The sequence below is a fragment of the Meles meles genome, chromosome 13 (assembly GCF_922984935.1).
Source record: "Meles meles chromosome 13, mMelMel3.1 paternal haplotype, whole genome shotgun sequence".
In the NCBI taxonomy this organism is placed as follows: Eukaryota; Metazoa; Chordata; class Mammalia; order Carnivora; family Mustelidae; genus Meles; species Meles meles.
This window is the reverse complement of record NC_060078.1, coordinates 874,395-944,492: the sequence shown is the minus strand read 5'-3', so window position 1 is coordinate 944,492 and position 70,098 is coordinate 874,395. Positions and strand designations below refer to the sequence as shown.

The window sequence follows — 70,098 nt, the reverse complement described above, 5'->3', positions numbered from 1 at the left end:
GATTCTGAAATTCCTTAAAGAGATATCTTTATATTAACTATGTATCTATTATGATCAGACATTGTGTCAGGGGGCAGAAATGGAAGAGTAAGCAAAACTGGTTTGACTTTATAGTTTAAAGAGGGAAGCAGATATCAATCAAGTAATAAATGTATAATTTCAAATAGTAGGGAGTGCTACACTGGGTGCAGTGAAAGAATATGCCCGGGGATCTAATTTAGATGAAGCAGTCAAGGAAGGCCTCCCTGAAGAATTAGTAATGAAGCTGGGACCTGGAAGGCAAGCAGGACTTAGCCAGGCAGAGTTCGGGGAAGAATGGTCCAGACCCCACCTGGGAAAGAACCTGGTATACTCAAGTCCACAGGGGCTGAAGCAATGTGAGTAAGGAACAACAGCATGACACAAGTTTGGATAATTGGCAGGGCTTTGGGCCCCTTCAGAAGTTTGGCTTTTATCCCAGGTGGGATGGAAGCTACTGATGGGTGTACGACAGGGAAGTGATCCAGTCCAAGTTCCACCTTAATAATATCCCTGGCTGCAAGAAGACAGACACATTTGCAGTGGACTTGCACTTCAACAGGATAACAAGGCAACATTTGCGGAACCCATCTGTGCCAAGCACTGCAGGACACAGCCAACCGATGGAAGCCAGCTACCATGTTGTGGGCTGCCCTACGTGGAGTGGCCCCTCATGCAGTGAACCAGAAGCAGCCTCTAACCAACAACCTGTGTGGACCCACCAACCACCACACGAGGGAGCTTGGATGCAGATTCTGACCCGGTTGAGCCTTCAGATAAGACTGCAGCCTGCTGATCAACCTTGAGACAGAGCTAAGTCTACCTACATTCTTAACTGACAGAACCCGTGAGATGTCAAATGTCGTTTTAGATCACTGAGGTTTGGGATAATTTCTTGTGTAGAGTAGATAACTAGCCTATCAGTCCTATGCCATAATACATTCTTTTAACTGCTATGGTATAGAAAGTGAAATAATTACTGATTAAAACTGGCTGCTGTAAGGAATAGGGATTGGGGGTATGAGAGTGAGCAGGGGGGCCAATTAAGATCTTTGCAGTTGTCCAGGAGCGAGATGAGGATGGTGTGGACTAGAGTGGCCACAGTGGAAATGGAGAAAAGTTGACATCCGATGAACATGTTAGAGGTGGGTTGGCGAGACTTCAGTGGGTCGTATGGGGAGAAAAGACAGGAATCATGGATAAACCACATGTTTCTGGCATGAGCAGCTTGGTGGATAAGGTTACCACTTACTGTGATGAAAATCACAGATCAAGATCAAAGATCAAGAGTTCAGGTTGGGATCTGTGGAGTTGGAGGTGCATATCAGAGAGCCAAGTGGCAATGCTAGATCGGCATTTAGATAAACACACCTGGAGTCCAGAGCGGAGGTCTACCTTGACATGCGAGTTTCAGACGTAGATTCATTAGAGTGCTTTCTGCCACTAGGGACAAAAATCTGACTCCAAGTGGTTTAAAAATAAGGTATTTTATTGGTTCACATATCAGTGTAGAGGTCAGGTGGGTTTCACGGGCAACTCACTAAGGGCCCCACTTGTGTTCTGAAACTCCGCTGTGCTCTCTTCTGTGGTTGGCTTCCTCACAGCCTGACTTTTCCCAGTGAGAGAGGGCTACCAACAGCAGTGAAGGCCAGACTCTCCCCTCATTCATATCTAGTGGGAATGTGAGCTTACTGCCCATTCCTCACTCTTAGGAGCAAGGAAAAAATGTCCAGAAGTTCCAGCAAACATCTCCAACTTGCATTAGACCAGCTAACATTGAATCTGCCCCTGACAAAGGCAAGGGTCACTAGCATGTAGTTGGAATTTGAAGCCTTCCAAATGGACGTGATTACCAAGGACAAGAGCATAGCATAAAAAGAGAGGAGGGCTCAGAACTAAGTCTTAATGTTCTCTAGCTGGTACAGGTCAGAAAGGAAAAGCAGCCAACAAAGGAAGCAAAACAGGAGAGGACACTGTCCCAGGAGTCAAGAGAAGAAAGTACTTCAAAATAGGAGTGGTAGGGGAATGACTGGCTGGCTGACCTGGTGAACATGCAACTCTCGATCTCAGGACTGTAAGATGGGGTCCCATGCTGGGTGTAGAGATTGCTTAAAAATGAAATCTTGAAAAAAAGAGAGAGGTCAACTGTCCTGATGCTACTAAGAATTCAAATAAAGATTGGAGAGTATCCATGACATTATAGTAGGCAGGTGGCCTACAATCTGAGCCCAGCAGTTATGGTTGAGTAATGGAAATGGAAAGGACATCGGAACGGATTGAAGTGGAAAGTCAATAGAAACACAAATACGGACACTTCATTTATGACAGGTGATGCATACAGAGAAGGGAGAAGAACAGGCTGTCACCACAGGGCTAAGACAATTGGCAATCCATAGGGGGAAAATTAAATTGGACCCTTACCTCTCTATACACAAAAGCAGTTCCAGATGCACGAAAGAACATCCTCATGACCTTGGGATAGGAAGAAATTCCTAAAGGAACAAAAAGCCCTATCCAAAAAGGACAAGATTGGTTAAACTCAAAATATTCATTCATCAAAAGAACCACGGAAGAACTAATGGACAGGCCCTGAATGTGGGGAGATAGCTGTAATACAAGCACAATACAGAGACAAGTGTCCAGGGCAACATCGTGTGGTGGGATTGGCTATACAATAGAACGTTCTCTAGTTCTGTCCTGGCCTAGAGAACTTTGTGTGTGGACAGAAATGTTCTGTAGTCTCTCTCCTGTAGAAATTGCTGTAGAAATTGTAGAAATTTCCTGTAGAAATTGCTGTAAGGGGGGGACATTCTGTAGTTCTCTGCCATTCCATAAAGTAGCTACCAACCCCATGTAGCCATTGAGCATTTGAAATATGGAAAATATGGATAGTGTAACTAAGGAACTGAATTTTCTATTAATTTATATTTAAATTACCACATGAGACTAGTAGCTAACATCTCAGACTGCAGAATTCTAAACTATATGAAAAACAACAAATCAGTGAGGAAAAAAGCATAGGCAAAAGTCTTAAAGGGAAGCACTTCTTCAGAGAAGAAATTCAAATGGCTAATAAATTAGAAATTACTCAACCAGGGCACCTGGATGGCTCAGTGGGTTAAGCCTCTGCCTTTTGGCTCAGGTCGTGATCTCAGAGTCCTCGGATCAAGGCCCGCATCGGGCTCCCTGCCTCTCTGCCCACTTGTGATCTCTGTCTGTCAAATACATAAATAGATTCTTAAAAAAAAAAAAAAAGGCATCCCCGTTAAAAAAAAGAGAGAGAGAGAGAGAAATTACTCAACCTTGTATTACTCAGGGAAATGCAAATTTAAAACAACGAGGTACTGTTAAACACCCTTCAGACTAACAACATTGTAAAAGCCTGACAATGTCAAGTTTTGGTGCATCTGGACCAACCCACACTGGTGAGAATGTCAGTTTGTAACCTCTCTGTGGAGGGTGCGGTATTGCATACTAAACTGAAAAAAGTCAAGCTCTGTTATTCCCAGCAACTCACATCTACCAGGATACACAGAAGACACTGTCCATGACCACACTGTCTAACATTTCCCAAAGCTGGAAAAAAAATGCCCATGAATAGAAAGGACAATGACATAATAAAATAAATAAACATAAAAAAATAAACATGATAGCTGTAAGCACCAACTACAGTGTTGACTGAAGAGAGAGAAAGACAAGTGATTCCTACAGAATGGTTCCATTTACATAGAGTCCAAACCATCAAAACTGACCATATAGATTTTAGCATGTGTACGACGATGACAGAATTGTAGACAGGGAAGGGTCCTGAACAGAACGGGATGCCAGAGTACCAGGGATCTTCTGTTTCCTGCCTCAGGCAGTGGTCACCCCAACGTGCACTTGAGAACTTCATTAGGTGGCACAAAGAAGTTTTATTCTACTATATTTGAAACATTTCTGAAAGAATAGAGTTGGTGAGAAGCGGAGAGTGGGATGAGGGGAGCAGATATCTCTTGAAATCCTTAAAGGGGGGCAGAGACTGAGACATGTGGAAGCAAGGAAGAATCACTTCATTTGCCTGTTGTTTGGTTAACTGAAGTTCCTAAAACCGGGGCTTTCAAATGTTTACACCTCAACCCATAAGAAAATGTATTTTACATTGTGACCTAGTATGCACATACACTGGGCTTTATTAAACTAAGATTCCATTGGCTAGAAGAGGTACATTCTTCTATGTGGCATTTAGTTTTGCTGTCATCAAACGTGGAGCCATGCTTTCTTGTTGCTGAGAAGTTTCGTGTTTATTTAGAACTTTAAATTTATGTTTATTTTAAAAATTTTAGACTTACATAGGTTTTTCTCCAATGAGTGAAATACATTGGTATTGTGGCCCAAAAACCTCTTTACCTTGAATTCAGCTTTTTGAGCCAATCATCAATATCTAAATTCTCCCCTCTGTGCCCTTGAATAAATGTTGGATGAAGCATCTTAAAAGAGGGCACCACTGGGGCACCTGGGTAGCTCAGTTCGTTGAACATCCAACTCCTGATTTCAGCCCAAGTCCTGATCTTGGGGTCCTGGGATCAAGCCCTGCATCAGGCTCCACACTCAGTACAGAGTCTGCTTGGGATTCTCTCTCCCTCTCCTGCTGCCTTTCTCGCTCCTGCACACTCTATCACTCTCTCCCTCTCCTTCCTCTTCCCTCTGCCTCTCCCTCTCTCTTTCAAATAAATAAATAAATAGTGCTTAAGGGGCGCGGGGGGAAAGAGGGTACCACCATTGTCTCCAGGATTTTCTTCTAGGATATTCTTCAGGGTTTGACGTTGGCACCTTCTTTGTCTTAGGGGTTGACAGAAGGCTTTCCAAAAGCAACCAAACTTCTTATTCCTTCCTTAACTGTCCTCAAATAGTTTGCTGATGGGAATAAGGAGTGATCACAGTGTTGCAGTCCCGGCACCTGGACAAACTAACAACCCACTGCACGTGTCACAAGGACCACCTGGCTGAGAGCAGTGATAAAGTGTCATCCAGTTGTAAGTCCCATCCTGTCTTGATGCCAGAAATGTTCCAAAAAAATGTTTTAGGGGCACCTGGGTGGCTCAGTGGGTTGAGACTCTGCCATCGGCTCGGGTCATGATCTCAGGGTCCGGGGATTGAGCCCCACATCGGGCTCTCTGCTCAGTGGGGAGCCTACTTTCCCCACTCTCTCTGCCTGCCTCTCTGCCTACTTGTGATCTCTCTTTCTGTCAAATAAATAAATGAAATAAAATAAATCTTTTTTTAAAAATGTTTTAAATTAAATCTCAGACTCAATCACCAGAGCATGGTGCTGACAAAATTTCTATATGTGATATACTGTGATATATAACGTTTAGTATTAATAATTTTTTAAATTAATCATTTTAACCTACTCATTAATTTCACAGCCCCCTAATGAGTCCATTACATGGGAACTGGATAGCACTGCTCTGAGGCCCTCTGAATGCTGGGGAGGGGGGTCCAGATTGGGGAGAAGGAAGAACAAGTCATCTTGCTCATGGAGACAAGTAGGTAGAAGGGCTAGGGTCAGTAGTCCTGGGTACTGGCCCTTCCCCAGTGTTTATAGGTGGGGAGAAAGGAAGGAAAAGGAGAGGAAGGGAGGTTGTAAATAAAAAGAATGAGCTTATGAGCCAAAATGATTTATTTTGATTCACTCGGATTTATATTTTTGCGTAAGGTTTTGTTCAAAACACTCAGCTTTGACAGAGATATGATAACCAAAGTAAGCTGCTTAACCTCTCTAAACCTGAAATTGTTTTTTGAAAACACAAAGAAGGGGAAAAAAAATCAGAGAGTTCCATTAATGCTGGCTATTTCATCTGGGTACAATCCCAGTAATTGTGACTACTTCAGCCTGGTCTTGATGGTCCCATAGCCTGGCAGTGTTGCTCTCAATCTGGCCTTCTGGGGACATAGTAAGATGTGTGGTTTACACCCGCCAGCAGAGGGACACTGAATTCAAATGCTATGAAATGCGTGGACCTGTCAGAAAGCAGTATGGGTTTTTTTGGGGGGTGGGGGGTGGAGGGAAAGAAGGGTATTTTAGTTGCCTTGTTTACCTTGAGCTGGTGCAAGGGAGACAGCCCAGGGTTTATTTGTAGAATGTGGAACACTGTGGCCTAAGGAGACGAGGTGTGCTGTTGATGGCCAGCTGCGGTGAGGTGTGCCGTGGCCGTGGCTAAGCGTCTTGGCCTCTCTGAGCCTGTTTCCATCGCGAATGTGGAAAAAAAAAAAAAAAGAATTGAAGTAGCATTTAAGACAGTTAAATTTTCATAGTCAAATGGTGCCATAATATATAGTTAGCAATATGAACCGGAAAATCTAATTTGGTAAAATACCAAAAGTACGCAAAAGCGAATACATTTGCCTAGAGAAATCAAAGGTAAAATCGAAAGGTCACCTAGGCTTGATGAAAATCGATTCTGTCGATAGCTGCACGACTCTGAATATGAGAAAAACCCCTGGGTTGTGCACTTTAAATGGGTGAGTTTTAGGGTAGATGAGTTCAATCTTTATAAAGCTGTTGCCAAAAAAAGAAAAAATTCCAAAGATATGATACTGCCTCCAAATCATGTAACTCACCTATAACTGGGCCTCAGATGCTCACTGAATGAGCCAGTAATAAATGAGTGCGGAGCTCAAGGTAGCTGCGTAGTCATGGGAGGGAACAACAGGCCTCCTTCCGCCCTTGAGAAAACGTCACCTTGACTCCCTGCAGAACCGTGAAGCTAAACTCCACTGGAGCAGCGTCAGACATCAAGTCGACGATCAAGTTTTTATTTCAAACATATTTCTTGACTAAGCCAATATTACTGAGTTGATTAATGTTTCCAAGTTTGCCTCTATCTATAAAACAAAGGTGTTACTGAACTCTACCTCCGAAACTAATAACACCTTATATATTAATTGAATTTAAATAAAATTACTTTTAAAAAACAAAGCTCAGACCTAAATTAAACCACAAGCTCTCTGATGGCTCATTGAATTTATGTTGGTAAAATCCTTTGGCATTGGGGCGCCTGGGTGGCTCAGTGGGTTAAAGCCTCTGCCTTCAGCTCAGGTCATGATCCCAGGGTCCTGGGATCAAGCCCCACATCGGGCTCTCTGCTCAGCAGGGAGCCTGCTTCCTCCTCTCTCTCCCTGCCTGCCTCTCTGACTAGTTGCAATCTCTGTCTATCAAATAAATAAATAAAATCTTAAAAAAAAAAAATCCTTTGGCATCTCAGAATAAAACCGTAAGTAAGTGTAAGAAGGGACAAGGTACTGCAATTATTACTTGAGCTCAGAAAAATAAAATAAAGTGATTTGCAGTGCTATCAAGCTATATAATTCCGTGCTTAATCTACCTCTTAATCATCATCTTTGTTAAGGGCTAGTTATATAAAACAGAGAAGTCAACAAACCCCCCCCCCTTACAGGACAAAAAACTAACATTTCCATAATTAGAATCATTTCTCTTTTATTATAAGCTTCTAATCCCCCTAAAGAATAAGATCCCTAGTTCCAATGCTACTGAGAATCTGTCATCCCCAAAGTTTTGCACAGTCTTCGGAGAGTCCCTTTCTGTCTTATCTTCCTCTCTCTTAGCCAGTTCCCATGTCGTTTTCAAGCCTCACGCCTTTTCTCGACTTGCTAAGAGTTCCCAAAATATGACCATCACTCCGAATCCGACTTTAGACTGTGTGACAGGTCAGATCCTGCCACCTGAGCATGGCGCAGGGCCCGGCTCCAGCACGTGGCTCCTAGCCTGGCTCTGAAGACTGTTCTCAGCACAATGATCTGTGAGTCCTGGACAGTGAGGACAGAGCTGCTTGGGCTTCCTTCCAGCGGCAGTCGGAGCACACAGAGGGTCTGCTGACTGCAGCTGGGGAATCCTGAAATGGCTTTCTGTTTGTGTGTTGTGCCCATCCACACTGCGGTCCAAAAGCGCACCAGGGTGGCTCAGTTGTTAAGCATCTGCCTTTGGCTCGGGTCATGATCCCGGGGGTCCTGGGGGCCCTGCTGCACGGGAAGCCTGATTCTCCCACTTCCCCCGCTTGCGATCCCTCTCTCGCTGTGTCTCTCTCTGCCAAATAAGTAAATAATATCTTTTTTAAAAAAAAATGCACACCAGGATGAGGACACCTGAGTCTCCCATCAGCTGCAGCCAGCTTCCTGCCCATATCTCTCCTCTGAGCTCTGAGCTCTGAGCAATAGTTACACGAATTGGGGGCAGGCCAAAAGTTAATTTCTCTGCTCCTTTTCTCTATTTTTAGATTTTTCTCTCAAGGCTTTATGTTCCCATGACATTGTTCTTATAGCCAATGGTTCACACGTTCCTTTTGAAGGTCCCACCGATCTCCCCCATCCTCTTACCGTCTTTGGGAATGATGAAGGGAGCCAGGGTCAGGACGGGATTAGCACTTAGGTGATCATCAGCATTAAGCCAAATCAAAGCTCTGATAAAATATTAAGAGACTCTTTCGGGGCGCCTGGGTGGCTCAGTGGATTAAGCTGCTGCCTTCGGCTCAGGTCATGATCTCAGGGTCCTGGGATCGGGTCCCACATCAGGCTCCCTAGGGAGCCTGCTTCCCCCTCTCTCTCTCTGCCTGCCTCTCTGCCTACTTGTGTTCTCTCTCTCTGTGTCAAATAAATAAATAAATAAAATCTTTAAAAAAAAAAATATTAAGAGACTCTTTTGGGAGATGTTCTTCTTTTGGTCTCTGGGACGTTTGGAGATGGGGAGAGGAAGGGGAGTGTAGACAGAAGACTAGGATCATTTTAAAGGATGATAATTAAAGCTATCACTTACAGAATACATGCTGCATGCCGGGTACCGTGCTACACGCGCGACTCCGTGGGAAAGCACGGAGAAATGGTGTTCCACTACTCCTTCGGTTTCCGGTGACTCGGGAGGCCTCGTTCACAATGGGTGCTTGCCCAGCTCTAATTTGGGATGTGTGCCTGTCGGTTGAATACCAGCTCTGCTGCTTTAGACCTGCCTGCTTCTTGTCAGCGTGCACAACCATTCAGGAAGTTCCCGTGAGCAGGAATGCCATAGATCTAGCCCGTTAGCAAAAAACAAGGCGTAAAATACTCCTACCAGGTCAGTCTCGGTGATGCACCGTGACGTCCTGGCCACGGATGTGCTGCTCTGCAAATTCCAAGACAATACTGGCAAGTGCGGCCCAAGAATTTTAAGATCATGTGAACCATTTCATGACACTTAGCACTACTTCAGGGATGCCCTCGGACCCTGTGTAGGTAAGACCCACTTCTAGCAGTTGTCAATGCCGTTGGATGTAGGGTGAATAGCTCACACTTCCAGATCTGTTCAACTGGCACCTCCACTTTTCAGGGAACAGAGAGGCCAGGCTTGTTAATAGTAGGTGCTCGGACATAGGAAATGTTTGCCCGTAAGTTGAATACTAGCAATGTGCGCTAAGCCCTCCTGGTAAGTCTTTTTGTTCTGTTTTGTGCTTGGTAAATGTGCCCGATTGTTCAGGAAATTCCCATGAGCATTAATGCCTTAGATCTCGCCTATCAAGGAAAAACAAATTCCTTCTCTTTCAAGTTCAGTTTATTAAAACATTGCTCAAAATCCAGTTTTGTGGCAAATTTCAACACTTCATCTAGAACTTAACTCTATTTCTGTCGTGTTGTACACATCATCTGATCTGATGATTTGGTCTCAGACAAAGCCAGAAAATTGACATGGCAACTTATCTTCCTTAATCATTCTTTTACCTTTTAAGACCACATATATTTATGTTAGAGATGTGTGTCATGTTTTTCCACAACTTGATGTTCCTGACCCAGCACCTGGGAGGGTGGTCGACCTTTCTAGGTATATACAACATACAACGTTGACGTCATGCTGATCCACTGGGTAAGCAAGAAATGGCTAGCATGCTGGAGACTGGATAAAAACACAGTGCTTCAGGGGCACCTGGGTGGCTCAGTCGGGTAAGTGTCTGCCTTCTGTTCAGGTCATGATTCCAAGGTCTTGGGATCAGGTCACCTGTGAAGCTCTCTCCTTCTCCCTCTGCTCATGCTCGCTTGCTCTCTCTCTCTCTTTCTCTCTCTCTCTCATAAATAAATAAATAAAATCAGAAGCTAAGAGATAAACCATACAAAGATGCTGAGCTCCAGCCCCTATCCCATGTGATACAAAAGGCGTCCCCCTTTGAATGGGGCCTGGAAAAGGAAGGAGATGTTCAACAGACCCAGGCTGCAGGCAAAGCAGCCCTGCTCTAGGCATATGCCCAACAGGCCTGACCCTGGCAGAGGAACCCGTGGTGGAGAAGATGCAGGGAGGTGCTGACGGCAGGCGCCAGAGGGCGAGTCACAACGCAGGCTCAGGGTCTCGAACAAGGCTGTCCTATCTGCTATTTTAAAATAGCACCCAGGGGCACCTGGCTGGCTCAGTGGGTTAAAGCCTCTGCCTTCAGTTCAGGTCATGATCCCAGGGTCTTGGGATCGGGCCCTGCATCGGGCTTTCTGCTCAGCAGGGAACCTGCTCCCTCCTCTCTCTCTGCCTGCCTCTCTGCCTGCTTGTGATCTCTGTCAAATAAATAAATAAATAAAATCTTAAAAAAAAAATAGCTTCTAAGGTGCCGCAGAGCTCTGGAAGAGATAAAAGCTTGCCCATGGACACTAAGTGGTCATGCATGTAGAGCTGCTTATCAAGACCTGGGTTCTGTCAAACTCTTCAGCTCATAGGATCAGGTGAGCCCAGAGACAACCCATCATAAGAGGGAAATGGCACATCCAAATCAAGCCCAAGCAGGACAAGAGGGTATCAGTAAACCACGAGCCAGAGTATCCACAGCCCTGACCACTCACCATGGTTGCACCAGGAACCCTTCCTCAACTTACATGAATAGCCAGGGGTGGGTGAGGCAGAAGAAAATGCCCGAACTGGATTTATGATGAATGCCTCAGGGAGTAAGTTCAAGCCAAAAACGGCAGCTACATTGTAGCCACACTATTCTCCAATAGAAAGAATACAAGGGTCCAAGAACTAAAGGGCAGAGGTGAGAGGGGGCTGCTTATCATCATCTCCTTGATCCACTGGGGAACTTTGAGCTCCCCATCCCTCCTCTGTGCTCTTTGGAGGCGAGGGACGCAATTCAACCCACACACCCCAGTAATGCACTTGGACTCAGCATCTGCTTTCCAGAGCCTCCCCCCCAAAAAAGGTGGGGGGGCATGTCAATTCAGTTTACACAGAAGATTATTTAGTCATCTAGAGAAATGCATTATGTGTGACTTTGTTGTTTATTATTCATTAAAGCCCAGAATCTGGTTGGGGGGGTGTCACCTGGGTGGCTCAGTCAGTTAAACCTCTGACTCTTGGTTTTGGCTCAAGTCATGATCTCAGGGTCATGAGATTGAGCCTGGCGCCAAGCTCTGCATTGGGTGTGCAGCCTGCTTAGGATTCTCTCTCTCCCCCTGTCCCTCCTGCCCATGCACTCTTTCTCTCTCTTCAAAAAAAAAAAAAAAGAGAGAGAGAGAAAGAGGGAAAAAAAAAAAGTGTTATAAAGCCCAGAATCTGTGAAGCACTTTAGCACATAGATTTCTGTCAGATAGAAAAGATAACCCCAGGGGTGACAAGGAAGATTTGGTACCAAATTAGAACTATTACCTAGGTAAAGTAGAAAATCTTTGCACCCACCCGACTTTTCTTCCAGGAGCAAGGGAAGATTACCTCTGTTCAATAAACTTTGTAAGTGTTGTGGGAGACTAAAGTAGAGTTGAAACAGACCCTTAAACACAGAGAACAGACTGATGGTTGCCAGAGGGGATGAAATGGGAAAACATGAGTAAAGGGGCGTGGGAGATACAAGTTTCCAGTTATGAAATATGTAAGTCATGGGGATAAGAGATGGAGCATAGAGAAGATAGTCCATTGTACCGTCCCAGCATTGTATGGTGATGGATGCTACTTACACCTGTGGTGAGCACAGCGTAACACACACAGACTCGTCGAATCACCACACTGACACCGAAAACAATGTGACCTGTGTCAGACGTACTTCAATTAAATAAATACGTAAGGAAATAAATACATCAGTAAATACATAAGTAAATAATAAAATAAATAAAATTGAATTTTCATCATGTTACAAACACTCCTTGTTTGAAATACCATGATGTGCCCATTAACATATTCATAGATGACATCCAGGGAAAGAAACCTGTTTAGCTTTGGTTTAACCTGCTTATTAAGAAAAATGATCCACTGGGGTGCCTGGGTGGCTGAGTCGTTAAGCATCTGCCTTCGGCTCAGGTCATGATCCCAGCATCCTGGGATTGAGCCGTGAATCAGGTTTATTTATAAATAAATAAAATCTTAAAAAGAAAAGAAAAATGATCCGAATTTGTAAACAGGCAAAAGGGATTCCTGGGGATTGTTTCAGGGTCCAGGTCAAAGTTTCTAGCAAGCTTGCTAGGAAAACCTTTGTTTGACTTCCTACTTACTACTGGTTAGGATATTTTGCAACTCCAAAGGAGTTTAACCTGAACACAGCTGATAGTACAACAAATGGTATTTGTCTTGTCAGAGTAAAGATAACCCCCCAAAGTATCATTTTTTGCCCGGTGGGAAATTAACCATTTTGTATCTAACACAGTAGTCTTATTCCACATTCAAAAAAAAAAATCTTCTCCTGATTAACATATGGACTCTTGTTCTTCAAACGCTTCTTGAGCTAGTTTTACCATCCTGCTATTTCCGCATTAATGATGTAGTTAATAGACCTTTGACACATTTTGATTTTATATTTGTAAGAGGTAGTCGTGTTTTGTAACTTATTGAAAATCACACTTTAAAAACTATTTTCAAACTTATTTAGCTGCAGAAACACCATTGTCTTTTTTAATCTCATTTAAGCCCATGGGCATTCCTTAGAACTATATAATAAGGAGACTGCTTGGGAAACCTGCTGCCAACGCAGTCTTTTAGACAAGAGAAATAAGGAGAAGGGCATGATGTGTAAATAGGCATGATGATCCTCACTAATTAAGCCAAAGGAAAATTTCAAGCAGCCCCAAAAAAGTCTAAACAGTAAGATAACTCATCAATTCACATACTCCTCGTGTCCCCTAATCATCCCTGACATTGAAATGAACTACTGCTGTTTAGGAAAATGAAACAGATATACGCATCCTGACTTCAAATATTTAATTCAGTATTTGAACTTTGATATAGATACACAGATGGATACATGTGGGTATATGAGTGTATCTTTTTTCAAAAATTATTTATTAATTTGAGAGAGAGAGAGTAAATGCAGGGGGAGAGAGAGAGGGAGAGCGAGAGAATCTCCAACAGACTCCATGCTGAGCAGGTAGCCCAATGTGGGACTCCATCTCATGACCCTGAGATCATGACCCCAGTCAAAATCAAGAGTCTGTCGCCTAACCGACTGAGCCACCCAAGCACCTTGAGGGTTTTCTTTTGTTTAATCAAAAGAGGGTTTTGTTGTTGTTGTTGTTGTTTATTTTTATTTTTTTAAGATTTTTATTTATTCATTTGACAGACAGAGATCATAAGTAGGCAGAGAGACAGGCAGAGAGAAAGGGGGAAGCAGACTCCCTGCTGAGCAGAAAGCCAGATGCAGAGCTCGATCCCAGAACCCTGGGATCATGACCTGAGCCAAAGGCAGAGGCTTTAACCCACTGAGCCACCCAGGGGCCCCCATAAGAGGGTTTTTATTAAAGTCTTCTAGGAAAAAGACCAATAATCACAAAGATAAATATTAGAATTACAGGCAGCCACACCACACAGAGAGAATCATATAATGTTTGCTATTTACCAGTTCTTCTCATTTGCAAAATCAGGATCGTACTGACCATGCTACTAATGTCATTTTCTTTTTTTCACTTAACAATATGTCATGAATATTTTCTTTTGTCATTAACTATTCTTCTGCATGATTTTTCATGGCCTTATCGTGGGGAGTGCCATAATTCCTTTTATGAGTCTTTGACCATGGGCCATTTAGTTTGCTGCCCATTCCTAATATTTTCTTTAGGATAGGTTCCTAGAAGTGAAACATTAAGAAGAAGTGTATTTTTCTTTTTCTTTTTTTAACATGTTGCCAGATAGTCCTCCAAAGTGTGTACAATTAAAAATACCACTAACAGGTATATGAATGTGCTATTCCTTACCTTCTCCACAGTAATTTCATTTGTGTTTTTATTGTAGTTTCTTATTGCTATTTTTAAACATATCGGTCCATTTAATATATTGTTTAACATGGTTAGTTAATTTAATAGAGAGATTGATGTCTCATGGTTTTAATTTGCACTTAATTACTAGTAAGGTCAATATTTTTTCTTCTTTGTTGCCTTAATTTTCTACTGTGAGGTTATTTTTCCATATGAACTTTAGTTTCACTCTCCCGAAAAGATTTTTGGTATTTTTACTGAAATTTCATTAAATTTAGAAATTAACCTACAGAGAATCAGTGTGTTTATGATACTGAGCTATTCTACCCAAGAATACTGGATATATTTCCACTTGTCTAAAATCCATTTTTGTACCTTTCAGAAGTGTTTTAAAGTATCCTTTTATAAACTTTGAACATATATCTTATGTTTATTCCTAAATGTATTTCTGTTATATAATTATACTGTATCTGAAGGCATTTAAATTTTATATGTTGATATTATATTTTGCTGCCATAATAGAACTGTGTTGCTTCAGTCAGCTTTATGATTGAGTCTCTGAGCTTTCTAGGGATACTAACATATCATCTGCAATCAGACCTTTTTATTTCTTTTACCAATTCTCCTGTTTCTAGTTGATTTCATTTTATTGTTTGCATTGGCTAAAACCTCCAGTACTATGTGAAATAGTAACATAGGTACTGGGCATCTTACGGGTTCCTGATCCTAACAGAAATGCAGCTAACACTTCCTCTTTAAGTAAAATGTTACTTTAGAGCTAAGATACAGTAGAGGAATTAAGATGGTGGAGGAGTAGGGAAACCCTATGTTTGTCTGGTCCCTTGAAGTCAGCTAGATATTTATCAAATCATCCTGAACACCTGAGAAATCAATCAGAGATCTGAGAAAAGAAATGCTTCAATTCTACAAGTAGAAAACTGACCACTTTTGGGAGTTTCTTTTAACAAACAGACAAAAACACACCCAGGATCTAGTTCTTTGTTGTTTTTTGTTCGTTTGTTTTATTTTTTCCTGTTGTCATTGTTGTTTTTCATCTTTCTTTCTTTTCTGGACAAAATGATGTGACAGAGAAATCCATCCCAAAAGAAAGAACAGGAGGGTAGTACTCACTGCCAGGAATTTAATCAATATGGATATAAGTAAGATGTCTGAGCTAGCATTGAAAACAATGATTGTAAAGATACTAGCTGGGCTTGAACAGAAGAATAGAAGACACTAGAGAATCCCATACTATAGAAAGAAAAGAACTACAATTTAGTCAAGCCAAAATTGAAAATGCTGTTATCAAGATGCAGACCTGAGTGGAGGATGAGTGAAGCAGAAGAGAGGATCAGTGATATAGAACATAAAATGATAGAAAACAAAGAAAATGAAAAGAAGAGAGAAAGGGAGACTCAGAAATTCCATAAGCAAAATAATATCTGTATAATAGGGGTCCCAGAAGATGAGGGATGGGAGAAAGGGGAAGACAGTTTGTTTGAACAAATTGTAGCTGAAAACTTCCCTAATCTAGGGAAGGAAATGGGCATTCAAGTCCAGGAGCCACAGATAACCTCCCTCAAAATCAATAAAAACAGGTCAACATCTTGACATATAATAGTGAAGCTTGCAAATTTCAAAGATAAAGAGAAAATCCTGAAAGCAGCTTGGGACAAGAGGTCATTAACTTACAAGGGTAGAAACATAAGGCTGGCAGCAGACCTGTCCACAAAGACCTGGCAGGCTGGAGAGGACTGGCATGATATATTCAAGGTGCTAAATAAGAAAAATGTGCAGCCAAGAATACTTTATCCAGTAAAGCTGTCATTCAGAATAGAAGAGATAAAGAGTTTCCAGGACAAACAAAAGCTAAAGGAATTTGTGAACACTAAACCAGGCCTGCAAGAAGTATTAAAGGGAATCCTTCGAGCAAAGAGAGAGCCCAAATGTAACAAAGACCAGAAAGGAACAGAGACAATATACAGGAAGAGACACTTTATAAGTAATACAATGGCACTACATTTATACCTTTCCATAATTACTCTAAATGTAAATGAACTGGACGCTTCAGTCAAAAGACATAGGGTATGTCTTTTGGATGGGAAAAAAAAAAAAAAAAAAAACAAGAGCCACTGAGGGGCACCTGGGTGACTCAGTCAGTTAAGTGTCTGTCTTTAGATCAGATCATGGTCCCAGGGTCCTGGGATTGAGCCCTGAGTGGGGCTCCCTGCTCAGCAGGGAATCTGCTTCTCCCTATCCCTCTGTCCTTCTTCCCAGTTCATGCTCTATTTCTCATTTACTCTCTCTCTCTCAAGTAAATAAATAAAATCTTAAAACAACAAGACACATCGATATGCTGCTTACAGGAGACTCATTGTAGATCCAAAGACACTTTCAGATTGACAGTGGGGTGAAGAGCAATTTAGCGTGCTAATGGACATCAAAAGAAAGCTGGAGTAGTCATCTTTATATCAGACAAACTAGATTTTAAACTGAAGACTGTAATAAGAGATGAAGAGGGATACTATATCATAATAAAAATGTCTGCCCATCAAGAAGACCTAACAATTGTAAATATTTATTCCCCTAGGTTGGGAACAGCCAAATATATAAACCAATTAATGACAAAATTTTAAAAACTCATTGATAATAATACAATAATAGTAGGGGACTTTAACACCCCACTCACTGCAATGGACAGATCATTGGAAACAAGGACTTTGAATGGCATACTGGACCAAATGGACTTAACAGATATGTTCAGAGAATTTCATCCTAAAGCAACAGAATACACATTCTTCCTTAATGCACATATAACATTCTCCAGAATAGATCATATACTGGGTTACAAATCAGGTCTCAACTGGTACAAAAAGACTAAGATCATACCATGCATATTTTCAGACTACAACACTATAAAACTTGAAGTCAATCACAAGAAAATATTTGGAAGGACCACAAATACATGGAGGTTAAAAAAAATCCTACCGAAGAATGAATGGGTCAACCAGGAAATTAAAGAATTTTCTAAAATACATGGTAGCAAGTGAAAATGAGAACACAACAGTTCAAAACCTTTGGGTTGCAGCAAAGGTGGCCCAAGGGGGAAGTACATAGCAATATAGGCCTTATACTAGAAATAAGAAAAGTCTGAAATACACAACCTAACCTTACACCTAAAGGATCTGGAAAAAGAACAACAAATAAAGCCTAAATCTGGCAGGAGAAGAATAAAGATTAGAGTAGAAATCGATGATTTAGAAATTAAAAAAAACAACAGTAGAATACATCAATGAAACTAGGAGCTCTTTCTTTGAAAGCATTAATAAGATTAATAAACCCGTAGCCAGACTTATCAAAAAGAAAACAGGAAGGACCCAAATGAATAAAGTCATGAATGAGAGAAGAGTGATCACAACTAATACTGAAGAAATACAATCATAAGAGAATATTATGAGCAATTATATGCTAACAAATTAGGTCATCGGGAAGAAATGGATGCATTCCTAGAAACATATAAACTACCAAACTGATACAGGAAGAAAGAGAAAACCTGAACAGACCCATAACCAGCAAAGAAATTGAAACAGTAATCAAAAATCTCCCAATGAGGGGTGACTGGGCCTCTGACTTCAGCTCATGTCATGATCTCAGGGTCCTGGGATTGAGCCCCATGTCAAGCTCCCTGCTAAGCAGGATGTCTGCTTCTCTCTCTTCCTCTGCTTCTCCCCCCATTTGTGCTTTCTCTGTCTCTCTCTCAAATAAATAATCTCCCAATGAATAAGAGTCCAAGCCAGATGACTTCCCAGGGGAAAGTTCTACCTTAAAGTTCTACCTTAAGTGTTCTACCAAACATTTAAAGAAGAACCAATAACTATTCTTCTGTAACTGTTCCCAAAAGTAGAAATGGAAGGATAACTTCCAAACTCATTCTATGAGGCCAGCATCACCTTGATCCCAAAACCAGACAAAGACCCCACCAAAAAGGAGAATTACAGACCAATATCCCTGATGAACATGGATGCAAAAATTCTCACCAAGGATCTAATAGGATCCAACTAGTTAGCTAATAGGATCCAACAGTACATTAAAAGAATTATTCACCACAACCAAGTGGGATTTATTCCTGGGTTGCAAGGGTGGTTCAACATTAGCAAATCAATCAATGTGATACAATACATTAGTAAAAGAACAAGAACCATATGATATTCTAAATAGACATAGAAAAAGCGTTTTATAAAATACAGCTTTCTTTCTTTCTTTTTTTTAAGATTTTATTTGTTTTTCAGAGAGAGAAAGTGCATAAGCAGGGGGAGCGGCCAACTGTCTAACCTCCAGAACTGTGAGAAAATCAATTTCTGGTGTTTAAGCCCCATTGTCTGTGGTATTTCTTTTGGCAGTTTTAGCAAACTAATGTAATATCTTAGCCTTGATAATCCTGAATTGCTTTGGCCAGTAATTGTTTTGTATTATTTATAACAGCATTAAGTATCAACCTTATACTGGTGTTACAAAACAGAACTTAAAAGTTTTTCTCCATTTTCTATGCTATGAGAAAATTTGTGAAATTATGACTACTTGGTCTTTAAAGTTTTGGCAGAAATTCTCTGTGGAATCATATGAACCTGCTGCTTTTTTTTTTTTTTAAGATTTTATTTATTTATTTTTAGAGAGAGAGAGAGAGAGAGAGCATGATTTGGGGGAGGGGCCCCAGGAGAGGGAGAAGCAGACTCTCCGCTGAACAGAGAGCCCGATGCGGGACTCAATCCTAGGACCCTGGGATCATGACCTCAACCAAAGTCAGACGCTTAACAGACTGAGCCACCCAGGTGCCCAAACCTGCTGCTTTTTTGTGGACAATTTCCTTGATAATTTTCCCTATTTCTCCTATGGAATTGTACTGTTGTTATCTCCAGAAAATTCTAGTGAAGTGCAGTTTCCTATAAAACTATCAATTTCATCAGTGTTTTCAAGTTTATGTGCATAAAAAATTTATGTGCATAGTGGTCCACAAAACAGTCCCATGGTTTTATAAATTTTTTTCTTAATGGTTATTTCCCCTTTGTCCTTTCTTATATTGTATATTTCGTAGCTTTCTTCTTTTTTTCTCAATTAGATTAGTTGTTTGAATACTTTATTGCTTTAAAAAAACAGTATTTTTAAGTTAATTATATCTACTTATTTATCTACCCTCCATCTCATTGATATATGCTTTTATTTTTTACTATTTCCTTTCTTGTGTGTGTTTTTTGTTTGTTTGTTTGTTTGTTTGTCTGTCTTTTGGTTCTTTTCCTAGCTTCTGAGTTGAATATTTAATTCACTTTTTATTGTTTTATTTATATTAATACATGTTTAAGGCCATTGATTTTCTTCTGATAGCTGCTTTAAAATAAATTCTATAGATTCTGATACATAGTGTTTTTTATTTTTATTTTTTTAAGATTTATTTATTTATTTGACAGAGAGAAAGCACGTGAGAGAGTACTAGCAAGGGCAGCAGCAGAGGGAGAGGAAGAAGCTCAACAGGGAGCCCGATGCGGGGCTCAAGCCCAGGACCCTGAGATCATGACCTGAGCCAAAGGCAGATGCTTAATCAACTGAGCCACCCAGGTGTCCCAGATACACAGTGTTTCAATTAATTAACTAATTAGATTCTGTAATTTTTCTTTATAATTTCCCTTTTATTCAAGTGTTTTTTAATGAAAAGAGGTTTTTAAAAAATTACTGATGAAAGCTTCCTTTTATCATCTGATTTTATTAATTCTGAATTTTATCACACGGCAATCATAGAGTGTGGTTTGTAATGATTCTGTTTTATGGAACATATGTTTTTTGTGACATCATATGCAACCATATTTCGTGAGCACTACACAGGCACTTGAGAAAGACTGCTGTTAGGGTGTGAAGTTCAATATATATCTGTAACATTTACCTCATTGTTCCTGTTGGTTAGATTTTCCATGTCCTTATTTAATTTTTGTCCATCTTGACCTTTCTTCCACGAAGATTGGTATATGCAAGTGTGCTATTGTTAGTGTTTTGTTTTCTCTTGCATTTCCAGTTCTTTTTGCCTTCTAAGAGTGGCTATTGTTATAACATCATTGCTAACTCTGACTTTTATTTTAAAATATGTGCTTCTTGGGGTGCCTGGGTGGCTCAGGTATTAAGCATCTGCCTTCAGTTCAGGTCCTGATCCCAGGGTCCTGGGCTTGAGTCCCACATCCGGCTCCCTGCTCAGTGGGAAGCCTGCTTCTCCCTCTCCCACTCACCCTGCTTGTGTTCCCTTTCTTGCCAAGTCTCTCTGTCAAATAAATAAATAAAATCTTCATTTTAAAAAAAGATTTAAAATATGTGCTTCTTGGGGCACCAGGGTGGGTCAGTCAGTTAGGCATCTAACTCCTGGTTTCAGCTCAGGTCCTGACCTCATGATCATGGGACGGAACCCTGCATTGGGCTCTGTGCTCCGCATGGAGTCAGCTTCAGATTCTCTCACACTTTCTCACACTTTCTCCCTGCTTTCTCTCTGTCTCCAAAATAAATAAATAAAATCTTAAAAAGTAAATATGTGCTTCCTGGGGTGCCTGGGTGGCTCATTCAGTTGAGTCTGACTCTTGATTTCAGCTCAGGTCATGAACTCAGGGTTGTGAGATCAAGCCCCACATTGGGCTCCCTGCTGGACATGGAGCCTGCTTAAGACTCTCTCTTTCCCTCTCCCTCTGCCCCTCAGCCCCCTCTCTCCTCACTCTAAAAAAATTATACATGTATATAAAATATATATATATAATATGAATGCAAATAAACATATATATATGCTTCTTCATGTATAGTGCTTTTTTTTGACTTGCATTCTACTTTCTCTGCTCTCAAGATCACAGAACTTGCTTTTGTTTCCATCTTTCCATCCCTTTGTTTTCAGACATTCTTTTATATACAGAATACAGTTGATCTTGTTTTATTAGACAGTTGGAAACCTTTCTATTTCAGATTAACTAAATCCATTCAGTTACTTATTCCTTTTGCACTAAAATTGCTTTGTGTAGGGGCGCCTGGGTGGCTCAGTGGGTTAAGCCTCTGCCTTCAGCTCAGGTCATGATCTCAGGGTCCTGGGATCGAGCCCCACATCAGGCTCCCTGCTCAGCAGAGAGCCTGTTTCCCCCTCCCCCACACCCACCCCCACCTGCCTCTCTGCCTACTTGTGATCTCTGTCAAATAGATTTAAAAAAATCTTTAAAAATTGTTCTGTGTATAATTAGTTGATATGCTTTCTACATGATGTGTTTTCTTTGCTCTGTTATTTTTTAAATATTCTCTTGATATTTAGGAAACTTTGTATTATTATTCTAGAGCTTACTTTTGGAATTCCCTGTTTTCTAATGGTAGCTGCCTTTCACTTTCCTGATTTGTCCATTTGTATGCATATCCACTGATTCCCATCTGTTGTCTAGACAGTGAGTTCATTTTGCTTTTTCTTTCTCTTTTCCTTCTTCTATTTTAGTTGCTTAAATTTTTACTTAGAATATATCATATATATATATATATATATTACTATTTTATCCTCTTTCCCAACTTTGTTTTTATCTTAGATTTATTTATTTATTTATTTTTAAGGTAGGCTCCATGCCCACATGGGGCTTGAACTCACACCCCAAAGATCAAGAGGCACATACTGTACCAGCTGAGCCAGCCAGACACCCACTTGATCTTAGATTTAAATTAATTATATTACATGCTCACCATCAGCCCTTTAGCTAACAATTTCACAATCGTCTTTTAGTTGAAGGTCATCCTCTCATAGACTCCTCAAGAAAGGCTCATAAGTTCCATATTTCCCAAGCTTTCCCAAGTTCAAAAAATTTTTTCTATATTTGTGATACCTAAAGGACAATGTAGTGAGTTGAATAGTGTTCCACAAAAAGAGATGCTCAAGTCCTAACCTCAGGGACCTGTGAATATCAATTTGATTGTAAAGGGAGTCTTTGCAGATATAGGTAAAGATCTTGGGATGATACTATTCTGGATTTCGGTTAGGCCATAAATTCAATGACTGGTGCCCTTATGGAGGAAAGAAGGTGAAATTTTAAACACAGAGGCACATAAGGGAATGCCTTACGAAGAAAAAGATAAAGATAGGAGTTACACAGCCTCTAGGCAAGGAATTCCAGAATTGCCAGCAGCCACCAGCAGGTAAGAGACAGGCATCGAACAGATTATCCCTCAGAGCCACCAGAAGAAACCAATGCTGCCAACACCTCGATTTTAGATTTCTGGCCTCCGGAACGCTGAATGAATAAATGTCCACTTGTTTTAAGCCACCAAGTTTCTGGTAATTCATTATGATAACCCTAGGAAGCCAACACAGACAGCTTAGCTACTTATAAAATCTTTAGTTCATGCTTTCTTTCCTAAAGCTACTTTTCTTTTCAAAAAGGGCTGCTCCGAGCCATCAGAAGAAACAAAATCTTGCCATTTGCAACTACATGGATGGAACTAGAGGGTATTATGCTGAGCGAAACAAGTCAATCAGAGAAAAACAATTATCATATGATCTTCCTGATATGAGGAAACTGAGAGTCAACATGCGGGGTTTGGGGGGTAGGAAAGGAATAAATGAAACAAGATGGGATTGGGAGGGAGACAAACCTTAAGAGACTCTTAATCTCAGGAAATAAACTGAGGGTTGCTGGGGGATGAGGGAGGGAGAGGGTGGTGGGGTTATGGACATTGGGGAGGGTATGTGCTATGGTGAGTGCTGTGAAGTGCGTAAACTTGGCAATTCACAGACCTGCATCCCTGGGGCTAATAATACCTTATATGTTAATTAAAAAATCAAATTTTAAAAAAGGGGCTGCTCCATAGTTGCCCCACTTTGCGTATGAACTTTGAAAAGTCTGAAGGTTGGAAGCTAATTCTCTAGACCTTGCAAGTCAGTTGGTCCTTTTGCCTGGAGTCTTGGAGAATTTATCTTTAAAGTTTAACCATTTCTCTGTCATATGTCTCAGAATCGATCTTTGTGTGTCAATTTTCTCAAGTAGGTGTGGGCTCTTTAAATAGCAGATTCAGATTGTTCTTATTTTGGAAATGTTTTCTTAGATTATAGGTTGTTACTTTTTTTTAAGTAGACTCCAAGCCCCGTGTGGAGCCCAATATGAGCCTTGAACTCATGACCATTAGATGAAGACCTGAGCTGATATCAAGAGTCAGACACTTAACTGACTGAGCTAACAGGTGCCCCAGTTTATAGATCTATTAGTTCTGGACTTACTGCTTCTTTACAAGAATTTTGAAACTTCTTTACCCATCTTCCATTTTAGCCATTTATTCTCCTTTGTTTTGATGTTTTCCTGCCTCTTTTCAATGCTGCTTATTTAATTTTTTATTTGAGACTATTTTCCCTTGGGCACTTAGCCATTTAGTCTTCAATTTGGAGATGATTTTTTATTTTTCTCCATTTCTTTCTTGAATTCAATCAACTCATTTCTTCTCTTCCTAATTTTGCCTGTTTCATTCTTGGCAATTTTGGGCATCCTTTGCCTTATTTCGATCTTGCCTAATTCATTCTGATTCAATTTGCTTTTCATATCCCAAATGCTTGCTCGAAAATACTCAGTTTAATTTTGTGTATGGTATCACAATTTTCTTCTGGTTTCTGTCATCTTGGGGGGAAGAATTTTTATCACCTGAAATGCTTTTATCTTCCTTTTCTGTTTCCTATAGTTTTGTGTTGATGAATTCTATGTAATCTATTGGCACAGTTGGTAGCTGGGGGTATTTCACAAAATGGCTAATTTGAGGATGCTCTCCTTCGTCAGGGTAGTAAAAGGCAATCTATTTAATGGCTGCCTCTGTGAAGGGAGGAGGACGGGATTATGATCATTGATTTTGGTTCTTACTTCCAAATTTAAGATTCTAAATTTCCCCCTCTTTCTTCTTCTTCTCTGTACCACCAAGTCTCCAAAGAGGACCCCTTCCTTCTTTTATTTTTTATTAATATTTTTATTTATTTACTTATTTGAGAGAGAGATAGTGAGAGTGAGAACAGGGGGAGAGTGAGAAGGAGAGAGAAGCAGGCTCCCCACTGAGCGGAGAACCCCATGTCAGGTTTGATCCTAGGACCGGAGATCATGACCTGAGCCCAAGGCAGATGCCCAACCCACTGAGCCACCCAGGCCGGCCCCCGCTTCCTTCTTTTGAAACTTTATTCCCACTTTCCCTTTTCCTTTTCTGAGACAGTTACCTTAAGTCCTGCTCGTTTTTTTTTTTAAATCTCTCTTTTTTTTTAAAGATTATTTATTTATTTATTTGACAGACAGAGATCACAAGTAGGCAGAGAGGCAGGCAGAGAGAGAGGAGGAAGCAGGCTCCCTGCTGAGCAGAGAGCCCGATGCGGGGCTCGATTCCAGGACCCTGGGATCATGACCTGAGCGGAAGGCAGCGGCTTTAACCCACTGAGCAGCCCAGGCACCCCAGTCCTGCTCATTTTAAAGTTCTTTCCTTGGGGAGTATTTTGATCCACTAGAACCCTTCCCTCTCTCCCATATTTTCATCTTTAAGTTTTCCTTCCCTCTCACAATTTTAGGTCAATTTTAGACCCCTTGCTCCCCTCTTCTTTTGTTTTCACAGGTTTCCTGAAGTCTTCCTGCCCCAGTTCTGTTCAAAGCCTTGTGGCAGAGCTGGACAGAGAACTCTGGTAAAAACTGGTGTTTATTTTTCTGTGCACTGGCAATATAAGCTTTGTAATTACATTATAGGTATGAGATTTGTGTGGCTTTATTTGTTCTTTTTGTTAGTCCATACAGTTTTGGGGCACAGGTATGAGAAGCTCCATATTTAGTTGGCTAAGATCAACAACAGTTTTCCTGGCTTATTTTTATTTTTTTTTTCATTTTATTTATTTTTTCAGCGTAACAGTATTCATTCTTTTTGCACAACACCCAGTGCTCCATGCAAAACATGCCCTCCCCATTACCCACCACCTGTTCCCCCAACCTCCCAGCCCTGACCCTTCAAAACCCTCAGGTTGTTTTTCAGAGTCCATAGTCTCTTATGGTTCGCCTCCCCTTCCAAATTTTTTTTTAATAAACATATAATGTATTTTTATCCCCAGGGGTACAGGTCTGTGAATCGCCAGGTTTACACACTTCACAGCACTCACGATAGCACTTACCCTCCCCAATGTCCATAGCCCCCTCCCCCTCTCCCAATCCCACCTCCCCCCAGCAACCCCCAGTTTGTTTTGTGAGATTAAGAGTCATTTATGGTTTGTCTCCCTCCCAATCCCATCTTGTTTCATTTATTCTTCTCCTATCCCCCTACCCCCCCATGTTGCTTCTCCATGTCCTCATATCAGGGAGATCATATGATAGTTGTCTTTCTCCGATTGACTTATTTCACTTAGCATGATACGCTCTAGTTCCATCCACGTCGTTGCAAATGGCATGATTTCATTTCTTTGATGGCTGCATAGTATTCCATTGTGTATATATACCACCTCTTCTTTATCCATTCATCTGTTAATGGACATCTAGGTTCTTTCCATAGTTTGGCTATTGTAGACATTGCTGCTATAAACATTCGGGTACACGTGCCCCTTCGGATCACTATGTTTGTATCTTTAGGGTAAATACCCAGTAGTGCAATTGCTGGGTCATAGGGTAGTTCTATTTTCAACATTTTGAGGAACCTCCATGCTGTTTTCCAGAGTGGTTGCACCAGCTTGCATTCCCACCAACAGTGGAGGAGGGTTCCCCTTTCTCCGCATCCTTGCCAGCATCTCTCATTTCCTGACTTGTTCATTTTAGCCATTCTGACTGGTGTGAGGTGATATCTCATTGTGGTTTTGATTTGTATTTCCCTGATGCCGAGTGACGTGGAGCACTTTTTCATGTGTCTGTTGGCCATCTGGATGTCTTCTTTGCAGAAATGTCTGTTCATGTCCTCTGCCCATTTCTTGATTGGATTGTTTGTTCTTTGGGTGTTGAGTTTGCTAAGTTCCTTATAGATTTTGGATACTAGCCCTTTATCTGATATGTCGTTTGCAAATATCTTCTCCCATTCTGTCAGTTGTCTTTTGGTTTTGTGAACTGTTTCCTTTGCTGTGCAAAAGCTTTTGATCTTGATGAAATCCCAATAGTTCATTTTTGCCCTTGCTTCCCTTGCCTTTGCCGTTGTTCCTAGGAAGATGTTGCTGCGGCTGAGGTCGAAGAGGTTGCTGCCTGCATTCTCCTCAAGGATTTTGATGGATTCCTTTCTCACATTGAGGTCCTTCATCCATTTGGAGTCTATTTTCGTGTGTGGTGTAAGGAAGTGGTCCAATTTCATTTTTCTGCATGTGGCTGTCCAATTTTCCCTGCACCATTTATTGAAGAGGCTGTCTTTTTTCCATTGGACATTCTTTCCTGCTTTGTCGAAGATTAGTTGACCATAGAGTTGAGGGTCGATTTCTGGGCTCTCTATTCTGTTCCACTGATCTATGTGTCTGTTTTTGTGCCAGTACCATGCTGTCTTGATGATGACAGCTTTGTAATAGAGCTTGAAGTCCGGAATTGTGATGCCACCAAAGTTGGCTTTCTTTTTCAATATTCCTTTGGCTATTCGAGGTCTTTTCTGGTTCCATATAAATTTGAGGATTATTTGTTCCATTTCTTTGAAAAAAATGGATGGTATTTTGATAGGGATTGCATTAAATGTGTAGATTGCTTTAGGTTCCTGGCTTATTTTTTTATATCCTAGATTCATTTCAGCAATTAAAAAATTTTTTTTCAAGGGCTCAAATGGAATTATGTTAAACCTATAAATTAATGTGGGAAAACCGACTTGGCCATTAGGCATATGCTTTGGAAGCTTCCAGAATCAAATCCCACTCTGCCATCTACTATTTGTGCGGCTTAGGGCAAATTGCTTCACCTCTGTGGGTCACAGCTTCCTCTTTTTTTTTTTTTTAGTAATTATAATTTAAAGATTTTATTTATTTATTTGTCAGAGAGAGAGAGAGAGCGAGCGAGCGCACAAGCAGGCAGAGAGGCAGGCAGAGGCAGAGAGAGAAGCAGGCTCCCCACTGAGCAAGGAGCCCCGTGCAGGACTCAATCCCAGGGACCCTGGGATCATGACCTGAGCTGAAGGCAGCGGCTTAATCGACTGAGCCACCCAGGTGTCTTCAGTTTAAAAAGAAGTTGTTTAAAAAGAAAAGAGAAACCCCCCTGAAAATATTGTATGATGATGTGTATAAGTTGCTTAACACAGGACCCAGCACATATCATGTATTTTTTTTTAAAGATTTTATTTATTTATTTGACAGAGAGAGATCACAAGTAGACAGGCAGGCAGAGAGAGAGAGAGAGAGGGAAGCAGGCTCGCTGCTGAGCAGAGAGCCCGATGCGGGACTCGATCCCAGGACCCTGAGATCATGACCCGAGCCGAAGGCAGCGGCTTAACCCACTGAGCCACCCAGGCGCCCCACATATCATGTATTTTTAGTTGGTCTACACACCCGGGAAAATATCTCTTCTTTTTATTTGAGTCTTCTCATTTCTACCTCAGTACAGCTTTATTATTATCTTCACATTTGTCTTGTACATTCCTTTTAATTTGATTACTAGGTGTTTAAAAAATGTTTTTTAAGTTGGCTCCATACCCAGGGTGCAGGTGAACACAGAGCTTGAACTCATGACCCTGAGATCACAAGAATCAGCTGCTTAACCAACTGAGCCACCCAGGCACCTCTAGGTGTTTTACATTTTAATTATAATTATTAATGCCATTTTTGGGCATTTCATTCACAAGAAAACTTATTTTTGTCAATTTTGGATTCAATGACCTCATAGAATTCTTATTGCTTCATTATTTTTTCACTGAACTCTGTTTTTTAGGTAAATAAGAATATAATTTGCATGCATGATAATTTTATCTTTCTCCTGTTGATAACTAGACCTCATTCATTTTGATCTCTTCCATCGGCTAGTACCTCGGCGCCATGTTTAACAGTGGCAGTGCTGACTGGCGTCTTTGTCTTGTTTTTCTAGTGGCTCAATAATGCGTATGACGTTGGCCGATGGCTTGATCTAGATGCTCTTTCTTAGGGCACTGATCCTGTAATGTGACAGTTCTATTCTTCTCATGATGGTTTAGTGATAGCATGTTCTGTTGGATATGATTTGTTGTTGTCTTATTAAGGACTTGAATATTGATAGTTTTCTGTCTTTTGCTTTTGGTGGCTATCTTTGTTAGGTTTAAATATTAGGGCTCATGAATTTCATAAAATAGACGAAGAAATCTATCTTTATTTATGCTTTGGGGTAGTTTATTTTCCACAGGAATTATTTGTTCTTTGAACTTTAGAAAGAGAGGGGTGTCTGGGGGGCTCAGTGGGTTGAGCATCTATCTTCAGCTCAGGTCATAATCCCTGGGGTCCTGGGATCCAGCCCTGCATCGGGCTCCCTGCTGAGCAGGGAGTCTGCATTTCCCTCCTCCTTTGCCCCTCTCCCTCTGCTCGTGCTCTGTTTCTCACTTTCTCTCTCTCTCAAATAAAAAAAAAATTATTTTTAAAAAGCTCTCAACACAAGGGTTTGTAAAAATAAGGAAAAAATTACAAATAAAAAATTTTGAAAAATTTTACAATTTTCCTCCCTTTTTCCACATAGGAGGCTTTTATTGTTTTCTTAATTTTTAGCCAATAATTTTAGTTATTCTACAAGGCATGTCACTCCTGGGAATTTAAACTACAGACAAACTCCTATGTGTGTGGAATGCTAAATGCTTACAACGATATTCACTGCAGTATTGTTTATAATAGCAAAAGCCTAGTATTAGGACATTAGTTAAATAAATTGGGGTACATCCAGGCAATGGGAGGCCATTCAGCCTTTAGAAAGGATGATGTGCCAGTTGGGAACCAAATCCTAAAATGTATAATGAAAAAAGCAAGGTTCAGGGCTGCATGTCTAGTATGCTATATTTGTGTAAAAAATAAAAATATAGGGGCGCCTGGGTGGCTCAGTGGGTTAAAGCCTCTTCCTTCGGCTCAGGTCATGATCCCAAGGTCCTGGGATTGAACCCCGTGTCTGGCTCTCTGCTCAGTGGGGACCCTGCTTCCCTTCCTCGCTCTCTCTCTCTCTGCCTACCTTTCTGTCTGCTTATGATCTCTCTTTCTGTCAAATAAATACATAAAATCTTTAAAAATAAAAATATAGATACATATACTCACACACACATATACTCCTATATTACCAGAATATTTTTGTGAGGATACACAAGGAGCAGTGGTTTTTCTCGAGACAGAAGTGAATGACTAGGGTATTGGTATATGTGTCCTCTTGTAACTTCTGGGTCTTTCACCTCCTACTCAAAATATGCTAAAATGTTTCTGTTTGGTCCAACCTCAGATGGTTATAAGAGAAAACACTGTACCTAAATATTATAAAAATCATAGAATCAGGCTCATTGTCTGGTTTCATATACATTACCTTTGTGTAATAGTCCCAAGCTACATTTCATGAGATCATGCAAGCTTCTCCGTAGCCTGAAATCTGGACAGCTGTGAAACATAATCCTGGTAAAACAAAGTTAGGCGTTGTAGGAGATAAGACCTGCAAACCGACTGCTTAGAGTAGCTTGAATAACTCAGTTGCTTATTTGGCTAAACATGAGTTAAATGGGCAAATATTGTAGTATGGGCATCTATTGTAGTACGATTTAAGACACTGATGTTAGGCCTTTGTAGTACTTTCCTAGAACTGCCTTAGTAAAATACCACAAACTGCGTGGCTTAAACGAGCAGAAAGTGTTTGTCTCATGGTTCTGGAGGCTGAAATCAGGGTGCTGGCGGAGCCATACTGCCTCTGAAACCCATAGGAAAATCTTCCTTGCCTCTTGGCAGCTTCTGGGGATTAGCAGGCAATCTCTGACATTCCTTGGCTTGCAGCTGCATAACTCCCAATTTTGCCCTGTTCATCATATGGCACTTTTCCCTGTGTGCCTCTGTCTTCATATGGCCACCTTCTCATCAAGATGCCATACTCCTACCCCAATAGGGCTTCCTCTTACCATAATTAACTATAACTGCAACTACTCTGTTTCCAAATAAGGTCCCAATCTGAGATACCAGGGGTTAGGATTTCAACATTATCTTTTTTGGAGGGACACTGAACCCATAACCACCTTTGGGGAGAAGGTGAGAGAGAATGTAAAAGCCAAAGATGCGGGAACCTACATGTACTACATTTGGCCTGCCTGGGTCCAGTTGGTGAGATTAAGTTACAGCCTCAGCCTTCCTTCCAAGAGCACAGTGAAGATGAATTAGCAAAATCTTCAATCTGGGCTCCAGAGGAATTTACAGATTCGGCCCCATGTAGAGCCCTCCCCCACCCCACCCGACCATTCCTGGTTCCTGCTTCACTGATCTGCCTGCTCTACCTTCAGCCATTGCTCTGCTACCCCTGAGTTAAGAGAAAAGGGAATGTACTAAGAACGGTCAAATGACAACCCCAACCTCACCCCCTCATCAGATCACAGGCTTCACACCAGGAAGACTTGCATTGGCTTCTTGTCCTATTGTGCTCCACGGGCCCCTCCTGCTGTCCACGTGAGCACCTTTAGCACACTCTGAGAGGTACAGGAGCCCACAGATGGAAACGTTCTTGGAGTAATCCCAACTGCTCTCAAGTTTCCGTCCAAAGACATCCTTTTTGAATTCAACACCTATTGGCCACTAAGCCTATTACGAGTTTGTTCACTAAAGGCCAGATCTGACCGCTTGGTCAATCACACCCCCACTGCAAGCCCTTTCTGTCTGTCAGTGGGCAGGATATGGACTTCTCTTTGTTGTCCCAGAATTCACACACCCCCTTTTCTTGCTTTTCTGTGGTATTTTATATTATTAATCCATTCACATCTAAGTGTTTGAATCTTACTTTCCCAAACACAGCTTAGAGTATTTCTTCCCTTTTTCAGTGGCCAAAGAACGTCTAAAAAGGCAAAGAGAAGTTATCCTTATTTTTAAATGGGAATAGGTCACAGTAATGCAAAGAGATAACATGTATTTAACACATATATATGTGCAAAACATAGATGCTTATTGCTTTGCTTTACGGCAACCTTCTCTTCTCATATGAATGTGTATTGAATATATATATATATATACACATGTACATATATTTAGAGTAGCTTTTTTTTTGGTGTGATAACTATGTAAATTGCCCTAGTGATTATTCTGCCAATATTTATTCCCTACTCCATTCTCCCATTTTATATATATTTTAAGAGCCATTGACATTTTCTTTAGAGTCTACAGAAATAATTCTTGCCTTGTATATGATATGATGGCTGGGAAGGGTTTTTTTTTTTTTAGCATGACATTTTTGTCAAGGTTGATTGATTTCCTATTACCTGCCTGATTTTTAGAAATGCAAAGGACCAATAATTGTTTTGTTTGTTTTTTGTTTTTTGTTTTTTTAAAGATTTTATTTATTTATTTGGCAGAGAGAGATCACAAGTAGGCAGAGAGGCAGGCAGAGAGAGAGAGAGAGAGAGGGAAGCAGGCTGCCTGCTGAGCAGAGAGCCCGATGCGGGACTCGATCCCAGGACCCTGAGACCATGACCTGAGCCGAAGGCAGCGGCTTAACCCACTGAGCCACCCAGGCGCCCTCGTTTTGTTTTTTTAATCAACTACACTTGGAGTATTTTTCTGTAGACTCCAGGCCCCAGAGAGTGCTTGCAGAATAAGTCTAGTGGACATCACTCTGGGGGAGGCAGAAAGCAAAGGATGGTCCCGCCTTCCCCAGCCCTTGGAGCAGCAACTGTGTTCTGGAAAATGGGAAAAAGAAAGTAGGAGGAAGGTTAGATTTGATTTAAAATTTCACTTTCTGGGGTGCCTGGGGGGCTCAGTGGGTTAAGCCTTTGCCTTCAGCTCAGGTCATGATTTCAGGGTCCTGGGATCAAGCCCCACATCGGGCTCTCTGTTCAGCAGGGAGCCTGCTTCTGCCTACCTCTCTGCCTACTTGTGATCTCTCTGTCAAATTAAAAAAGAAAAATTATCACTTTCCAACTGGGAGAATGTCATTTTTTGACATTTCTTCAGCTGGGGCTTAAATGGGAAGTATGAAGCACTATCTCCTCGCTTTTTAGAAGCCGCCTAATAAAATCTTTCCAAAAAAGGAACATGCCCACTCATAAATCAGTGGAGTCGATTTCAATCTATACCCTGCATTCAAGAATTTAGACACCAATGAGAGGCTAACCTAAGTCGTGGTTAACTTGGATTGGGAGGGGGGTACAACTCCATGCTCCCCTTGGTCTAAGAGGTGGAGTTTAGAGGACAGCAAGCTTCCTGCTTACTTCCTGCTCATCAGGGCATTTAAAGCACAAATTATTTAATTCCACACTATCTTTCTATTATCGGTACTTGGTTTCAAAAGTCCTACACTCCTTGCCTACCAAGGCCCCAAATAGAGTGAAGTAAGTGAGTCACTCTCCTGGAAGTGAAGCTTAATAGAGGCCCAAGAAGTCTCGGCAACAAAGATATAAAACATTTTAACGCAAATTAAAAAAAAAAGGTAAAGTAGGCCAGCTCTAACTGCCTATTTCTGTAAATAAGGCTTTCAGGGGTGGGATTAGGAAGGGAAGAGAGAGGCTGGATCGTGCAAGTGCACAAATGCATTTGAAGTTTTGATCTATTTGAAGCTTTGATGTATTGCTTATCATGGATTTTTTGGCATTAATTTTGATTTTTTTAAAAATTAATTTTGACTTTAAAAATATTGCATTAAAATATTTATCTTGACTATTGAAACGTGGGTTTTTTTCCCAAATCCATAAATTTTGCAATTGAGCCAAGTGTCTCTCGCTAGCCTTACCCTAGTATCGGCCCTGTAAAATTACGAGTCAACAAAAACTTATCCATCTTGTTCAACCATGACTCCTACATGTGAGAGAATCGGGCTGCTCCCCTCCCAGTCCTCAGCGTAGGGATGCCCGCACCATGGAGTCTCCTTGCGTCCCCGTGGGTTTTAGGATCCTCCTCTCTGGCTTTCCTTGCACGTGTGCTGAAATGCTACATGGCATTTGGATTGGTCTTGCTCTGAACAGCCAGAGTGCCTCGACTGTGTCTGCTTTTGCACTTCGGCGCAAGTTATGAAATGCTCTCTTCGTCTGCTCAAAGTTGGCCAGCTCACTGCTCGCCCACCACGTCCTCCAGAACGCCTCCCACAACTGCGCTGACCCGCAGCGACGTCCTCTCCAACAGTGTTCCGCGGCTCAGTCCGGCGCTCTGGAGTGGGACACAGGGTGACAGGACCAGCCCTAGCCGGGGTCGCCGAGGCCGCGGACCCGCCCCAAGCGCGGACCAGCGAGCTGTCTGGCAGCCCCATCCTTTCACCGGTCATCGTGTGATCTCGTCTGTGCGCTCCGCCGAGCTCTGGCGTGAGAAACGGCTCGCGCCGCTTCCAGGTTTTCACGGGAGAATGCTGAAAAGCGCGAAAAAGCTCCCCGCGCGGTAGTGCGCAGGCGCAGCGGCGCCGGGGGATTTCTCCAGCCCCGGCCTCGGCGGTACCGGCTGCGCGCCCGGCACTCGCCGGCCCCGTGGGGGCGCTGCGGGGAAAGCGTCCGAGGCGGGAGGGGGCTCCTTGGAGGGGGGGTGCGGGGCCCGAGTCGCCGGCCGGGCGGGGCGGGGACCCGTGCGGGCGGAGGGCGGCGGCTGGGATGGGTCCGGGGCGGACGCGTCCCCGGGCGTGCACAGGGGCCGCGGGCCGGATGAGACGGGTGACGGCGGGTGACAGCGGGCGGGGCGGCGGGCGGCGCCGCGTTCACGCCCTCTGCTCGGCCGGGCCGGGAGGGTCCTCGGACTCGGGGCGCGCGGGCCGGACGCGGCGCCATGCAGGGCCCACTTGCTTGGCCGCTGCGGCTGCTCCGGTGGCGAAGCCCGGCCGCCGGCACGTGGACCCTGGGCGCCGGCGTCCCGGGGCCGCGACCTCCGCTGACGGGCCTGTGGCCGACCCGGCTTTGGGGCGCGGGGCCGGGGCTCCTCCGGGATGCCGGCGCCGCGCGAGACCCGCGTCGCTGGACCAGCGGCTGCCCGGGCGGGCGTCCCCGCGGCCCCGGCGGTGGAGCAGGCCTGGCGCGGCTCCTGGGGCTGTGGGCGCGGCCCACCGGCGCCAGCAGGTGCGGGGCCCTTGCGGGGCCCGACGCTCCCCGGCTCCGGCGCGCTGGGCTCCGGGGCGGACCGGCAGTCGCAGCCCGGGGCGGGGGCGAGGCCTGGCAGCGCGGGTCGGCGTTGCCTGCGGCCGCGGCGACTCCCGGAGGCAACTCGCGGCTGCGCCCGGCCAGGCGCACGGAGGCCCAGAAGCTCTTGGGGCTGGCGTACCCGGAGCGCGGGAGGCTGGCAGGTAGGGCTTTCTCCGTCCTCTCGCCCTCGGCGGCTCCGCGCGCCGTACCGAGCGCGTGGTCCCGGGACACAGTGGGGGCGGCCGGGAGACCCCGGGCCGCTTGTGATACCGTGGGGAGGGACGGCTGGCCGTTTTGTGCGGGTCTTTTCCAAGAAGTGCTGAATGGAGCGCTCACCTCTCGGAGCATTGTCGAGTCCTTCAGGTTGGCTGAGAATCTGTTCTCAGTTGTCTTTTATGTTTCTTTTCTTGGCTTGACACACACAGAAGGGCAACAGTATCTCATGATTGGAATCTGGGGGGCCGTTCTGCTTTGGCATTGCCAGCGTTCTCAGAGGGAGCTGGGCTCCCCCCTGACATTTGAAAATTTATTCTAGCCAAAAATATACCTGTTTTGTAACAGGTTCTACCACTTCTTATAAACATTATGTATTAGGCTAAGCGAAATGAGATAAAGACAAATACCGTATGATTTCATTCATGTGGATTTTAAGGAACAGAACAGGTGAACGTAGGGGAAGGGAAGGAAAATAAAATAACAAAAAGAGAAAGGGAGGCAAACTGTTAGAGACTCTTAACTGTACGGAACAAACGGTTGCGGGAGGGGAGGTGGATAGGGGGATTGAGTAACTAAGTGATGGGCAATAGGGAAGAGGCACTTGATGTAATGAACCCTGGAAACTGTATGCAACTGATGAATCACTGAATTCTACCACCGAAGCTAATAATACACTATATGTTAACTAAATTGAATTTAAATAAAAAATAACAAAACATTATTTGCTTTAGACAAGTTTGTTAAACAGTCAAAACTTTTTTGCTATGTGAAGCGAAACAATGGAAACTTTTCAGTTTGTTTCAAGTGCTTTTTGCCTCCCTGAGTGGTAAGCAGGAAGTTACTACCTCTTCAAAGAAAATCAAACACTGGCATGATGAGCAGTCTGTGCACTCCAGAAAATATGAGAAACTGTAGATCATAACCCAACTAAATCATAATTGAGTAATTTTTAAAGGCAATCGAAACGAGGGGCACCTGGGTGTCTCAGAGGGTTAAGCCTCTGCCTTTGGCTCAGGTCATGATCTCAGGGTCCTGGGATCCAGCCTGCATCCTGCATCCTCTCTCTGGGGGCCCCTCTGCCTACTTGTGATCTCTTTCTCTCTCTCTCTGTGCCAAATAAATAAAATAAAATCTTAAGAAATCAAAACAAATGTTTTTAGAACGGTTTTCAGTAGTTCCTCATTTAACCACAGTAGGGGAAATGTTTACATGCAAGGGCCTTTTAAGATCTAAAAGTTTTTGAGATTCCCCTAAATCTTCATTTCTTTAATTTTTATTGAGCCCACTCAATGTACGGTAAGCATGGGGTTACATTGGCAAGTAGAAAGAAACATGGTCCTGTTCCCCTTAGGGCTTCCAGCTTAGTGGGGGAGGAAACATAAGTGAAATAATCCTATGACTAGAGATAAAAGTGCAACCATGATGAGGGCGTGGGAAGAGGGCCTGTGAGGTTGTCAGATGCAGCCCTTGAAACAGGTGAGAATCCCATGTGCTTTGCTGCAAATCCATTGCTTTCGAAAGAATTTAACTAGAGTCGTTTGTGTTGTAGGGCAGGTAGAGTAGGAATCTTTTACCTCTGACTGACCTTTGAAGCTTAGGGCGATTCTTGGTATCACAGAGGTATAAAGAGAATTTATTTCATTGCTCGGTTGGCCCTATGTAGATTTTGATGGAAATAAAGATCTTTTACTTTATTAAAAGAAAATTTTGAGACTAGGTGATCTCACTGGACTGTGAGCTGCTTGAGACAGGCGCTGTGTCTAATTCTGTCTAGTTCTTAGCGTGTGTGCAGCACAGAGCAGGGGCTCAGAGTGCCTGAGATGAGGGAATAAATAATGGTCCCATCAGGCCCAGATTGAGGCCGAAATTTGGAGACCCCGAGTGCTACAGAGTATGTCTGCCATTCCTATATGCTACTCAAAGTGAGCGCGAGGAAAGCCAGTTTTGTTTTGTTTTAATTTTATTTATTTGAGAGAGAGATCACAAGTAGGTGGGGGGGGGGGGAGCAGGCTCCCTGCTGAGCAGAGAGCACGATGCAGGGCTTGATCCCAGGACCCTGAGATCATGACCTGAGCCAAAGGCAGGCACTTAACCCACTGAGCCACCCAGGTGCCCCAAGAAAAGCCAGTTTTGTTTTATTCCTAAAATATCAGGTGCTGAGAGGGTATTTTAGGTATCAGGCTTTGCTGCTGCCCACATGTGCTCCGCACTATGGGTAGCCCAGTCCTACCTCTCTCATAACCATCATCCCTGTACCTTCTTTCCATTCCAACATGTCCTACCATGCTAGTATGTTGAGAAGACAGTTTTAAATAAAGCAAGAGCTGTACCTCCTTTTACTTTGAGAAGAGCGATTTTTAATCTGCCTCATTGAGTAATTGTGAACGTGTCATTTGAGAAAGTCCGAGGTTGATACACTAATTTTTTAAAACAGATAATAAGTACATATTGTATCTTACACAGAAATCTGATGAAAAACCCTTACTAGGACGTATGGAGTCCTTAAAAGCCATTATATGTGATATATTGAAGCCAATCTGATGTTGGCATTTGTGGGACTAAAAGGAAGTGGGGTGTCATCTTTAATTTGTAACTTATTATCATAAGAGCAGCCTCAGATGTTGGCACACTCTTTGAAATTTGGATAAAGAGCTGCATGTGTGTGTGTGTGTGTGTGTGCACGCGTGCACGCACGCGTCAAAAAACCAAAAAAAAAAAAAAGCTGAGCTGAAGAAAAGCAATTCCAGTGTTAATTTGCCAATTTTTAGGAAAACAAATGCAAAAATCCTTTCTCAATGGTTCAGCTATACATTTGATAAATGGTATTTTCTTCTGTCTTTAACAATTTGCTCAGTATGCTGCCTGAAGTCGAGGACCAGAAAATTTGATCTGAATTAATTTATATCAGAAACTTTAAAATCAGGGTCTACCACTTGAAATGTTTCCAGATGTGTGTGGAGCAGAGTTTTAGTGTTATTCCCATCCTCCTCCAAAAGGCACTGCAGTCCTCTCACCGGCCCCGTGCTCCCTGTCCCTGAGGCTCACTTGGTATAGGAATTCGCAGCCATCTTCCTATAGCCATGGCCCACAAAGTTGCTCTCCCGTGTCTCTCTTATCACCTTGGCCAGAGGAGTCTTAAAAGATATAGGAGCTCGCTGGGGAGCCCCTGTGGGTGGACTGCTGGGATAAGAAGTAATTTGTCCGAGCCCCTTGCTGCATCTGGCAGATAGAGGGAGGCTGTGGAGGGCTTTAGCCATCCCATTGGGTTAGGGGCAGGGAACACTGCGTAAATTGATACCAGGAGTGAGCTGTGGGTCGTTGGAGTACTGTGAGGTTATAATGACAATGCCAGCCTGCAGGTACACCCAGTTACACGGTGCAAGCAAGGTACCCCTCCAGCCCTCCACCCGCGCTGTTCAGTTGAGGCCTCTGTGGAGAACTGGGGAGGGTGCCTCTCGTTTAAAATACTGATAAGGGCTTGTGTGGTTTGAGATTAGGACTGTTCTTAGAACCCGATGCCCACCAGGAGCTTTTGCTGAATTTTTTTATTTCTTTTATGAAGGGACCAGAAAGAACAGAGTGACGAAACCACTGAATGCAGAAAGCAAAGAGAGGGTGAGCAGTGCTTAGAGTGGCTATTTCCTGAAGCCCAAGTCAGGACAGACGCTGTACCAAGGACAGGGCTGCTGGCACAGGGGGCCGAGCCTCTGAAACTGAGACTGCTCCGGAAAGCTGAGGACGTTTGTTTGCCCTGGAAATAGCACATTTCAAAGAAAACGTGAACATTCTGTAGCTGTGCTATGAAATGTGTTAGAATTGATTGAAGCAAACCATGCATACCATATTTTAAAAGAACTCGGTGTGCTCTGTCTGTCAAATAAATAAATCTTTAAAAAAAATAAAAAATAATGGGGCGCCTGGGTGGCTCAGTGGATTAAGCCGCTGCCTTTGGCTCGGGTCATGATCTCAGGGTCCTGGGATCTAGCCCCGCATCGGGCTCTCTGCTCCGCAGGGAGCCTGCTTCCTCCTCTCTCTCTGCCTGCCTCTCTGCCTACTTGTGATCTCTCTCTCTGTCAAATAAATAAAATCTTTAAAAAAATAAATAAAAAATAAAAGAACTCGGTGTGAAGAGAAGTAGGGTTCATTATTTTTATGTTGATTACAGGTTGATCGATATTTTGAGTATATTGGATCAGATACACTGTTGAAATTAGTATTACCCACTCTTACTCTTTTAATGTGGCAGTAGATTTGGAAGTACATAGGTGACCACCGTCTTCTGTCCACTGAATGCCGAGTGCTGGACTCAAAGGCATTCCTCCCACCGTTGCAGATACGTCCCAGATGCCTGTCTTTAGCACATGCTGGCAGTCTGGAAGATCTTTGTTCTGCAGATTGCTCCATGAGCCTGAGCAGTTTCCTAAACTCTGTTTCCTGCTAGCCTGCCAGCTCCTGATGCCTTCTCTTCCTTCCCCATCCAGCTGACATGCCAGGTTTCTTCACCTCACCCTCTAACCTGCAATATCCTCTCCTCCTTTGTGCCCCATGATGCGCACCTTGCATCCACGGAGAGTGTCGTAGACGCTTGAACACTCAACGTGTCCAAAAACCAAAGTTGCCTTCCTCCCCAAAGCTGCCTTTTCTGCTCTGTCACTTCTCCCCGAGAGTGGGCTGCTGTGTGAACCCCTTTGCCAAAGCCGGAGACATTCTTGGTGCCTTGTGAAGCTAACAGTAATGAAGATAATAGCTAATTATTGTTTGCTAGATATTGGGCTCTGTATCCCATGCCTCACATATATGTACTTAATTTACTCCTTGTAATGTTTCTGTGAAGGAGGTATAACTTTATTGCCATTTTATAGATGAAGAAACTGAGGCACAGAGGGGTTAAGTGACTCACTGGAGGTCAAACAGCTAGATGGCAGAGCGAGGTCCAGTTTAGAACCTATCTTCCTATCATGCTTCCCAAATCAAGCCAATCCCCAGGTCCTGTAGCACCTAGTTCTTAAAAATATCTCCAGCCCTTGTCACCCTCCCTGTCCTCTCGACCCCTATCCCAGTTCCCACCAGTCGCTCTTGCCTGGAGCTGTGGAATAGCATGTTATAAGGAGCCTCTGTTAGGCAACAAGCTGGCCTCTGGCCTGCAGTCAGAGTGGATCATTTAAAATGCAAAGCTGGGGACACCTGCGTGGCTCAGCTGGTTGTGTCTTCCTTCAGCTTAGGTGGTGATCCAGGAGTCTGGGATTGAGTCCTATCCCACGCTCCTTGTCTGGGAGTCTGCTTCTCCTTCTGCCTGCTCCTCCCCCTGCTTGTGCGCTCTTTCTCTGACAAATAAAATCTTTAAGTAAATAAATAAATGAAATGCAAAGCTGACTGCAGCATTACCCAACGCAGCGCCCTCTTAGCCCGCCGTTCTGCAGGTTCCTTCTGCCATGCTGTGATCTAGAACCCAGTACCTCTCCACTTCATTTCTCAGTATTTCTTCCTTTGCACCGTGAGGTCCCTGTCCCAACTCTGTCCCGCAGCCATTCTGCTTCCTGGCCTGCCCCAACCCCCAGGCTTGTGCCCCTTTCTCTGCTTCGAATGTAGTGAGATGAAGGCTTTATTTCAGTGTGGTTCTGCATTACATGAACTGGGTGACCTTGGGCAAGCTCCCTCACCTCTCTGTGCTTGAGTTTCCTTTGAAATAATGTGGATAAAAGGGGTTTGGGGAGGATTCAAGGAGATAGTGCCTACCACATGCTTCAGACAGTGGCGGGGACTCATTTCTGTGTTTCATCTGTAGTCCTGAACCCTGCCTAATGGTCAGATGACCCGTTAAAAGATGGGTACCGTGTCTCGCGGGAGCTGGGCGTGCTCTATAGTCCCTCTGGGCCCTGTCCTTAGGAGCATGGCATTTTGAAACAAGACCCCAGGTCTTATAGCAAAGTGCAATGGCCCTTGGCCAGGTTCATATTATTAAGTTAAATTGTGGTTATGGGATTTTAAGCCAGACACAGGGACTTTCTGGCTCTCGGCAGAGTCATTTCCATCTGGATTTTCTGAGCACCAGATCTTAACGTTCCGATTTAGGCAACTGAGGAACTTTGGTCCGATACACTTCTGTGCCTTCTTTGCCAAAGTTCAATTTATTTGTTCATTCATTCAATAAATATTTATTGAACTTCTACTGTATGTCAGGTGGGGATACAGCAGTGAACAAAGCAGACAAAAATCTTTTATGTCCTGGGGCACCTGGCTGGCTCAGTCAGAAGAACTTGTGACTCTTTATCTTGGGTTTGTGAGTTTCAGCCCTACGATGGGTGTAGAGTTTACTTAAGAGTAAATTCTTAAAAATCGTTTATGTTCAAATGGAGAGACAGACAATACATAAGTGAAACATTTAGAATGCCAGAAGTTGGGGGGTGGCCTAGGAGAAAAATGAAGAGGGAGTGGGACAGCCAGTTTGGGGTATCTGTATTTTATTTTATTTTTAAAGATTTTATATATTTATTTGACAGAGGGTGAGAGAACACAAGCAGGGGGAGCAGCAGAGGGAGAGGGAGAAGCAGGCTCCCCGCTGCGCCCTGCAGGGCTTGATTCCAGGATCCTGGGATCATGACCTGAGCCGAAGGCAGCCACTTAATCACTAAGCCACACAGGCGCCCTGGATAACTTTATTTAAAATAAGGTTGTCAGAGTAGATCTTCTCCAGAAGATGTCAGAAGGCCTCGAGGAACGAAGAGAGTGGTTGTGTGAAATGTTCCTTACTTAAAAGACTCTGCTTTCTCCTAGAGCTCTGCCAATTAAAACTGTTGACACTGAGTTTGCTCTGTACTCTTTTTAAGTATAAAAACGATTTTTTACTTGAAGTATAGTGGGTGTACAATGTTATATTAATTCAGGTGTATAATATATTTGCTCACTAATTCTGTTACTCAGTGCTCACCGTGATAAGGGTAGTCACCATCTGTCACCAAACAACATTTAATAATGTATTATTCACTATGTTCCCTATGCTGAACTTTGGTCTCTGTGACTTAGTTTGTAATTAGAAGATCTGGCCTCTTAATCTTTCTCAGTTTCTCACTTTCTCAATTTCTCCCTCCCACTTTCCTTCTGGCAACTCTGTTTGTTCTTGTATTTAAGGGTCTAAAACATTTTGTTTATTCATTTGTTTTGTTTTTTATATTCTACATATAAGTGAAATCACATGGTATTTGTCTTTCTTTGACTTGTCTCACTTAGCAAAATACCCTCTAGGTCTATCCATCTTAGAGCAAATGGTAAACTCGCCTTCTTTTTTATAGCTAATAGTCCATTGTGTGTGTGTGCGCGTGCGTGCGTGTGTGTGTGTGTGTGTGTGTGCGTGCGCGCGCCAGCTCATCCAGTCATCTGTGGGTGGACACTTGTGTTGCTTCCATATCTTAGTATTGTAAATAACACAGTCTACCCTCTTTTTATTAAGGTCACATCAAAGTAGTATCTTTAACTGCAGTGTTAGCATTAGGCAAAGCACAAAGAGAAGCAACTGCTGTTTGCAGAGTGTGAGAGCCCCATCTCCCAGGGCTCGGTCCACACTGTGTTCATCTGGGAGCCTCACCACTGAACCTGGTGGTAGTGGCACTTGCTGAGTTCCAGGTAGGACCAAACTCAAAGGGGATGCGGTGGCAGGTACCCTGCCCCAAACACCTCAACCTTTTTCTTTTTTTAAGATTTTATTTATTTATTTTAAGGAGCAGGGGAGAAGCAGAGGGAGAGAGGGAGAAGTAGACACCCTGCTGAGTGCAGATCCTGATGTGGGGTTCAATCTCACCACGCTGCAGTCGTGACCTGAGCCGAGATCAAGAGTCAGATGCTTAACTGACTGAGCGACCCAGGCGCCCCCAACCTGTCTTTTTTTTTCTTTTTAAAAAAGATTTATTTATTTATTTTACACAGAGAGAGATACACACACAGAGAGGAAGCACAAGCAGGTAGAGAAGGAGAGGGAGAAGCAGGCTTCCAGTTGAGCAGGGAGCCCGATGCAGGGCTCAATCCCAGGACCCCGAGATCATGACCCATGCCAAAGGTAGAGGCTTAACGACTGAGCCACCCAGGCACCCACCCCAACCCCAGTCTTAAGAAGGAACTACTGTTACCTGTTTCTTACTACTCTCTCAGAGATGTGCTGTGTGTATATGAACTTAAGAGCCAATGAGCAAATGTTAACATTTGTGTCTTAGGCTGTTTTCCCTAACAGGTATATCTTGGTGATGTTGATACCTGGAGAGTTGCCTCATTCTTCTGAATGACCGTGTAATACACGTAAAATCAATGATCCTTAATTAATTAACTCATTCCCCACTGGCAGTTGTTTGCACACGTTGAGTCTTTTGCTGGTATAAGTGATGCTGTAATCAACGTCCTCGAATGTACGTGTCTTGCGTGCACATATGGGAGAATGCGTATAAGTTACAACCTTAGGGGTGGGATTGCTGGGTCAAAGGGAGCGTACATTCACATCTTAACCAGAATGGCACCATCATTCTCCATGGCAGTTGGACCACTTCGCACCCCCACTGACAGTGTAGATGCTGCTTTTCCCACAGCTTCACCAGCTCAGTGTGTTCTCAAACCCTTTCATCCTTGCCAGTCCGATAGATGAAAACTGGCATATCTTTGTAGGATAAATTTGCATTCCTCTTGTCATGAATGCACTTACTTGCCTGGGGCATATGTTGTTCCTGGTTGGATTTCTCAGTATTTTCCTTTCTAGTTAAGACTCTATTTCCCTGTTTTTTATATGTGTGAACAATTGTGTTATTATCTGTTTTCATATCATGCTGGTGTTCTGAAGCTTTCTTTGCCAAAGCAATAAGATTAAGGATCATATCATGCGTGTCATGGATGCTAGTTACAGTGTACGATTTCAAAACTTTGTATAGCCTTTAGAAATAGTAGACGTGATCAAGAGCTTTACCAGCATTGTTTGATCTTCAAGCAAAGACACAGCTAGATGCCAGAGAATGACAGAGTATTGCAGGAATGTAGGAAAAATGTCACCTGAGCTGAACAACCAAATCAAGAGGCCGGGAGGGAGGTCAGAACGGATCTTCAGATTTTCATAGTTAGTTCTTGGTTATTCCCGGTAAGGAAGACACGATCAGACAGACCTGGGTAAAGCAGAAGTCATTTTGTCGGATACTTGGGTATGACCTGTCCCTCCCTGCAGTTGCCCTGCTCGCTCTGTCCCTAGAACCCGCTGGATTCTTGCCTTTAGTCAAAGGTCCAGGAGCAAAAGGAAGGAAACTCCCAGCGCCCGAGAGTAGCACGTGCTCTGAACAGCGGCTCTGGGAGAGAAGCTCGGCGAGGTCAGCGCCTGCTCCTCGCTGAAGTGCCCACGGACCTGAGAGTGCTTGCGTTTTTCTAGCCGCAGTTGGGTTTCTGGCCATGTCCAGTGTCATCACCATGTCCGCTCCCTTCTTCCTGGGGAAGATCATCGATGTCATTTACACAAACCCCACTGCGGACTACAGCCGTGACCTGACCCACCTCTGCCTGGTGCTCAGCGGCGTGTTCCTGTGCGGTGCTGCTGCCAACGCTGTTCGTGTCTACCTCATGCAGACTTCAGGTAAAAAGGCCCTCATCCTGCACGAGCGAGGCATTCCAGAGGACCAGTGCAGTCACGCGGGGTTACCTGGGCTTGAGCTTCCTGTGCTCCGACCCGTGTGCTGCTCTCTCCCTCCCAGCACGCTCAGTGAGGACAGAGCCCCGTGTGCGGCCAGTTGTTGGAGCTACGAATTGTTTTAGGTCATGCACTGTCTTCTCAACTCTCCGTGTGCATGGAGCAAAATGAGGGAAGTAGCCTGTCTTATGGGAGGTTGCAAACGTGGCCCCTGGTCAGGAGCCTGGGATTCTGCACCTCCTTCGGGGACCTGTGCAAACCTCATCTGCTCCATGTTTGTGCTTCCCCTTCAGTAGGCACGGGGGCGATGAGTTTTTACAGCACTTCCATGACGAGGCGTGACTGCTAACAGGTGGGCGACTACCATCATAATCATCAAGCCCGGGATGCCCGACTCTAAGTCGCTTCTCATCATCTAGCTAATAAAGCACTCTGCAAATAATTAACCCATGCTTACTCTCCGAAAGTTCAGTGGAGAAAAGGATTGCCAACGAGGAGCATAATTAGCAGCTTATTGGCAAACGCTCCTTTTTAAACATCTCTCGGAGATACCGTATTTTATCCTCCACATCCACAGTCTGTGTGGGGTTACTAAGAGAGAAATCAGTGCTCGTGACCCGTGCACACCTGCCTGTATGCCAGGGCTCGGGCAAGTCCCTTCCCACTGTGGGGGACGCAGGGCCCCAGACATGCCTCAGAGGCTGCGGTGCCCAGAAGAGGATGAGGACCTCAGGGCCAGGCTGCTGCCTGTGAGGGAGCTGCACCCCAGCTGATGCCATTCCTGTTTGCTTTTGCAGGTCAGCGCATTGTGAATAGGTTGAGAACCTCCTTGTTCTCCTCTGTTCTGCGACAAGAGGTTGCTTTCTTTGACAAGACTCGCACCGGAGAATTGATTAACCGCCTTTCCTCAGACACCGTGCTCCTTGGGCGTTCGGTGACCGAAAACCTCTCAGATGGGCTCAGGGCGGGGGCCCAGGCTTCTGTTGGCATTGGCATGATGGTATGTTGGCCCGGCCCGTGTGGTACCTTCTAGTCAGGGCTTTGGCCTGTGCCAGGCCTCTCAGTCATGAGAGGAGCTCAAGTTGAGCTCTTCTCATCACCCTGTGAGCCACTTAGCCAAGAGGGCTGGCACAGGGCAGCAGGGATGTGGAGCCGGCCTTCCTGTGTGGCCCCCTGCCACCTTCGTTTCTCCAGGCCTGCCCTGATCTGGGAGTGGACCATTACCTTTAGAAGAGATTACATGATTGCCTGGGTTTTCTAAAAATGTGTGAAAGAATGTTGCAGAGGAAAGCAGCAGGTGGAAGGAATCCTTTGGGTGCCAGGCAGTGGGTTAGAGGGAAGATTGTGAGGGACATTCTCTCCCTGCCCCCAGAAAAGACGGTGTTATCTTGACAAGACCAAGAGATCATTTCCTCTCCTCTTCATGTAAGGCGGAGGATGAATTCCATCCTTCTGTGCACAGAAGTAGATCTGTATGGTCCTGAGGTGAGCTCTCTCTACCCCCACAGCCTCTTTCTTGCCTTAACTGGGTGGCTTGAGCACTGTCCTGTCTGTTAGCCTCCCTTGAAAACCATGTTTCTCTTCAGACCTGTGCTGCTGGCCAGTAGAAATGTCATGCGAGCCACACAGGTAATTGTAAATTTTCTAATAGCCGCATTTTAAAAAGCAAAAAGAAAGATGAGGCGAGATAAACTTCAATAATATATTTTACTTAACCCAATATAAATGAAGTATCAGTTCAACATGTAATTTCTATAAAAATTATTAATCTGATATTTAGTATTTTTTTTTCATGTTCAGATTTGAAAATTCATGTGTTTCTTATACTTATGGAGCATCTCAACCTGGATACCAGATTTGCATTGGAAATACTTCATCTGCGCTTAGATTTATAGAATTTGCCATTGAAAATGTAGATGGATGTACCAGGTTTTCCAGATGTATGTAAAACTTTACCAGTAACTGAACAGAAATAGAATATTCCTTTTTTTAAAATTTTATTTATTTATTTATTTTTAAAAGATTTTTATTTATTTATTTGACAGAGATCACAAGTAGGCAGAGAGGCAGGCAGAGAAAGAGAGAGGAGGAAGCATGCTTCCTGCTGAGCAGACAGCCCAATTCGGGGCTCGATCCCAGGACCCTGGGATCATGACCCGAGCTGAAAGCAGAGGCTTTAACCCACTGAGCCACCCAGGTGCCCCTTAAGTTTAAATTTTGATTAAAACTAAACACACTTAAGAATTCAGTTTCTCAGTCACACTAGCTCCATCGGAAGTGCTCAGTAGCCCTGTGATGCTGTCACCTTAAGCAGTGCAGTCCCAGAGCCCTAGAACGAGGACTGTAATTCATCCCATCTCCCAAGTGGAATAGCATAGGCTTATGTCCTCTTTGCTTCCACGTAGCACTCGATCCAGACCAGAGAAAGTGTTGCAGGCTGAGCTGGTAAGGTCAGATTATGGAATGGAAAGCTGCTTTGAAATCCCGTGTTTTCCCAGCCAAGAGAGAAGTCAGGCTCTGGAAGAAGACCTGTCCCACACAAAAGCAGCATTTCTAAATATTGAAAATTCTGGGACTCAGGAAGAATCGGGAACCTCTGTAACAGTTTCAGACAGTTCAGTGTAAATCTGATGGCTAATCAGAAGCGGCCTTAGTCTGCTCAGGCTGCCCTAACAAAGTACCACAGAGCAGGGGCTTAACAGACAGATTTATTTCTTACAGTTCTAGAGGTTGGAGTCCAAGGTCAAGGTACTGGCAAGGCTGATTCATTGTGAGGCCTCTTCTCTTGGCTTATGAGGTGGCTGCCACCTTGACACGTGCTCACATGGCCTTTCCTCAGGGCTTGGGTGGAGAGGGTAGCTTCTTTGGGGTCTCTTCTTTTAAGGACACTTATCCTAAAAAGGCCCCACCCTTCTGACCTCATTTCACCTTAATTACCTTCTTAGGGGTCCCATCTACAAATACAGCCACACTGGGGGTCAAGGCTTCCGCATATGAATTTGGAGGGAACACAGACATTCAGCCCTTACAGGGCCTCATGGGGTGGTGTCACCTGGAATCTGGTCTGTAGCCCTGGTGGAACAAAGGGATTCTTTATTTCTCACAGGCTCCCTGGAGGTGACTTAGGATCTGCCTGCTCACAAGAACCTAATAGTGTCTATACCATACTGCAGGTTTCATCGTTTACATTATGGGATCTTCCTTCCTGCATTAACATGTGTGTTCCTGCTATTCCAACACCCCTTTTTGGTGACAGGGCACCTTCAGAAAGTTCCTACTGAGCTTGGAACCAGAGCACAGAGAAGGGGGTGGTTCTGAGACAGTCCCCCCGGGGGTTCTGGTGTAGTTCCTGACCCACTGCAGAGGACACCTCATGTGGATGGTTTTCTTGAGCTGCCTTGTCAGGCCCCAGAACCATCAGGCCTGCCGTGATCGCGTCACTCCCCCTGCGTGTGTCCTGCTGGCAACCATCATCCCGGGGCCCTGCTGGACTGTATGACTTCTTGCTCGGGGCTGGGGTGGGTGGTCATTCCACAAACTGAAGGTGCCAAGCTAATTCCTGCTTCAGGGCCTTTGTGCACTTGCTCGTCCAAGACCCTGTTACACCTGAAATAGTCCTCTCTGTCCCTCTTTTACCCATTAGGTCTCTAGCTCTTCCCTTGGATAAAACTCTGCATGGGTCAGTTATCTAACAGGTGCCTGGAATGGCATGTGCTACATGTAAGCATTGGGTTAACAAGCTGTCAAACGAGTAAATGAACAAATGATCGGTTGGTCTGTCTGTTACTGTGCATTTCACTGTGCAACTTTTCCTCAGCTTTTTTTTAAAAAGATTTTTAAATTTATGTATTTGACAGAGAGAGACACAGCAAGAGAGGGAACACAAGCAGGGGGAGTGAGAAAGAGAAGTAGGCTCCCTGCTGAGCAGGGAGCCTGATGTGGGGATCGATCCCAGGACCCTGGGATCATGACCTGAGCAGAAGGCAGAGGCTTTAACCCACTGAGCCACCCAGGCGCCCCAACCAACGTGGGTTTTTGTGTGTCTTTGCCGTCTTGGTCATTTCAGGGAGGCATGTCGCTCAGTTGTTCAGTGCCTTCGAGGGGATCCAAGCTCAAATACAGAATTCCTGGTGAGGTCTGGTCAGCACTGAGCAGCTTGGGCCTCCTTCCTTGACTCCTGTCCTGCCTGCCCCTCCTCTGTGGTTGAACAGAGTGGTCTGCTGTGCAACAGCACTGTATTGGCCATGGTCCAGCACTGCGGGGTCAAATATTTCCGTCCTTTCTTCAGCAGCTTTGTCTTCTTACCCCTGTGTGGCATTCTGCATTTCCATGGAGTTCTGCGAAGGCTGAAGAGATGTCTGAAAAGTTCCACCCAAACGGGATGTACAATTTTGAGACAGCACCTTCAGACCTGCCTATTAATTTAAATACACACACACACACACACACACACACACACACTCACTCTTATAGTAGGTCATGAGAATGTCTTGCTACTCTGTGTAATGAACACCTTTGGCTTTTGTTTTTGACAGTTTTTTGTCTCACCCAGTCTGGCCACTTTTGTTTTGAGTGTGGTGCCTCCAATATCCATCCTTGCTGTGATTTACGGACGTTATCTACGGCAGCTAACCAAACTTACGCAGGATTCCCTGGCACAAGCCACTCAGGTAAAGGCTGCTCCCCTGTGTGGTCTCCACCAGAAGGAACCCAGAGTGGGGTACTAGGGGGCACGCCCTCGGAGATATACTTAGACTTTTCAATTACTTTTCTTCAATTAGCCCTCAAGATCCTAGAAACGTCAAATACTCTGCTTCTAAACTCTACTTTGGAGTGGATCCCACGTGACTGAACACTGTATGAACTCCTTAGTTCTTTACCATTCACCAGTTTTTATAGGATGGAAAAGCTAATTATATTTTGGAAATAGTTTCTGCATGACACTCTGTCCTTTTAATTAACAAGTGAAGCCTTGCAATGGTATCCAATATTGTATTTTTTAAAAATTAAAAATAATTTACATTTTCATGTTACAAACACCGTGTGTGTTTATAACTGAAAACCTGAAAATATAAAGAGGGAAAATAGCACATACAACCCTGTCTCTCAGAATGAATGTTATTAACATTTTAGAGTCTATCCTTTTTATCTTTTTTCTCAGCATAAAAATAGATTTCAGTGTCTATTAGCCCTCCTGTTTGTCTGTCTGCATATATATGGTGTTGGTATGTATAGATAAATATTTGTTTGCAAAAATAGGATTGCTCATATTCTCTGCTTCGTAGCCTGTTTTTGACTTAGTCATGTATCCTAAACAGCTTTCTACTGATAGTGTCTTAAAAACGAGAGTCCTACTTTAACTTGCCTGTAGAAATCTTGAAATGTGACTTTCCTCTCCCTGAAATGTGTTTATTATTCTCCCAGCTAGCTGAGGAACGTATTGGAAATATAAGAACCGTTCGAGCTTTTGGGAAAGAAATGACTGAAATAGAGAAATACGCCGGCAAAATGGATCACGTGATGCAGTTAGCAAGGAAAGAAGCCTTTGCTCGGGCTTTCTTCTTTGGAGCAGTAAGTAGATCATTTTGAAAAGAGTGCAAAGGGTGAACGTTATGACTGAAAGACAGTTTTATTCTGTGACTTCGTCATGGATAGAAAATAATTCTTTCCACTTCAGGACTAGGTGTGAGCCTTCATAAACTATTTCTGTGAAAGAAGAGGAAAACAGCTACCTGTAACAAAAGGCAGTGATGATGAGTGTCACTGATCCCAAACAGTGTGGGATCAGGCTTGCCGGTGTGGTCCAGACCACCTGCATCTGCTTCGCCTGGGAACTGGCTGGATGTGCAGATTCTTAGCTTCCTCCGGACCTAGGAATCAGAGGCTCTGGGGCGGGGGCCAGCAGTCTGTTTGAGAAGGCCTCTGGGTCATTCTGATGCAGGCAATTTGGGACCCACTGCAGAATAATCAGAGTCACCGTGAGGGGAAATCCATAGCGTGTTCAAATTGGGAAGAACTTCAGGTGATTCGGTAATGGTCACGATTTCGGGACACGGAGGAAGGAGAGGCCCAGATAAGGCAGCACTGACCAGAGACCACACACCTAACAACGTTCAAGGCAGATCAGACAGATGGGACTCTGTCTCTTATCCAGCTTTGCTTGGGGTGTCACATTAGAATAAGTAAGCACACATATTCGCTGTGTACTCGTCTCCTCCTTACGGAGGGGGTTCTTCATGGTGTTTTTTCCTTTGCAAACTGAATGGATTGCGTAAAACAGGAATCAGATGGGTGTCCTAGCTTCTAGGTTTTCATGTTGATGAGATTGTTTCCTTCAACACTGCAATATTTCAGAAATATTTTTTATTTGAAACTCAGATTAAAACTTAACTATTTGGAAAAATCTTGTTGCTATAGTTAAATGCAAAAAGGAAATTATAGGCTGTATTAATCCTTGTAGAATTTAGATCTCTGGTTCCCACTTGACGTCTCTGTTTCCTTCATTTGACAGACAGGGCTCTCTGGGAACCTGATCGTGCTTTCTGTCCTGTACAAAGGAGGGCTGCTGATGGGCGGTGCCCAGATGACCGTGGGTGAACTCTCATCCTTCCTACTATATGCTTTCTGGGTTGGAGTGAGCATTGGAGGTATATAATCTAAATAGATTTGGGAGTTACAGATTAAAAGTCAGGTTATTGTTTCTGAAATAAAATTTTAACTTTCCCAATGCATCACCTCTCATCAGTTAACTTCCAACTGAAAAAACATTTCCTAAAACATTAGTCCAACTTGACTTTGAAACAAGAAAGATCAATGTGATCCCATGTAGGTGGGCAGCTCCTTGGCAGGGAAGGATTCTTACAGGCCTCTTGCAGCTTACAGAGCTCAGGGTCATACTGGAGCCATATATTCCAACTCGAGTATTAAGACTGTGTGTTTGCTTTGGCCCTAGAAGGTGGGGAGGAGAAAGGACAGTGCTGAGCAGGTGTGTCCACAAACCCACAGTCCTGTGGTAGTGGTAGTTTCATGACTGACCTGACTGGGGAATAAAATTCCTCTTGTATGAAGTCCGCCCTGTTCAAAATTGCTGAACAGTCAAAAAGTGTAAATTAGAAAGTGCATGAGACAGTGCTTGCTTTTGTGGGGAATCTCTCAGAGTTCAGCTTTTGTCGTCCATTCCCGGCTCAAGGAAGCAAGGTCCACAGAGGCAAATCTGTGTGAAGTCTGCGATGTTTTCTTTTCTGTACTTCTCCGGCAGCCCCAGCCAACAAGGGGCAAGTGACTTCTTGCTTTTTGTTTCCTGTCTTTGAAGGCTGAGACGGAAAGGTTAGACAAATAGCTCGAGGTCTGGTCACCGGAAGTCTGGTATCCCACAGTGTCTCCTCAACCCGAGATTTTTACTGTCAGGGCTTGAAGGCAGACGCCTTTCCTTAGACATCTGCAGGCAAGTGACAGTATTTTCTGGACTGAGATTTCCGGAGATCCCTGAGAATAGCATTTCAGTTCTGCTGGCTGCTCCTGAAGAAGAACCTGATTAGGACGGTTCAGGATGCTGAGTGGCTTGGGGCGGTGAGAGAGTTAGCTCAGGAGGACCTGGTGATGTGGTCTTGCCCTTCTCTCCACCCCTGGGTTGAGCTTGCTGGGCTGCAGAGTCTCACACCTGGGTGGGCACACTCTTTCGGGTCTTCTGGCCTACCTCGGAGTGGATCGACCCACCACCATGTCCCCTCCCTGTGGCCTTTCTGACCACAGTCCGCTTTCCTCCCCGGCCTCCCCTCATCTTTTTTTTTTTTTTAATTTATTTATTTTTTCAGCGTGACAGTATTCATTGTTTTTGCACAACACCCAGTGCTCCATGCAATACGTGCCCTCCCTATTACCCACCACCTGTTACCCCAACCTCCCACCCCCAACCCTTCAAAACCCTCAGGTTGTTTTTCAGAGTCCATAGTCTCTTATGGTTCACCTCTCCTTCCAATTTTTTTTTTATAAACATATAATGTATTTTTATCCCCAGGGTACAGGTCTGTGAATCACCAGGTTTACACACTTCACAGCACTCACGATAGCACATACCCTCCCCAATGTCCATAACCCCCTCCCCCTCTCCCAACCCCACCTCTCCCCAGCAACCCCCAGTTTGTTTTGTGAGATTAAGAGTCATTTATGGTTTGTCTCCCTCCCAATCCCATCTTGTTTCATTTATTCTTCTCCTATCCCCCTAACCCCCCATGTTGCTTCTCCATGTCCTCATATCAGGGAGATCATATGATAGTTGTCTTTCTCCGATTGACTTATTTCACTAAGCATGATACCCTCTAGTTCCATCCACGTCATCGCAAATGGCAAGATTTCATTTCTTTTGATGGCTGCATAGTATTCCATTGTGTATATATACCACATCTTCTTTATCCATTCATCTGTTGATGGACATCTAGGTTCTTTCCATAGTTTGGCTATTGTAGACATTGCTGCTATAAACATTCGGGTACACGTGCCCCTTCGGATCACTATGTTTGTATCTTTAGGGTAAATACCCAGTAGTGCAATTGCTGGGTCATAGGGTAGTTCTATTTTCAACATTTTGAGGAACCTCCATGCTGTTTTCCAGAGTGGTTGCACCAGCTTGCATTCCCACCAACAGTGGAGGAGGGTTCCCCTTTCTCCGCATCCTCGCCAGCATCTCTCATTTCCTGACTTGTTCATTTTAGCCATTCTGACTGGTGTGAGGTTATATCTCATTGTGGTTTTGATTTGTATTTCCCTGATGCCGAGTGATGTGGAGCACTTTTTCATGTGTCTGTTGGCCATCTGGATGTCTTCTTTGCAGAAATGTCTGTTCATGTCCTCTGCCCATTTCTTGATTGGATTGTTTGTTCTTTGGGTGTTGAGTTTGCTAAGTTCCTTATAGATTTTGGATACTAGCCCTTTATCTGATATGTCGTTTGCAAATATCTTCTCCCATTCTGTCAGTTGTCTTTTGGTTTTGTGAACTGTTTCCTTTGCTGTGCAAAAGCTTTTGATCTTGATGAAATCCCAATAGTTCATTTTTGCCCTTGCTTCCCTTGCCTTTGCCGTTGTTCCTAGGAAGATGTTGCTGCGGCTGAGGTCGAAGAGGTTGCTGCCTGCATTCTCCTCAAGGATTTTGATGGGTTCCTTTCCCACATTGAGGTCCTTCATCCATTTTGAGTCTATTTTCATGTTGGTATAAGGAAGTGGTCCAATTTCATTTTTCTGCATGTGGCTGTCCAATTTTCCCTGCACCATTTATTGAAGAGGCTGTCTTTTTTCCATTGGACATTCTTTCCTGCTTTGTCGAAGATTAGTTGACCATAGAGTTGAGGGTCTATTTCTGGGCTCTCTATTCTGTTCCATTGATCTATGTGTCTGTTTTTGTGCCAGTACCATGCTGTCTTGATGATGACAGCTTTGTAATAGAACTTGAAGTCCGGAATTGTGATGCCACCAACGTTGGCTTTCTTTTTCAATATTCCTTTGGCTATTCGAGGTCTTTTCTGGTTCCATATAAATTTTAGGATTATTTGTTCCATTTCTTAGAAAAAAATGAATGGTATTTTCATAGGGATTGCATTAAATGTGTAGATTGCTTTCGGTAGCATAGACATTTTCACAATATGTATTCTTCCAATCCAGGAGCATGAAACATTTTTCCATTTCTTTGTTTCTTCCTCAGTTTCTTTCATGAGTACTTTATAATTTTCTGCGTATAGATTCTTAGCCTCTTTGGTTAGGTTTATTCCTAGGTATCTTATAGTTTTGAGGCCTCCCCTCATCTTAATGTTTTCTGCCACGAGCTGACTTGATCTTTCTCAGTCCCTCTGCTCCTCCCACCCTCTTTTCTCCAAACTACGTGGCCTGATAGAAACCACGTCTGTTTTGGTGTGTTCACTGCCTTACTTTTTGTCCTGACAAGTTCACAGCTGTGTCTTGCACAGAAGTAGGTTGGACATACGGTTCCCATCTGCCAGGAGTCGGTTACCTCCCCTGTAGTAGAAGCTGCTGCTAAGGCTTTGTGCTCAAGGTTTGGGGGTGACTTGCTTTCGGAGCCGCAGGCCATCCCATATCTCTGGCCGCCGTCTTGCACGACACCTGTCCTGTGCCAATGGAGAAGAGGTGCAGGTCGATGTGGCGGGGTCTCTAGCACACAGTCACCCCGCAGTTACGACCCAGACAGGTACGGAAGGCTACAGGAACTTCATTCAAGAAGTTGAGTTAGATTTTAAATGTTTTGGTGACGCTCGCTGTTCAGAATAATTGCATAATGAATCTGTAAGCAAGAAATTAAATTTTATTTATTAAATAAATAAGAATTTCTAGATGTTGTTCTCTGCTTAGAACCGCATACTGAAAAACGAAAATTCTACTTGCATTCTTTGCCGACAGAGGGCCAGAAGTGCTGTTTGAAAAGCGGGCTTGTTTTGCACCAGAGAATGCTCTTACATCTTCTTACCGAACCCTGATACCTTGTTTCTGATTCATTTTTACCGAGGTGAAATTCACATCACATTTTAAAGTTACGGGTCCGTGATATTTTGTGCATTCACAACCCCCACCTCACCTTAGCTCCCAAATATATCTGTCATCTCAAAAGAAAACCCCACACTCCTTAAGCAGTCTGTTTCCACGTCCCTCCCTCCCTCAACCTCTAGCAACCACAGTTTGCTTCGGGTCTTCATGTGTTTGCTTTAGTTCATACAAATGGAATCCCGTACTATGTGGCCTTGTACGTTTTGCTCCTGTCACGGAGCAGAATGTTTTCAGAGTTCACCCATGTTGTAACATGGCTTGGTTCTTCATTACTGTCCATGACCCTAATGCTCCATTGTGTGGAGAGACCACAAACTGTTTATCCAGGGCCATTTTGTTTTGTTGTTTTTAGTTTCCAGAGTCTAAACTCTACTGTGTTGAACTACCTTCAACTCCTTCCTTCCCTTCCCTTTTGCATTAATAGAATTTTTTTTTAGAGGAATGTTAGGTTCACAAAAAGATTGGGGGGAAAGTAGGGAGATTCCCATATATCCCCTGCTTTGACACGAGCACAGCCTCCCTCACGATCAACATTCCCCTCCCCCAGAGTGTTACATTTGTTATAATTGACAAACCAACACTGACACGTCATTATCACCCAAAGTCCACAGTTTATGTTATGTTCCCGGGTATTTTATATGGGTCTGGACATGTATCTCTCATCACAGCATCATACAGAATACTTTCACTGCCCTGAAAATCCTCTGTGCTCTGCCTCTTCCTCCCATCCCCTGACCCTTACAACGGATCTTTTTACTGTCTCCCTAGTTTTGCCTTTTCCAGAACGTCACAGAGTTCAGATAGGCATCTTTCATTAGTACAATGCACCGAGCATTCCCCCATGCCAGTTTCAGGGCTCGAAAGCTCATTTCTTTTTAGCACTGACTAGTATTTCATTGTCTCATGGACCACAGTATATCTGTCCATCCACATATTGAAGGGCATCTTGGTTACATCCAAGTTTTGGCAATTGTAAGTACAGATGCTATAAATATCCATGGGCAGATTTTCATGTGGACGTAAGTTTTCACCTTCTCTGGGTAAACACAGAGGAGTGAGGTTGCTGGATCATTTGGCAAGAGTATGTCTAGTGTAAGAAACTGCCAAACCACCTTCCAAAGTGGCTGTCCCATGTTGTGTTCCCGCCAGCAGTGAGCGAGGGTTCCTGATGCTCCACGTCCTCACCACGTCGGCAGCTTGAGTTTTCGTCATGCTGTTAGGTGTGCGGAGTATCTCACTGTTTGAGTAATTTTTGTGAAGGGTGTGAGGTCTGTGTCTAGATTCTTTTTTTTTTCTTGCTTGTGAATTTCCAGTACTTCCAGCACCATTTGTTAAAGATGTCCTTTCTTTATTGAACTACCTTTTCTCAGTTGCCAAAGATTAGTTGACTCTGTTTCTCTGGATCTATTTATGCCCAGTGAATTTTTAATTTAAACTGAAGAATTTAATCCACTGTATTTTGCACAAATTTCCACAAATATATGAACAAAAGTACCTTAGGAAGAATATTTGAATAGCATTTTTGCAGCATCCTTATTGAGGGAAAGTGTTACAAGTGTACATTCTTGCAGTTTACATGGCTTAGTGTACTTGGAGTTTGTTTGCTTTAAGTCTTAATTCATAGTTCAAAGGTGACCTTAAAGAGATTGTTGGAATAGTTAACATTTCCAAATTCTTTTTCAGTTTTTAGCCTAGTAAAAGTTCTATTTGTTGAGTGACTGAAAAGGGGGTTTTGATTTTGTGGATAGGAATTTAAAATGAATATTTAGATGTTTTATATTCCTTTTAAGTAAGTGTTATATTTTATTTACATTGTATGTTTTTCAACTAGGTAGATTTGCTCTGTGACATTGTGATTTTAATTCAGTGGTTGATTACTATGGCTATCTGCATTTGTAAATTCCCAATTCAACATTTAATCTTTATTAGAAATCAGTGAAATTAGAGGAGAAGCTGAGGGCAAACAAGGGTATGACACAGGGAAATTGAATATGGTAGTTGCCTCAAATCCTTTTTTGAAAGTTAACAGATTTAATACTAAAAGCAACTTATCGTTACTATTTGCAAATGGCTGGGGGTAGCAGATGGTCATTTCCTGGCATTGGTGATGGATATGTTTGCTTCTTGTCCTCAGGTCTGAGCTCTTTCTACTCGGAGCTGATGAAAGGGCTGGGTGCCGGGGGACGCCTCTGGGAGCTTCTTGAGAGAGAGCCTGAGCTGCCTTTTAATGGTGGGTCTCCCATGAGTTTGTTCTTTGCTGGGATTAAACGAATGTGGCTTTGGACAGTTAAACCACCATCCTGCTGGGCCTGCAAAGGATGAGCATGGGAAGGATGTCATCCCTGCCACACAGCAGAGAAGGGTGATCAGAGGGGCAGGCAGTGAGAGAGGACAGAAGACGGCGGGCGCTGCAGCTGGGCAGGGGATGGCCTGGAAGCGTGGGGGCTGAGCACGTGGTGTGCCGCCCCTGCAGGTGGTTCGTTACCACCAATAGCAGGAAGGGAACCAGTGCTACCCAGTGTTGCAAATCGGAAGGGCCCCAGCCAGTCCAGCAGAGTAGTCCTCCGCAGAGATTCTGATGTTTGGGCAGTGGGGAAGATGGGGCGAAAGGAAGACAGACCACACATATGAAAGCCTCTGAATTTCTTGGCTTTGGGTAGTGGGCTAGGGGATGCTGGTGTTAATTGGCTAGAGCAATCTCCTTTATCATCAGCTGCTTTCCTGGGAGCTCATTCTGGGGGAGCTGTGTGGCCTGGAGCAGTAACCGTTCTTCACCACTGACGCCCCGGACGTTGTTGCTTAGCCGCAGATCATGAGCTGAAAGCCCGGTATTCTCCAGTGTGACGAGCTGGAGGAAATAAACGCAACTGAAAGGGACTGAACAGCTTTTCCCAAGTCATTAGCAAGGAAGTACCAGGCTCTGCAGCTGTTGTGCAGGGCCTTCCCGTTTACCATCCTTGTCTTGAATATTTATTTAGAGTAGACAAGATAAACTCTGGACCCGGGGAGCTCCAGAGGCAGTAGCGCTGAGGAAAGGCAGTGGCTCTGAAACCAGACTGCTCCCCAGGTGAAAGCTCCACCACCAGTCAGCTCAGGCAGGTGCTTGTCTCGGAGGGGCAGTGTCCTGTCATCTGTGCCGCTCAAGCCTGCAAGAACCAGACGAGCGCACGTGCATCGTGTCTTGTACGGGTGGGTGCTGAGCACGCTCAAGGCCTCCTCCTGCCGCTGGCGCCATCTGTGTGTGGTCTGACCAGTGGGAGGGCGGAGATATGCTGTCGGTCTGAACTCCCTGTGAAATGACTCGTATTCCGTCCCGTTGCAGAAGGGGTCGTTTTAAACCAGGAGAGCTTCCAGGGCACTTTGGAGTTTAGGAATGTGCACTTCACCTATCCAGCTCGCCCGGAGGTGCCCATATTCCAGGATTTCAGCCTCTCTATCCCATCAGCATCGGTCACGGCGCTGGTTGGCCCAAGTGGTTCTGGCAAATCAACAGTGGTGTCCCTTCTGCTGAGGTTGTATGACCCCGTTTCTGGTGAGTGCTTCGTCCCGTGCTAGGTGGCAGGACCCTCCAGAGCCCTTGGACTCCCGTGCTCTGGAGGAGGACAAAATCATGCAAAGACCTGTAGCACGAGAGTTGTGAAATCCCAGAGGACTGGTTCCCAGGAAAGAAGCCCCTTACATAAAGGTGTCCCTTTTAAGAAGACACAAAAGGCCTGGCAGGCAGTGTATAGTTCATGTCTGACCTCCCCAAGTCCCAAGTGATTTCCTGAATTCTACCTCCTCGTCTCCCATGCTGGTGTCCCCTTCTGACACCCCCTCTCCTGGGAGAGGATGGGCAAGGCTGCTCCACAGCTCCGAGAAGGTGCCCCGCATGGGGCTGAGCAGCACCGAGGAGTAAGTACCACTCTGTGCTGGCCATTCAGCTTATAGAGCTTCTCTGGAGCCTTCATGCTGCGTCTGCCTGCGAATTGCCCTGTGGCTAGCGTGCTGATGGGTGGCTTGGCAGCTGGGGGTCCCTTCTGTGTGACTGCGTTACGGAAACTATTTTGAGGTACTATGGATTTTCTTAATGGATTTTTCTTATTCTGGTTTTAATTTTTAACTGGATTATATCATCTGTTAGAGCAAAGAACATGTTCTTTTATTTCTTTATATCCTTTGTTCATTAAGAAGTAATTGACGTATAACGTATTAGTTCCAGGTGTACAGCATGATTCAGTGAGGGTATATTGTGAAACGTCGAACATCCCTCACTGCACATAAAGTTTGTATCCTTCTTCCTACCTGAGCCTGGAATAAATAGTCCATATTAGTGGGTTTGATTTGGGACAGAGAAAACAGTGATGTTTCTCAGCAAGAAGACAACTCTTAGTAAAAATTACATCACTCGTTTAAAATTAATCTGTCTCATGATCTTTGTATCTGTGCCATTTGGTTAAGACCATGGTCATGTGCCAGATAACTATTCGACTTGCAGATCCCGACCCACGGAATCACCAACTGTGTTAAAATAGGTGTTAACTATACTGTTCCCTCTGGAATCCCTGTTTTGATTCACTCTCCTTGCTATAAAATTCCGAATTTAGAAAAATCTTAGTCAGGTGAATGCAAACAAGTCAAAATACGAAGCCTCTAGTTTCTTTATCATGGTGAACAAGTCAAGGAGAGGAGAAACTACATGTAAATTCCAGCCTTGCCTAGTGTATAGAACACTTGTACTATTTAAGTCAAAGACCTCAGGTTTTTGCTATAGTTTATGAAAGTTTACCACTGGCTTGTGTAATTCCACACCATACAGAGAGAGAAAGAGTGTGTTTTAGTCACCATCATCGCTGTCCCCAAGCATTGTTGAGTTACCTCCGTGGTGTAGCATTAATTCTGTTAGCTAGGGTCACAATAATCACATCTGATTATTGAAAAGCTCTGCTCTGATATCAGATTTGCGGTTGTGGATAATGATTCTCCGCTGACTGTATTTATGCAGGAAGGGCTATTTAAAGGAGTAATAAAAGAGCTAAAAAAAATCACTACCAGCGTTGATTTTCAAGGACACCTCTCCAAAACGTCACCACAAAACCAGACCTTCAAGGTGGTTGCTGATGCTGACGTGGTCAGGAAGCTCCAGAGTTAGAATCTTCTGGGGGAGCCCTGAGTCAGTCCAGAAGCACGTCAGTCACTGCAACGAAGCGGGTTGGATGGATGAACTAGTGGATGGGCTAGTTGGCTAACCACTGCAGGGAGACAGTAGACAGGGAAATTCCACGAAATATGTTGATTTTAGATTCTGTTTGGAGATTTTGAACATATTTTTCATCTTTAAAAGAACCGAATGTGGAATTTTTCCACCAGATCCTTTCAGTGTTTGCATTAGTCATTGGCCCCGTGACACTCCATGACTTTCCTCTCCTCTCTACAAGGAACTATCACTCTCGATGGCCATGATATCCGTCAGCTAAATCCAGTCTGGTTGAGATCCAAGATTGGGACAGTGAGTCAGGTAAGAAGAGAGGTTTCTATTTTTGTTACACTGTCTTTTAAGTTTGCTTTTATTATTTATTTTTTCTTTAGACTTGAACCTCTCAAAAGAGAAGGAGGAATCGAAGTTCTCCAGATATGCTAAACTAATCTGCCCTGGCATGTTTTTTAGGTTTGTAAATAGTGCTGTATCCTGACCACCTTAAAGACTTGAACCAGTTGAAACCGACTTTATCCAGAGCCAGGGACTAGTATAGCTTGTAATGCAGGTGGTTCAGAGATGAAGGGCGGAAGTGATAGGACTTTCTAGCTTTTACGGACTCTTCCCCAGTTCCTATTCTAGTTACTGGCAGTGTCCGCTGTTTTACATGATGGGTTTCCGGGATAAGCAAGCAAAGATGATGGCGAGAGCCAGGGTCTCCTTGCAGAGAGGTTGCTGGTTTCAAGGCAGAATGTCCTTGTAATACGGTCACTTTAATGAGACTGTTTTCATGAGACCATTTGGTGCAGGGAAGTTTTGACACAGCTGCTGATACTTTATTATCAGGCGACGTGCACCACAGGCCGACCTGAGGCTTCCCTCATTTCCGAGCCTCTCCCTCTAATGAACGTCCCCTCACCCCACTCCACTGGCTAAGGAGCAGGACCGGCAGTGATGGGGGTGGCTTGGCAGTGTAGGGATAGCAGCAGGGCGTATTGTTTAGGGATGGAGAAAAGAAGCTGGAGGCTTATTTGCTGTTTTAGGACCATTCCACAGGGTTCTGTTAAAATGTCATGTTCCCACCTGGTTTGTGTATATTTCAGAAAGTAACGAATAGAGATGGGAATTCCCCCTCGATCCTTAGTGGGAAGCCCGCAGCTGGAAAATACAGATGGGGCTGGCGTCTTCCATACCTGACAATTCCCAAGGGCTGGAGCCTACATTTATGAAGTATCTGCTGGCTTCCGGGCAGTCTCATTTCCTGCAGTATCTCGATGAAATCAATCCTGTTCATGGAAGAACATGAATTTTTTAGAAGTCAGCGGGGCGGATTTATGGAGAATAAGGAAGTAGAATCAAAATAGTATGCAGTTGGGCTCCTGGCTGGCCCAGTTGGTTGGCATCTGACTCTTGGTTCCAGCTCCAGTATTGGGATTGAGCCCGTCGGGCTCCGTGCTCAGTGTGGAGTCTGCTTGTCCGTCTCCCTGTCCCTCTGCTCCTTGCTCCCTGCCCCACTCATGCGCACGTGTGCACACTCTCTTGCTCTCTCTGTCTCAAATAAATAAATAAAAAATCTTAAAACAAAGAGTGTAAAGTTGACACTTGAACAACATGGGTTTGAACTACATGGGACCCCTGATGCATGGTTTTTTTATAGTACAGTACCATAAATGTATTTTCTCTTCCTTAGGATTTCTTAATAATGTCTTCTTTTCTCTAGCTTACTTTGTTGCAGAAATACCATATAGAATATGTGTATAACACACAAGATACGTGTTAATCCACTGTTTATGTTATCAGTAAGGCTTCCGGTCAACAGGAGGATATTAGTGGTTAAGTTTTGGGGGAGTTCAAAAGTTATACTCAGATTTTCAATGGCATGGGGGTCAGCACCCCTAACATTTCTTTGAGAGCAATTTAATAGTTTCTTCGAGGTAAGGACTGTACTAAGCTTCACTGCATTTCCTAGATATGTTTGAAGTCTGTTTTGAAATTTGCAGCAAATATGCTTTGTTTCCAATTCACAGGAACCAATTTTGTTTTCTTGCTCTATTGCTGAGAACATTGCTTATGGTGCAGACGACCCCTCCTCAGTGACGGCCGAGCAGATAGAGAGAGTGGCCGATGTCGCTAATGCGGGTGCTTTCATCCGGGACTTCCCCCAGGGGTTCCACACTGTGGTCGGAGAAAAGGGTGTTCTCCTTTCAGGTACCTTTTTGTTACTGTCTGGCCCCCAAAACTCTCTGCTCCAGAGAACTCTGCAGCATTTCATACAGCACTGTTAGTTTCTAATTAGACTTTTGTCCTTAGAGTTTAAGAGATTAGCTTTTCTACTTTCTAAAATCTCTTTTGTATGTGGACAGCTCCCCAGTTTCCTTCACTTCCCACCTCAAAGGTGTTCCCCAATTCCCACGGAGTGTCCCACTGAGTATGAGATGAGATTTTCTCTCATCTGAGGAAAAAAACGTCCTTTCAACTTGGGATCCTTGAACATGGCCGAAATTAAGAGAGGTACATGTGGCAGGCTGATGTGGCAGGGCTGTGAGCCGGAGCAGAACTGAAACCAAAGAGCTCTCTGTTCCCCACATTGTGCTTTACATGTTCAACCAGGGCTCCCCAGCCTCTCCTGTAAAGGGCCAGAGAGTAAATATTTGAGATTTTATGAGCCACAGGTGGTTTCTGTTACATGTCCTTTGTTGATTTTTTTTTTTAAACAACCCTTTCAGAATGCAGAAACCACTCTTAGCTTGAGGGCCACATTCAAACAGGTAATGGTAGGGATCTGGCCCTCGGCGCAGTGGGCCACGCCCTGTGCTGGACACGGGCAGGACTCACAGCCAAGGCTCAGTCGCTGTTCCCTGGGATGTTAGAGCACATCACAGCACAGTGCATTCTGGGTACCATATTTTCAGGAGGGAAAGAAAAAACTTGTATTCTGTCTGCTTTAGAATACAGAAGTAAGACCAATGAGTAGACTTAAAGGGAGAGAAATCCGGGGGTAAACACAGATAATTTCTCCGTTACGATTATTGCCATGTGCTCCCTTCCATGCGATGAGCTCTCTGTCACTGGAGTGTCTGAGCAGAGGACAGATGCCTCCGTGTCAGAATGAAGGTGGCCGGGTTGGACTAGAGCAGTAGTCCTTTCCAACTCGAAACTTTTCGTTTCAGGTTAGACCACAGAAGATTTAATACAGGCGTGTTTTTATTGTGTATGATTTTTTAAACAATAGGCAGTGGATGAAGAAATGTTTTGGATGGATCTGCAAGGTCGCAGCAGTAGAATCATACGTTTCTTTGTACAGATGAACTGCTCTGGCATCTCTCAAACGGGTCCTTGGGTAGAAAACCAGTTTCAGCGCTTGTGGTGACATTATTGAGTGTCAGGGGGTCGGGCCGAGAGCTACCTCACTTTGTCCAACAAGCATGTCTCCTCCTCCCTTGGAACAGGTTCCACACGGCCTTCCCTCTACCAGGATTCTCAAGCTCCCATTTCAGAAAGAAATAACCAAAGGTTTCAACCCATGGTCACTTTCTGGGTGGAAGAAGGGACATCTAGTGACAGATGCCCAGTGCCCCAGTTGGCACTGAGGATTTCTCAGAGCTGACCCAAAACCCTCCACTGACTGCTCAGCCAGCCCATCTCACAGCATGCTGACACCCTCACCAACTTCAGAGGTTCCCAAAAAAAAAGGGATTTCCCTGGTTCCCTTGTGAGCATGGGGCTGCGTATTTGTGGACAGCTTTCAGGAGTGCCACACATTTCTGATGTGATTTGATTTCAGTTCATCATTTATGAGCTTCTTTTAGATGAAGTCATGTAATGTCCAGCAATTACTATTAATAAGTTTTTCATCCAATAAAATCAACCAGAAAGGACTGTTTTCATCACGAAAAATGTAGTGAGTTTTCTTTTTTTTTTTATTTCTTTTCAGCGTAACAGTGTTCATTGTTTTTGCACCACACCCAGTGCTCCATGCAATACGTGTCCTCTCTATTACCCCACCTGGTTCCCCAACCTCCCACCCCTCGCCCCTTCAAAACCCTCTGGTTGTTTTCTCAGAGTCCACAGTCTCTCATGGTTCATCTCCCCTTCCAGTTTCCCTCAACTCCCTTCTCCTCTCCAGCTCCCCATGTCCTCCATGTTCTTTGTTATGCTCCTCAAATAAGTGAAACCATAGGACACTTGACTCTCTCTGCTTGACTTAAAATGAAGTAAGTCGGGAGGAGTCCCGAGTACTATTCTCTGAGACTCTGCCAGTTGCAACTTGAGGGTCCCGTTCCCTGGAGGAAAGGAGAGAGGGTGGTGTGAGGCGAAGGTGAGGAAAGGAATTCTCAGAGATGTTCTCCTGCCTGCCTCTGTCCCATCTGCATTTACCCACTCCTATCCCCCAACCCCAGTTTCTTCCCTTGCTTTTAGTAGAATTTGAGTTCTAAAAGGGTGGATCAAAGGGGCTTACGCAGGCCTTGACTCCACCACTTACCAACTGTGACACCCAGGACTGGTTATTTTGTGCCCTTGGTTTTTCATCTGTGAAAAGGGAATAATTACAGGATCTACTTTATAGAATTTTTTTAAAATCATTTCTTCATACAAATCCTACTTATTTTTTTTTAAAGATTTTATTTATTTATTTGACAGAGAGAGATCACAAGCAGGCAGAGAGGCAGGCAGAGAGAGAGGAGGGAAAGCAGACTTCCTGCTGAGCAGAGAGCCCGATGCGGGGATGCATCCCAGGACCCTGGGATCATGACCTGAGCCGAAGGCAGAGGCTTTAACCCACTGAGCCACCCAGGCGCCCCTACTTTATAGAATTTTTTTTAAGGTTGAATGAGATAACACTGTAATGCTTTTAGCATGGTACATAGGAACTCCTCAATAAATGTTAGCTGTGATAATTGTTAGTACTTTTGAGGTTGATGAGGAGACAATACATTTTAAAAAAATAGGCTTTGGTAATACTGTCTATCTCAGTTGTGACTAACTGGAAGAAGCTGCCTTCAAATTGCCACTTAGCTTATCAGAAACACCTATTACCAAGAATTTTTGTTAAGTCTTTCAAGTTTAAAAACTATATATGTTGTCATTGTCAGGTGGGCAGAAACAACGGATCGCGATTGCCCGTGCTCTGCTTAAGGTAAGCTTGAAGCCACTTGGCTGGAATTTTTTTATTATCATTTTTAATTAGGGACCTTATAATTTGTAATTTACTATGCTTCTTCCTTTTGTTTCAGAGGGGGAGGGTAGGTATATGGTTGATAGTTCCCGTGAAAGATGATTTGGGAGTTCCACTGAGTATATGTTGTTTGAATTTAACAAGTATTTCTTGGGTGTTAGGGGCCCAGTACTGTGCCAGGGTTGTTGGAGGGAGAAAAGTTTAACACATGGACCTCTGTGAAGAAGTATGTGGTCTAACAAGCAAAACAGTGATTCTATAAAAATATCAAAACAATACAAGTATGATTCTCTGTATAATCTATAGTCAATTGCTAAACTTCGTATAGACTGGAAATACACAAGACTCTCAAGAGGAGAGGAAGGCCATTTTAGCTGAAGACCCCAGCCATTGTGGTTTTTAGGACATGATAGCCTTCTGCTTTGTTACATAACTACCCTCCTCAGATTTATAGATGATGTTTAAAAAAAAAAGAAACAGCGTTACTGAAGCATACCATAAAACTCACCAGTTTTAAATGTACCCTTCAGTGATTTGTAGTTAGTGTACGGTTGCTCAACCATCACACAGTCCAATTTTAGAACATCTCTGTCACCCCAGACAGATCCCTGGTACCCACCTGCGATCTTTCATCCTCCCACCCCTAGTCCGGCTGCTGCCAGTGTACTTTCCATCTGTCCTCATTTGCCTTTCTGGACATCTCAGATAAATGCAGTCCGACAAGATGTGGCGTTTGCATCTCGCCTATTTTACTCGTATGATGTTTGTTTGTTTTTCCAAGGGGGGAGGGGCAGAGGGAGTGGGGGAGTGAGAATCTTAAGTAGGCTTCACTCCCAGCCGGGAGCCTGACGCAGGGCATGATTTCACGACCTTGAGATCACGACCTGAGCCGAAATCAAGAGCTGGAGGCTTAACCGCCCCATGAGTATCACGTGTTTGAGGTCTGTCCACGTCTGTCCTATGTCTCCTGTTGTGGGGGCACAGCACGACTTGATTATTCATTCGCCAGTGGTGAAGATTTGGATGGTTTCCAGGCTGGGGCTGGTGTGAGCAGTGCTTCTGTGAGCAAGTAGCGTACAGGTGTCTGCGTGGACATCTGTTTTCATTTCTTGTCTAGGCACAGCTAGAATTTAATGTGTTCGAGACATCAGCTGACTCTTGCATCTTCTCAGTCTTATGTGATGCTCCTAACTAGACTACAAGCAGGACCTTGAGCATCTGGACTCTCACTCACTTTAGATGCCGCCTCACACTGCTGGGTGACCGGCCAGCAGGGTAAAACGGCCCCGTAAACAGCGTCCAGCCCAGTGACTCCCATGACGGCAGCTCAGCGTCCCCTCTAACTCTTCCGTGCGTGGGCTTCTCTCACACACCGAGGAGTCTTTGCTTTTCTTTCCCATAGCAGCTTTATTGTGATGTGACTTACATCCTATACAGTGCTCCCATTTAAAGCGGGTTCGGTGGGTTTAGTGTGTTCCAAGTTGTGCATCTGTCAACCTGATCGATGTTAGAACATCTAACATGGAGAACATCTAACAAGAGACACTCGATTCTTCACCAGTCACACCTGTCTTCCTCTCCTATTTCTCTGTTGACCTCAGCCCCAGGTGAACGCTTTGCTACTCTGTCTCTGGAACGTGCCTGTTCTGGACATTTCCTGCAGGTGGAGTCCTGCACTGTGGGCGCTTTGTGTCTGGCTTCTTTCTCCAGCAGAATGTTTTCCAGGTTCATCTACGCTGTATTGTGTATGAGTACTTCTTTTCTTTTTATTACTGAGAGTGTGTGGGTTTTTTTTTTTTAAGATTTTATTATTTATTTATCTATTTGACAGAGAGAGAGAGAGATCACAAGGAGGCAGAGCAGCAGGCAGAGAGAGAGGGGGAAGCAGGCTTCCTGCTGAGCAGAGAGCCTGATGCGGGACTCGATCCCAGGACCCTGAGATCATGACCCGACCGAAGGCAGAGGCTTAACCCACTCAGCCACCCAGGCGCCCTGAGAGTGTGTGTTTTTATAATAAAATTGTGTTGCCTTTCAGAAGAAAACAACATGACAAACATGTCAATAATTTAAAATAATGCTTTTCTTTTTTCAGAATCCCAAAATTCTTCTCCTTGATGAAGCAACCAGGTGAGCATATCTTAGTACTACGTGTGATTGTACAGTCCAGTTCTTCCCGTACCAAAAACTTACTGTTCTGTGCTTCTAAGTGATACAGCTGAAAATGCTGTTTTCCCCCTTCCACGTGAAAGTGACCAGGTCTGGCTGAATAGTGACAGCTGGCAGGCAGTGGACAGGCCCAGTCAGGGTGGAAGGTTCTAGTTTCAGTTCAGTCACGTTTGTGATGAGCCCCGATCATGCTCAACAGCAGCCATACCCACTGCTTTCTACTTCTGGGACAGCAGGTCTGTGGAAATCAAGGGTCCCAGGTTTCCTTGCTCTAGTAGTTTTGGAATATAAAAAATAGATCGTAGAAGTGTTTATACAGTAGCAGTTGTAATTCTGATCGCAGTGAAAATGTCTGGGGCAACTGCGTGTGTAACAGGAAGCTCGTGAGTGCGTAGTGTGTGTGGACTGACATCTTTGCTTTCTCACACGGTTTCCGGTGGGAAGTGCCCTGGATGCTGAAAATGAGCACCTTGTGCAAGAAGCTCTAGACCGGCTCATGGCGGGAAGAACAGTGTTAATCATTGCCCACCGTCTGTCCACCATTAAGAATGCCAACACGGTGGCTGTTCTCGACCAAGGAAAGATTACAGAATGCGGGAAGCATGAGGAACTGCTTGCAAAACCAGATGGGATATACCGAAAATTAATGAATAAACAGAGGCTTGTTCAAGCATAAAGGAGCAATGATCGATAACATGAACATGAGAGACTTTAGAGCAAAACATCGTTGCAGGAAAAAAACCTAGGGATGGTATCTAATCTGTAAATCATACTTCAGGTTATTTAAAATATGCCTATTTTTTCCAAGGTGGGGAACATATTGTTTTGAGATGTACCTGTTCTCAATACCTTTTTATTCAGAGTTTTAATAATTGTGACTTTCTAAATGTCTATAGCACTGAAATTATCTTCAGGTTTTTTACTTTCTTTTATCCTGGAATACTTTAATTCATATCACATGGCACCTCATTTTATTTTTTTTACTGGCTTTTACAGATTGAAGCTATTGTCAAATGACAACTTTTAAAAGGGAGTTGTAAGTAAAAAGCTTACATTGTTTTAGGTGATTTGCCAATCGCTCTGTAATTCTCTTGGTAGTATTCTACTTGCATTGTGTCTGATTTTACTATAAGATGAACTATTCCCTTTTTAAAATTCTGAAAATCTCTTGAAGGGAACCTGAAATGCAGACATATAGGAATAGTTAGTGTCACATGGCGAGAAGGGAACATCTATGTTCCCCATCTCCTGTATCTTCAGGGGTATGAGACCTTTGAAATGTGTGTTCCTCTGGGAGGAGACTGCGTTTGGATGTGTGTGGTTTTCAGCATTTTTAGCACATGAAAGCCTGATCAGTTTTAAAAAGGGAAGAGGCCCATCCTTTGAATACAGAAACTTCTATTTTAATTATTCACACATTTGTTACTTTAGAAAGCCAGGCACGAACTGCTAGGTATTATCAAGAGGTAAAAATGAATTTTTTTCATGCCTTTTTCATGCCTTTCATATGAAGGCTTGTATTTTGAAAATTATCTTTTAAAAATTCATAATTCCTAGCCAAATTTTAGGTTTTATCAGTTAAATACTTTTGAAATTTCATTCAATGAGGCAAAAACCTAAATAACTGTGATGTTCAACCTTAAAACATTTGAAGAAAGTTTAGTTCTTCCTATTCTATGGAATATCAAGAAACTTTCAGAACTTGTTACTCTTCTGAAAAGAGGACAATAACCCTTTTTATTTATGGCTATAGTTTTTTTCACCCAAATGCCTCAGAATTCTGAAAGCAATGCTCATAACCATTAGATTTGCCATACTTCAAATCAGCGCTGTTAATTTGCTCTGCCTAAAGAAAAAGTGCTTTTTCTTACATTGATAATGCCAGAACCTAAGAAATAACTATGTTGATGTAATTAAAATGGAAGTTTGTCTGTGTCCCAAGTATTGATGTGTCCACTGATTATTTCATGATAAGCGTGTCATATTATAATTCATTCTACATAAGGGAATTTATTATTGAATAAAATGAGCTCGGTGAGTGAATGAACTCCATGTTCTTTGTATTAGGAAACAATACATCTGTGACAATCATTTTAACAAGCTTTACTTGTATTCTTTATACAATTTGCTATTATGGTGTGGTTTTCAGAAAGCAGACAAAACAATTACAAGGCTGGATCTGAGGGAAATCTCTTTGTGCCATAGAAGTATTTACAAAATTGAATTTAATCATTATATTTTATTTTCTAATGCAAGATGTTCAATTGTATCTTTAGGGAACATTTTATATCCTGGATTAAATTTATAGTGAACTTCATCTGTGTCTGTCACTTCTTCTAAAACATGGTAAAGAAAAGTAAGTAGTAACTACAAGTTCTTTCATTTCCTCCCTGATTGTTAATGTCCTCATATTTACTTTTATTTTTTTAGGTTTTTTTTTTTTTGCTATTTACCAACTGTTAGAAGGTGGGAAGGGACAGTAAATTAACCCCCAAACTGAGAAGGTACTTAGAGACTGGAGAACAAAGCAGGTGACTCCATCCAATTTACGCAGAGTTTTATTCAGGGTAACTTGCTGATGGGGGGTCGGGTGGATGACGAGCCAGGCAGCTGCACAGCTATTCTCCATAAAGTCCAGACCTTGGTCTACAGATTTTATAGAGCAAGGAGATGCATGGGTGGGAGGGTGCTGTAGTGAGATCAAAGGGCTTGCATGCACCTAACTGAGAGCTAACTTTTAATTAGATAATTGTGGCGCCATCCATG

General features: G+C 43.6%; 1 protein-coding gene across 1 annotated transcript; it reads left to right on the top strand.

The window, feature by feature from the left end:
• Nucleotides 1-33,902: 33,902 nt before the first annotated feature.
• Nucleotides 33,903-69,649, top strand: ABCB10 (ATP binding cassette subfamily B member 10). The gene is made up of 13 exons (XM_046027084.1): nt 33,903-34,565; nt 44,012-44,212; nt 45,064-45,266; nt 48,802-48,936; nt 49,691-49,837; nt 50,778-50,913; nt 56,949-57,044; nt 58,137-58,346; nt 60,232-60,311; nt 62,018-62,198; nt 65,084-65,127; nt 67,259-67,293; nt 67,777-69,649. Exons 1-13 carry the CDS (start codon nt 34,055-34,057, stop codon nt 68,006-68,008), a joined length of 2,211 nt encoding a protein of 736 aa, XP_045883040.1. The 5' UTR covers nt 33,903-34,054; the 3' UTR covers nt 68,009-69,649.
• Nucleotides 69,650-70,098: the final 449 nt, after the last annotated feature.

Coding starts and splice junctions, on each gene's coding strand:
- ABCB10 (XM_046027084.1), top strand. CDS start 34,055: ATGCAGGGCCCACTTGCTTGGCCGCTGCGGCTGCTCCGGTGGCGAAGC. Junction 49,838..50,777: donor GGGCTTTCTTCTTTGGAGCA/GTAAGTAGATCA, acceptor TTCATTTGACAG/ACAGGGCTCTCTGGGAACCT. Junction 57,045..58,136: donor GCCTGAGCTGCCTTTTAATG/GTGGGTCTCCCA, acceptor GTCCCGTTGCAG/AAGGGGTCGTTTTAAACCAG.